Consider the following 63,890-nt stretch of genomic DNA (forward strand, 5'->3'; position numbering starts at 1 on the left):
TACTGTGGCTATAGTTACTTTAGTACCTATTGAATCCAGCATCTTCACAAGGTCCTTTGCTGTTGTTCTGGGATTGATTAGCACTTTTTACACCAAAGTACGTTCAACTCTAGGAGACAGAACGCGTCTCCTTCCTGAGCAGTATGACGGCTGTGTGGTCCCATGGTGTTTATACTTGCGTACTATTGTTTGTACAGATGAACGTGGTACCTTCAGGAGTGGTACCTTCAAGGATGAACCAGACTTGTGGAGGCCTGCAACTTTCTGAGGTCTTGGTTGACTTCTTTTGATTTTGCCATTATGTCAAGCAAAAAGGCACTGAGTTTGAAGGTCGGCCTTGAAATACATCCAGAGGTACACCTCCAATTAACTCAAATTATGTCAATTAGCCTATCAGAAGCTCCTGAAGCCAATTATCTGCCTGTAAACAATTGTTGGAAAGAATGACTTTTGTCATGCACAAAGTAGAAACTATAGTTGGTTAACAAGAAATTTGTGGAGTGTTTTAGAAACATGTCAAGGATGATCAATGGAAACAGGATGCACCTGAGCTTAATTTTAAGTCTCATAGCAAAGTGTCTGAAAAAGTATGGAAATAAGGTATTTCAGTTTTTTTTATTTCTAAAAACCTATTTTCGCTTTGTCTTTATGTGGTATTGTGTGTAGATTCAGTAGGATTTTTATTTATTTAATCCGTTTAAGAATACGGCTGTTATGTAACAAAATGTGGGAAAAGTGAAGGGGTCTGAATTATTTCCGAATGCACAGTAGCTCGTTCATTTTGAACTCTAACCGTATTTGTCACGCCCTGGTTGAAGTATTTTATGTTTATCTTCATGTTTGGGTCAGGCTAGGGTGTGGCATGGGGTTTTTGTATTGTGGTGTGTTTTGTCTTGGGGTTTTGGTATATATTGGGATTGTAGCTAGTGGGGTGATCTAGCAGAGTCTATGGCTGTCTGGAGTGGTTCTCAATCAGAGGCAGGTGTTTATCGTTGTCTCTGACTGGGAACCATATTTAGGCAGCCATATTCTTTGGTTGTTTTGTGGGTGATTGTCCTTAGCGTCTTTGTTCCTGTCGCTGTGTTAGTTGACACAAGTTATGTTTCGGTTTTCGTTACATTTATTATTTTGTAGTGTTTGTATTGATTCGTGTTTACGTTTGTTGATTAAACATGGATCGCAATCTACACGCTGCATTTTGGTCCGACTCTCCTTCACACCTAGAAAACCGTTACAGTATTCTGCCTTTCAATGTTAGCTCCTGCTACATGAGTCTTTTTCCTCACGCAGAGCCGACTGCACTAACTGAACAGAGAATTATAAAACAAGTCTACTGCACTAACTGAACAGAACTATAAAACAACAAGTCTACTGCACTAACTGAACATAAAACAACATGTCTACTGCACTAATTGAACATAAAACTATAAAACAACATGTCTACTGCACTAACTGAACAGAAAACTATAAAACAACACGTCTACTGCATTAACTGAACAGAGAACTATTAAACAACATGTATACTGCACTAACTGAACAAAAAACTATAAAACAACATAGCCTACTGCACTAACTGAACAGAAAAACATAAAACAACATAGCCTACTGCACTAACTGAACAGAAAAACATAAAACAACATAGCCTACTGCACTAACTGAACATAAAAACATAAAACAACATAGCCTACTGCACTAACTGAACATAAAAACATAAAACAACATAGCCTACTGCACTAACTGAACATAAAAACATAAAACAACATAGCCTACTGCACTAATTGAACAGAAAAACAGAAAACAACATGTCTACTGCACTAACTGAACAGAAAAACATAAAACAACATAGCCTACTGCATTAATTGAACAGAAAACTATAAAACAACATAGCCTACTGCACTAACTGAACAGAAAAACATAAAACAACATAGCCTACTGCACTAACTGAACAGAAAAATATAAAACAACATAGCCTACTGCACTAACTGAACATAAAAACATAAAACAACATAGCCTACTGCACTAACTGAACAGAAAAACAGAAAACAACATGTCTACTGCACTAACTGAACAGAAAAACATAAAACAACATAGCCTACTGCATTAATTGAACAGAAAAACATAAAACAACATTGCTACTGCTCTAATCACCTAATCATCCTCAGCTTACAATTGTATCATTTATCCCCACTCCTCTGTAACTATTCCACAGGTTGTTGCTGGAAATGTGAATGTGTTCTCAGACAACTTACCTGGTGAAATGAGGGTTATAAAATGCAAATAAAAAATAATAAAACTGAACTGAACAACATAGCCTACTGCACTAACTGAACAGCACAACACTGACAGACAACATAGAACAACACCGCCTACTGAACAGAACGACATCGCCTACTGCACTAACTGATCAGAACTACATGTCAACACTGTGTGGAAATAAAACAAGGATAACTGGAGAGAGTCTAATGGAGCTTGTTTTCATTGACATTACACACATACTGAATTCCTCTCCTCTCAGCCTTCCTCTCCTCTCAGCCTTCCTCTCTTCTCAGCCTTCCTCTCCTCTCAGCCTTCCTCTCTTCTCAGCCTTCCTCTCTTCTCAGCCTTCCTCTCTTCTCAGCCTTCCTCTCCTCTCAGCCTTCCTCTCCTCTCAGCCTTCCTCTCTTCTCAGCCTTCCTCTCCTCTCAGCCTTCCTCTCTTCTCAGCCTTCCTCTCTTCTCAGCCTTCCTCTCTTCTCAGCCTTCCTCTCTTCTCAGCCTTCCTCTCCTCTCAGCCTTCCTCTCTTCTCAGCCTTCCTCTCTTCTCAGCCTTCCTCTCCTCTCGACCTTCCTCTCTTCTCAGCCTTGCTCTCTTCTCAGCCTTCCTCTCCTCTCGACCTTCCTCTCTTCTCAGCCTTCCTCTCTTCTCAGCCTTCCTCTCCTCTCAGCCTTTCTCTCCTCTCAGCCTTCCTCTCTAGTTCTCTCACGTACTCGCCTCCATTCAGACCACGTTCCCAATCGACTGGCAGTCGGAGGAGCTGCGGCAGAAGGTGGCATCCTCACGCTCCAGACTGTAGCTGTGGGCAGGCCGGGAGTCTTTGGGGGATGGCTTCAGTGTGCAACGGATGCAGAAAGCGTAGAAGAAGGCTACCAGGAGCAGGAAGCAGACCACACAGAAGATGATGACAATCAGGATGGTGTGTACCTGCATGTGCTCCTCCTCCATCCAGGGGTAAGGGGTCGGGGTCATGGGGATGACTAGGGTCAAGACGGGATTAGAAGTCATGGCAGCTGACAGAGGGTCACTGGAGGTAAGGTAGGGGACCGCTGTCATGGCTGACTGGTTGGTTTGCTGTCTTGGCTGTCAGAGTTGCAGTGTCAATTATAATGCAGCCACTGTACCTGAAGGAGAGAGTTTTTGTAATTCTACATGCATTCGTGGCTTCACACATCTCAACAGTGAGACAGTCTGGACTTCAGACGAACTACACTCTTCCCGACTACCTCTTTATTGGTTACAACAAACAATGACAATGAGCAAATATCAATACCATCCGTTTTAGGAAGATCTCTAATGCAATTCACAATCAGCAACAGGAGCACTCTGGCAAATAATGCTACTGTACTGCTCACTTAATGTAGACTAGGGGCTCTACTCAATCTGTGTCGTGGAAATTCAGCTTTACAGTGTGATGGAAATTTTAAGGCAATGTTCCCGCTTTAGCAGAGACCGCATTCAAGGTAAACACTGCATATGAAATTACCTTTACATTTCAATGCGGATTCTGTAACGCTTCAATTTTACAGACTGAGTAGAGCCCTAAGTCGAGAAGCAGATAAGAATCTCTGCAGTAGGTGAAGCACCCTGCCATCCCCCTCCTCTAGCAGGGGGTTCACTTTTGGCGGTGGACAGAGAAAAAGCACAAACACCCTCACTTTCACTTTCATCCTCTGTCTCTGTTCTTACCAGCAATGTCCACTTCACTTCAATGTTCATCTGCAGAGGTGTCCTGCCTCTTTGTGTGGGAGGCTAATACTGTTTTGTTTTCCTGTGTGGAGCGAAAGAGAAATAGAAGATGAGGGGAGGTGGGTATGGTGGGATAAAAAGAAGGAGGCGGAAGAAGTGAAGGGGCCAATGAGGAAGGTTACCATGACAACCCTTCCTCTCTCCATGTATGGGTAGCTGCAGCCCAATATGATGACCGGAGTATGGGCGAGTGGTTGTATCGAAAGGAGTGGCTGTATGGAAAGTGAATCAACTAATTGGGCAGATTTGTTGCCCCTCAAGGCTGATTGGGCTGTGCTATAGTGCCTTTACAGTGCCTCCCACTACTACATAACAGTCAATATAAGGGTGACAGTAAGCACATGCATGCAACGCATGAAGCAACAGTACACCCCTTCATCAGTACTGTAATATAAAAGTAAACAATTGTCAGTTTTATAACTGAAAATGTATAATTATTTGTGTAAAACTATGAAGTATGACTTACTTATCCTGTCGCTTTGAAACAGAAGTCCAAACTCTCGCTGTACGGAATGGAAGAAAACAAACACCGTTCAATCAAAACCGTCTAACCTGTCGCCAATACTCCGCTTGCCATATTGGGATGCAGATACCCCCTTCTCGATGAGAGGCGCGACATCACAACTTAATCACATGTTGTGGAAAATGATCAAGCCAAGAGACAGCAACATTATGCTGAAGCTTTCAAATCAAAACCAACAGGTAGCAGTCTCTCTTCTGCACACAACAAAATCACCTTCATTTGCAGAAGACAGATTGTAAATAATGTTCAACTCATTTCCCTTCCAATTTGATCAAACCTACATTCATGTAGATTGGACTGTTCAATCATATCAAATCAAATGTATTTGTCACATGTGTCACAGTGAAATACAAATAGTCCAGGTTGCCATTTGATTAGCTGTTCAGGAGTCTAATGGCTTGGGGGTAGAAGCTGTTAAGAAGCCTTTTGGATCTAGACTTGGCGCTCCGGTACTGCTTGTCGTGCGGTAGCAGAGAGAACAATCTATGACTAGGGTGGCTGGAGTCTTCGGCAATTTTTAGGGCCTTCCTCTGACACCGCCTGGTATAGAAGTCCTTGATGGCAGGAAGCTTGGCCAAAGTGATGAACTGGGCCGTACGCACCACCCTCTGTAGTTCCTTGCAGTCGGAGGCCGAGCAGTTGCCATACCAGGCAGTGATGCAACCAGTCAGTATGCTCTTGATGGAGCTGTATAACTTTTTGAGGATCTGAGGACCCATGCCAAATCTTTTCAAACTACAGAGGGGGAATATGCGTTGTCGTGCCCTTTTCACAACTGTCTTGGTGTGTTTGGGCCATGATAGTTTGTTGGTGATGTGGACACAAAGGAACTTGAAGCTCTCAACCCGCTCCACCACAGCCCTGTCGATGAGAATGTGGTGTGCTCGGCACTCCTTTTCCTGTAGTCAACGATCATCTCCTTTGTTTTGATCACGTTGAGGAAGAGGTTGTTATCCTGGCACCACACAGCTAGGCCTCTGACCTCCTCCCTATAGGCTGTCTATAGCATAGCAGGATTTCTTATGAGCGTCCGGGTTAGAGTCCCGTTCCTTGAAAGTGGCAGCTCTACCCTTTAGCTCAGTGCAAATGCTGCATGTAAACCATGGCTTCTGGTTTGGGTATGTTTTTTATGGTCACTGTGGGGACAATGTCCTCAATGCACTTATTGATGAAGCCAGTGACTGATGTGGTATACTCCTCAATGTCATTGGAAGGATCCTGTATCATATTCCAGTCTGTGTCAGAAAAACAGTCCTGTAGCTTAGCATCTGCGTCATCTGACTACTTCCATTTTGAGCAATTCACTGGTACTTCCTGCTTTAGTTTTTGATTGTAAGCTGGAATCAGGAGGATAGAGTTATGGTCAGATTTGCCAAATGGAGGACGAGGGAGAGCTTTGTACACGAGGCCTACCGGTGGTCTATAGTTTTTTCCCCCTCTGGCTGCACATGTAACATGCTGGTAGAAATGAGGTCTGCCTCTGGATGAGTATTTTCTTGTTTAATTATGGCATTATACAGCTTAGTGCCAGCATCAGTTTGTGATGGTAAATAGACAGATGCGAAAAATATAGATAACAACTTCGGTGTGGTCTACAGCTTATCGTGAGATTCTCTACCTCAGGCAAGCAAAACCTAGCGACTTCCTTAATATTTGATTTTGTGCACCAGCTGTTATTGACAAATAGACACAGACCACCACCTCTTGTCTTACAAGAGGCAGCTGTTCTATCTTGCCGATGCACGGAAAACCCAACTACCTATATGTTATCCATGGCATTGTTCAGCTACGATACTGTGAAAGATAAGATATTACAGTTTTTAATGTCCCGTTGGTAGGATAGTCTTGATCGGAGATCATCCAGTTTATTTAACAATGATTGCACGTTGGCTAATAGGACTGATGGTAGAGGCGGATTACCCACCCCGGCCTACGTCCCCGAAATCTCTGTCTCTTCTTCATGCGAATGTCGGGGATTTTGACCTTGCCCATTATCTGCAGTTCATCCTAGCGTATGAATCGTTAAAGAAAATATTTTTGTTCAGTACGAGTTGAGTCATCTCATATCGGTCATAAGAGACGGTGGTAGAAACATTACGTACAAAATAAGTTACAAAGGATGCAAAAAAACACACAATAGCACAATTGGTTAGGAGCCTGTAAAATGACAGCCATCTCCTCCGGGGTCATTATACGTGAGATATGGGATTAGGTTTAAGAAGACTGTGTAGGAAGTGAAATGTAGCTTTTCTCTGAGTCATCACCATGAAGGCTTGCCAAGATTCATGTGTGATTCAACAGGCTAATCTTGTGATGTTTCTGTTTGTGATGTGTCACAATCACATTCTCCCTGCATTTCAATTGGTCACATGACAGGTTGTGATGGCATGACTTTATTTTCAGCCACTACAATACTGCCATCTGTAGGTAACACAGGTTCACTTCAATATCATGTGACCAAGCAGGATGTTGCAAGAATAGATATTATTAGTCAGACACAGAAGGGTATCTTTTATAAGCTGTAGGCTAATCAAATCGGCATACATGTTGCTATGGAAATTCCTTTATCAAATATTATATTGCTATGGTAACACATAATTAGCCATTTTGCTAGCAATTAAGATTTGCCTTGTACTTCGCGTAGCTGGTCAACACAACACAGCCACATACAGCTGAACAGTCGTAACAACTATCATTAAACAATCCACTAAGAGAGTGGAGGGAGTGGTGGGTCGAGTTTGTGCAGGACATAGTCATCATGGGCCTGTATGACAACAAGGCCTTTTGGGCCTCCAAGCCTGGGGGTATCCTGGCAGCCATCTGTCCATAGGAAGTGAACGCTGTTGTGGGTAAAGACAGAGGAAGTATCCTGCAGGAGGGGGTCACCGTTGGAGGCCGGAAGGTGGCAATGGTACCAGACCATATGACAGGCACTGAGAAAGAGATCATATTCGTTGACCACAGAACCAAACGTAGCGAGAGTTTATCTCTCATGGTTGCCCTGGCGACTGTGATGGGCAAACGAGGGGTGTATAGTCGTATAGTATAGTCAACAAGAAGGTGTGTGACATAGCCAAATTCCTCCGTGAGAGTGGGGTATGAAGACCTCTATTCTTCATTAAAAACTCTGAGGTGTTCCATGAGCAGGAGTAAAAAAGATTGACACTTTTACCACTTGACAGAGGATTTAAAACCAAACAGACTGAGAAGAAAATATAACTAGCGCTTTAAATGTAAAAAAAATCTCTTCATACAGACTTTATACATACACACTACTCTGGTGTTTACCTGACTGACTCAAACAATATGACTTTATGTCAGTTCTCTCCTTGTGTTTGGAAGCTTCCAGATATAGGGTAAAACATAAATGATATGCACATAAATGGAGAACAAAGCCAACTTAAGGCAAGTAGATCATTTCATTACAGTATAATCAAATATAGGGCCTATTCGTAAATATAAAAACAAACCATTCGTTCAATTTTTAAGGCCAAAATCTTTCATTGGAGCACTCTTTAAAATAAGGTATATCACACACAGTGCAGTAATAAAACAACCAATGTAAAAAATAAAAGAGGTGGGTGTGTTTCTTTCTGGTGAAAAAGAGGATTGGTACAGTAGGGCTGGTTTATTTCTTCTTTACAATGTTATTGCAAATCCAGTTCATGTCATGCTATTGTGATGGACAGGGAGAGGAGGAGAGAGAGAGAGACAGAGGGAGAGTGAGAGATGGGAGAGAGAGAGATACAGAGAGAGAGAGAGAGAGAGAGAGAGAGAGAGAGAGAGAGAGAGAGAGAGAGAGAGAGAGAGAGAGAGAGAGAGAGAGAGAGAGAGAGAGAAAGAAAGAGAGAGAGAGTAAAAGGAAATAAGTTCAAATTCAAATATTATCAACCAGGAAGTTCTTCACAATGATATTGCATTTTAGGTGTTCTACCTTACATATGTATCCTCATCCTAATGTAAAACTCATTTGTGTTACACAATCCTTCCTGAAGAATGCATTAATTTCCTGATTCTGGCTTAAGCACACCTTAATGCACTGTAACTCGGTCTAATTCCATTTATACTGTGTGATTAACACTGACCTGTACTCCTTCCCCGGACACTGCTGAGCAGGCCCTGTCTGTGCGAGTGGATCTTCCCCGAGAACTTTAAAGAGGAGATGATTCATGTTTGTCATTTTTGGTGGGGAGGCTTCTAGGTCTTGGCTTTGGTTCCATATCACTGCTGAGCAGGCCTGGATCTGCCACTGGCGGTCCTGATACGTGTGCAGGTTGAGTCCTTCAGTGGGCGAAGCAGTGACCAGGTCCTGTTTATTGGCAAAGATGAGCACTGGCACGCCCTTTAGATTCTCCTCATCAATCAGATATTCCAGCTCCTAAAGAGAGGAATAGAGAGAAACGAAAAAGAGATAGAGAGACAGAGATAGAGAGGGAGAGAGAGAGACAGCGAGAGAGAGAGACAGAGAGGGAGAGAGAAAGGGAGAGAGATAGAGATAGAGACAAGATAGAGAGCGAAAGAGAGACAGAGACGTACAGATGCAGATTATTGACAGTAGGTAATGATAGCAATTAGACATGATAAGACAACGAATGTCATCAAATCTGCTAGACAGTTATTACAGATGGCTATTATAGACAGCTATTACAGACAGCTATTACAAACATCTATTATAGACAGCTACTACTGATAGCTATTACAGACTGCTATTACATACATATATTATAGATCTGAGGTGTGCCATCCTTACCAGTCCCGTCTCCTCAAATGGCTGTTTGTCTGCGCTGTCTATGACATAGTGTCACGCCTTGGTCTTAGTATTTTGTGTTTTCTTTAATTATTTGTTCAGGCCAGGGTGTGACATGGGTTTATTGTATTGTCATATTGGGGTCTTTGTAGGCATTGGGATTGTGGTTGATTAGGGGTGTGTCTAGTATAGGCTTGGCTGCCTGAGGCGGTTCTCAATCAGAGTCAGGTGATTCTTGTTGTCTCTGATGGGGAACCGTATTTAGGTAGCCTGGGTTTCACTTTGTATTTCGTGGGTGATTGTTCCTGTCTCTGTGTAGTGTTCACCAGATAGGCTGTAATAGGTTTCACGTTCCGTTTGTTGTTTTTGTATTCATTAGTTATTTCATGTATCGTTCCGTTTTTCTTCATTAACCTGTTACTCCTACCCCCTACTTTTTCAAACATTCTGTTAAAAATCGCGCAACATTTCAGCGCCCTGCTACTCAGGCCAGGAATATAGTATATGCATATGATTAGTATGTGTGGATAGAAAACACTCAGACGTTTATAAAACTGGTTAAATCACGGCTGTGACTATAACAGAACGTGCGTTTCATCGAAAAGTGCAGGACAATCTGATCACTGAAAATGGAAAAATATATCCATGCGCAACTTCAACCGATTGATAAAGGTGAACCACAATAAATGCGGCCGAGGTTGCAGTACCTACAGCTTCCACACGATGTCAACAGTCTTGTCATTTGCCTAGTCTTTGTTTCTTGGTCAAACGAACAAGAGACAGGCTTTTTCTTCAGGTCTCCGACCGGATATTTTGGTTGAGATTTACCCGGACATTATTTCCAGACGTACCCCTATAGAATACACTTCGTCTCGTGATTAATTTGATCGCTTATTAACGTTTACTAATACCTAAAGTTGCATTACAAAAGTATTTCGAAGTGTTTTGTGAAAGTTTATCGTCAACTTTTTTAATTAAAAAAAATGACGTTACGTTATAAGACGCTATTTTTTCGTTTGTCACACATTCTTCATAGATCGATATCTAGGCTATATATGGATTTAATCGAAAAAAAAGACCCAATAGTGATTATGGGACATCTAGGAGTGCCAACAAAGAAGATGGTCAAAGGTAATGAATGTTTTATATTTTATTTGTGCGGTTTGTGTAGCGACGACTATGCTAATTATTTTGTTTACGTCCCCTGCGGGTCTTTTGGGGTGTTACATGCTATCAGATAATAGCTTCTCATGCTTTCGCTGAAAAGCATTTTAAAAATCTGACTTGTGGCCTGGATTCACAAAGAGTGTCATGTTTTGTCATAGATTGTCATGTCTTGTCCCTGTGCTTTCTCTTCTATTCGTTTCCCCCTGCTGGTCTTATTAGGTTCTTTCCCTCTCTCTATCTCTCTCTCTCTCTATCGATCCGTTCCTGCTCCCAGCTGTTCCTCATTCTCCTAACTACCTCGTTTACTCTTTCACACCTGTCCCCTATTTTGCCCTCTGATTAAGTCCCTATTTCTCTCTTTGTTTCTGCTTCTGTCCTTGTCGGATCCTTGTTTCTGTTAAGTCGCTTTTGGGTCCTCACTCACCTGCATAACAGAAGGATCCGACCGAGAATGGACCCAGCGACTACGGATCCTCGCAACTCAGCCGTCGAGATCCAGGGAGCGATGCTCGGCAGACATGAGCAGGAATTGTCTGCTGCTCGTCATGCCGTTGAGACCCTGGCCGCTCAGGTCTCCGACCTCTCAAGACAGTTTCACAATCTCCGTCTCGAGCCACCGGCTACTTCCTGGTCTTCCGAGTCTCCGGAACCAAGAATAAATAACCCACCGTGTTACTCTGGGCAGCCCACTGAATGCCGCTCCTTTCTCACCCAGTGTGATATTGTGTTCTCTCTCCAGCCCAACACATACTCAAGGGATAGAGCTCGTATCGCCTACGTCATATCTCTCCTTACTGGACGGGCTTGTGAGTGGGGCACGGCTATCTGGGAGGCAAGGGCTGAGTGTACTAACGAGTATCAGAACTTTAAAGAGGAGATGATACGGGTTTTTGATCGTTCAGTTTTTGGGAAGGAGGCTTCCAGGGCCCTGGCTTCCCTATGTCAAGGTGATCGATCCATAACGGATTACTCTATAGAGTTTCGCACTCTTGCTGCCTCCAGTGACTGGAACGAGCCGGCGTTGCTCACTCGTTTTCTGGAGGGACTCCACGCTGAGGTTAAGGATGAGATTCTCTCCCGGGAGGTTCCTTCCAGCGTGGATTCTTTGATTGAACTCGCCATCCGCATAGAACGACGGGTAGATCTTCGTCACCGAGCTCGTGGAAGAGAGCTCGCGTTAACGGTGTCCCCCCTCTCCGCATCACTACCATCTCCCCCCACTGGCTCAGGTGTTGAGCCCATGCAGCTGGGAGGTATTCGCATCTCGACTAAGGAGAGGGAACGGAGAATCACCAACCGCCTCTGTCTCTATTGCGGTTCTGCTGGACATTTTGTCATTTCATGTCCAGTAAAAGCCAGAGCTCATCAGTAAGCGGAGGGCTACTGGTGAGCGCTACTACTCAGGTCTCTCCATCAAGATCCTGTACTACCTTGTCGGTCCATCTACGCTGGACCGGTTCGGCAGCTTCCTGCAGTGCCTTGATAGACTCTGGGGCTGAGGGCTGTTTCCGACTGGACGGAACAAGAACACAGCAAACAGCAAACAAGAATCCGACAAGGACAAGACATGACAATATATGACAATACATGACAGTGTAGCTTTAATTCAATACCCTGCATGTGTATTTTAATGAACGTTTGAGTTTTAACTAGTACTATTAGCATTTAGCGTAGCGCATTTGCATTTCCGGATGTCTAGATGGGACGCCTGCGTGTCAGGTAGGAGCAAGAGGTTAAAGACATGAGTAACCACCACGCTGCATTTCGGTCCGACTCTCTTTCTACAAACGAAGAACGCCGTTACAGAATCACCCAGCACCCACGGACCGAGTGGCGTGGTAACAGGCAACGACAGTATGAGCAGCGAAAGGAGGATGAATTATTCGGAGAATGGACATGGGAAGACGTTATGGACAGCAGAGGTATGGAGTATACTACGTGGGAAGAAATAGACAGGTGGGCATTCCACCCAGAGAGAGTGCCGGAGCCCGCCTGGGATTCACTGGAGCAGTGCGAAGAGGGCTATAGGAGAATGGAGTCGAAGAGAAAGACACGGCGGCGCAGAAAGAAACCCGAAAGTCACCCCCAAAAATGTATTGGGGGAGGGCTCAGGGAGAGAGTGGCAGAGTCAGGAGTCAGACCTGAGCCAACTCTCCCTGTTAATCGTGAGGAGCAGCGATCAAAGGACTTCTGGACTTGGGAGGAGATATTAGACGGAAAAGGACCCTGGGCTCAGCCTGGAGAATATCGCCGTCCCAAGGAAGAACTAGAGGCGGCTAAAGCGGAGAGGCGCTGGTATGAGGAGGCAGCACGGCGACGCGGATGGAAGCCCGAAAAGCAGCCCCAAAAAATTATTGGGGGGCGGCTTACAGGGAGTATGGCTACGCCAGGTAGGAGACCTGCGCAAACTCCCTGTGCTTACCGGGGGGCTAGAGAGACCGGGCAGGCACCGTGTTATGCTATGGAGCGCATAGTGTTTCCAGTGCGGGTGCATAGCCCGGTGCGGTTCATACCAGCCCTTCGTATTGGCCGGGCTAGAGTGGGCATCGAGCCAGGTAAGGTTGGGCAGGCTCGGTGCTCAAGAGCTCCAGTGCGCCTGCACGGTCCGGTCTATCCAGAGCCACCTCCACACACCAGTCCTCCGGTAGCAGCTCCCTGCACCAGGCTTCCTGTGCGTGTCCTCGCTCCAGTATCACCAGTGCCAGCACCACGCATCAGGCCTACAGTGCGCCTCGCCTCTCCTGTGCTGTCGGAGTCTCCTGTCTGTTCAGCACTATCAGAGCCTTCCTTCCCTCCTGCGCTGTCGGAGTCTCCCGCCTGTTCAGCGCTATCAGAGCCTTCCTCCTCTACAGCACTGCCGGAGCCTCCTGCCTGTTCGGAGCAGCCTGAGCTGTCAGTCTGCATGAAGCAGCCAGAGCTGTCAGTCTACATGAAGCAGCCAGAGCTGTAAGTCTGCAAAGAGCTGCCAGTCTGCAAGGAGCTGTCAGTCTGCAAGGAGCTGTCAGTCTGCAAGGAGCTGTCAGCCTGCATGGAGCAACCAGAGCTGTCAGTCTGCAAGGAGCTGTCAGTCTGCAAGGAGCTGCCAGTCTGCAAAGAGCAGCTAGATCCACCAGTCAGCCATGATCTTCTAGATCTGCCAGTCAACCAGATTCTTCCAGATCTACCAGTCAACCAGTCTCTTCCAGATCTGCCAGTCTGCATAGAGCAGCTAGATCTGCCAGTCAACCAGAATCTTCCAGATCCGCCAGCCAGCCAGGATCTACCGGAGCCTACTACCTGCCTGAGCTTCATCTCAGTACTGGGCTTCCTCTCATTACTGGGCTTTCTCTCAGTACTGGGCTTCCCCTCAGTTCCGGGCTGCCCCTCAGTCCTGAGCTGCCCATCATTCCCGAGCTGCCCCTCAATCCCGAGCTGCCCCTCAGTCGCGAGCTGCCCCTCAGTCCCGAGCTGCCCCTCAGTCCCGAGCTGCCTCAGTCCCGAGCTGCCCCTCAGTCCCGAGCTGCCCCTCAGTCACGAGCTGCTCCTCAGTTCAGTGGGGTTCTGGGTGAGGACTATTAGGCCATGGTCGGCGGCGAGGTTGGATTATCCCAGGACGCGAAGGGGAGGAACTAGGACATTTATGGAGTGGGGTCCACGTCCCGAGCCAGAACCGCCACCATGGACAAACGCCCACCCGGACCCTCCCTATGGTTTTGAGGTGCGTCCGGGAGTCCGCACCTTAGGGGGGATTCTGTCACGCCTTGGTCTTAGTATTTTGTGTTTTCTTTAATTATTTGTTCAGGCCAGGGTGTGACATGGGTTTATTGTATTGTCGTATTGGGGGTTTTGTAGGCATTGGGATTGTGGTTGATTAGGGGTGTGTTTAGTACAGTCTTGGCTACCTGAGGCGGTTCTCAATCAGAGTCAGGTGATTCTTGTTGTCTCTGATGGGGAACCGTATTTAGGTAGCCTGGGTTTCACTTTGTATTTCGTCTCCCACCTATCCAAGCATACATGGATGACATGACTACACTGACCACCACTGCAGCATGCACCAGGCGGCTACTTGCAAAACTGCAGGATAACATCAAGTGGGCACGGATGAAAATCAAGCCAAGCAAATCTCGAAGCATCTCCATAGTCAAGGGACAGCTTAAAGATGTGAGGTTCTGCATTGGAGATGACCCGATACCAACGGTGTCTGAGCAACCCATCAAGAGCCTGGGTAAATGGTACAACGAAAGCCTCCGGGATAAAGATCAAGTGCAGCAAGTAAGGCAGGACATCGCCAACGGTCTTGAGAACATCAACAAGACCCGACTGCCTGGGAGGCTCAAGCTCTGGTGCCTACAGTTTGGACTTCTCCCCCGGGTAATGTGGCCACTCACCGTCTATGAGGTCCCAATAACAACAGTGGAGAAGATGGAGCGAACCATTACCTCATACGTGAAGAAATGGCTGGGTGTCCCACGATGCCTGAGTAACATCGGCCTCTATGGCAAAGAGGTCCTTGAACTACCTCTTACAAGTCTAACAGGGGAGTACAAGTGCTCTAAAGTAAGACTTCAGATGACATTGAAGGACTCCAAAGATCAGACCATTAGCAAGGCTGCACCTCCCCTACAAACTGGATGGAAATGGACATCATCCAAGGCTGTGCAGCAAGCAACATCAGCCCTGAGACACCAAAACATTGTGGGGAATATCCAGCATGGAAGAGGAGGCTTTGGCCTGGCAGCAAGCAAACCAACGTTCCATAAGGCAACAACATCTGAACGCAGGAAGCTGGTGGTCGAGGAGGTGTGCAGACAGGAGGAGACTGCAAGAAGTGCAAAGGCTGTCTCTCTTGCTAAACAAGGGCAATGGACGCGGTGGGAAGGCCTGGAGAGGAGAAAGATCAACTGGAGTGAGCTTTGGCAAATGGAGGCAAGCAACATCAGCTTCATCATAAGAGCTGTTTATGATGTGCTTCCATCACCAAAAAATCTACATCAATGGTATGGCGAGGACTCGACCTGCCCCCTCTGCCCAGCTCCAGCGACTCTCAGGCATATAATGACATGTTGCAAGACCAGCCTCTCACAAGACCGCTACACCTGGAGGCACAATCAGGTCCTCAAGAGCCTGGCTGCAGCACTTGAGACCAAGAGGAGTGCAACCAATTCATTACCTCCAAAAACAAGCAATCCCGTCAAAACAACAACATTCATCCGGGAGGGACAGAAAAGGCCCAAGTATCCTCCTACAAAGCCAGAAACTGGACACCTAGCCATGGCCCGGGACTGGAAGATGCTTGTCGATATTGGCCAGCAACTCATTTTTCCACCTGAGATTGCTTCTACCAACCTTAGGCCAGACATGGTACTCTGGTCCCCTTCACGAAAGGCTGTGTACATCATAGAGCTCACAGTCCCGTGGGAAAACTCTGTTGAAGAGGCCTACGAGCGTAAGAAACTGCGTTACACAGAGTTGGCAGCAGACGCAACTCAGCGTGGCTGGAATGCAAAAGTCTGGCCAGTTGAAGTGGGATGCAGAGGATTTGTGGCTTCTTCCATCATCAGGTTGCTGAAAGAACTTGGAATCCATGGACAGGCTCTGTGGCAGATCGTCAGAGCAGTTTCTCAAGCAGCTGAAAGAGGCAGCCAGTGGATCTGGATCAAACGGAAGGACCCTTGCTGGGCTATAACTTCATGACCCCTCACCCCCACCTGAGAACTCAATTCAGATCCCTCCAACTTGAGGAGGGCATATGAGGTATGCGGTCAGCTGTATGGCTGGCTCAGGGAAGAGGACGCCCCTGCCTTGCACAGTCCTGTGGGACATCTTAATTGGGCATGGGACACAAGCTAAGGCTTGATCACCCTTTAGCTGGCCACCTTTGATGAGGGTGTTTAGTGATTAAAGGCCGAAACACCCACTGATTCGAAGGCACACTACTGAGGATGTGTCCCAAAAATTGACATCTTACCCCAGTCTAAGAAATAAACCTCCCATGCCACTCTGTCAACATCACGGCAAATCTCATGCGAGTGCATTCCATCTATTGGCACAATGGACAGTTTTTAACATCTCGTCCCGTGTTTTATGATTCTGATTCACGTTCCGTTTGTTGTTTTTATATTTATTAGTTATTTCATGTATCGTTCCGTTTTTTCTTCATTAAAGACATGAGTAACCACCACGCTGCATTTCGGTCCGACTCTCTTTCTACAAACGAAGAACGCCGTTACACATAGATCTGGAAGATGAAAATAATGAACCAGAAACATTCACATAGTTATCCAAAAGTATAATTTCACCATAGCCATTACATATTTACTACATGCAATAATCATCCTCAAGGCCCACAATTAATATAATGGGACTGTTGGGAATGGCTGTTCTCCTTACAGTAATGAGCTACCATCTTAGTAATACAGTCACAAGTTACAATCTCAGTAATACAGACACAAGTTACCATCTCAGTAATACATTAATGAGCTACCATCTCAGTAATACAGTAATGAGCTACCATCTCAGTAATAAGCTACCATCTCAGTAATACAGCAATGAGCTACCATCTCAGTAATACAGTAATGAGCTACCATCTCAGTAATACAGTAATGAGCTACCATCTCAGTAATAAGCTAGCATCTCAGTAATACAGCAATGAGCTACCATCTCAGTAATAAGCTAGCATCTCAGTAATACAGCAATGAGCTACCATCTCAGTAATAAGCTAGCATCTCAGTAATACAGCAATGAGCTACCATCTCAGTAATAAGCTACCATCTCAGTAATACAGTAATGAGCGACCATCTCAGTAATAAGCTACCATCTCAGTAATACAGTAATGAGCTACCATCTCAGTAATAAGCTACCATCTCAGTAATACAGTAATGAGCTACCATCTCAGTAATACAGTAATGAGCTACCATCTCAGTAATAAGCTAGCATCTCAGTAATACAGCAATGAGCTACCATCTCAGTAATAAGCTACCATCTCAGTAATACAGTAATGAGCTACCATCTCAGTAATAATCTACCATCTCAGTAATACAGTAATGAGCTACCATCTCAGTAATACAGTAATGAGCTACCATCTCAGTAATAAGCTACCATCTCAGTAATACAGTAATGAGCTACCATCTCAGTAATACAGTAATGAGCTACCATCTCAGTAATAAGCTACCATCTCAGTAATAAGCTACCATCTCAGTAATACAGTAATGAGCGACCATCTCAGTAATAAGCTACCATCTCAGCAATACAGTAATGAGCTACCATCTCAGTAATAAGCTACCATCTCAGTAATACAGTAATGAGCTACCATCTCAGTAATACAGTAATGAGCTACCATCTCAGTAATAAGCTACCATCTCAGTAATACAGTAATGAGCTACCATCTCAGTAATACAGTAATGAGCTACCATCTCAGTAATACAGTAATGAGCTACCATCTCAGTAATACAGTAATGAGCTACCATCTCAGTAATAAGCTACCATCTCAGTAATACAGTAATGAGCTACCATCTCAGTAATACAGTAATGAGCTACCATCTCAGTAATACAGTAATGAGCTACCATCTCAGTAATAAGCTACCATCTCAGTAATACAGTAATGAGCTTTCATCTCAGTAATACAGTAATGAGCTACCATCTCAGTAATAAGCTGCCATCTCAGTAATACAGTAATGAGCTACCATCTCAGTAATACAGTAATGAGCTACCATCTCAGTAATAAGCTACCATCTCAGTAATACAGTAATGAGCTACCATCTCAGTAATACAGTAATGAGCTACCATCTCAGTAATACAGTAATGAGCTACCATCTCAGTAATAAGCTTCCATCTCAGTAATACAGTAATGAGCTACCATCTCAGTAATAAGCTGCCATCTCAGTAATACAGTCATGAGCTACCATCTCAGTAATACAGTAATGAGCTACCATCTCAGTAATAAGCTACCATCTCAGTAATACAGTAATGAGCTACCATCTCAGTAATACAGTAATGAGCTACCATCTCAGTAATACAGTAATGAGCTACCATCTCAGTAATACAGTAATGAGCTACCATCTCAGTAATACAGTAATGAACTACCATCTCAGTAATACAGTAATAGTAATGCAGTAATGAGTTACCATCTCAGTAATGAGCTACCATCTCAGTAATACAGTAATGAACTACCATCTCAGTAATACATTAATGAACTACCATCTCAGTAATACAGTAATAGTAATGCAGTAATGAGTTACCATCTCAGTAATGAGCTACCATCTCAGTAATACAGTAATGAACTACCATCTCAGTAATACAGTAATGAACTACCATCTCAGTAATACAGTAATGAGCTACCATCTCAGTAATACAGTAATGAGCTACCATCTCAGTAATACAGTAATGAACTACCATCTCAGTAATACAGTAATAGTAATGCAGTAATGAGTTACCATCTCAAACACACACATTACTAGCAATCACTAGTGCAACGTATGATTGTTGTTGTTGAACGCTGTCGAACACTGAAACCTGAACTAAAGACTGACAGTGTTTTATATACTTTTATTTTATTTTGAATCCAGCAAGCTCTGTTGGGCTTAATTGCTGTGAGAACTGCTATCTGTCCCGGGATCCTGCCAGATTCCGCATAGGGGGAGAGACGTGAAAGCCCAGCTAGCCTGGCTGGCTCGGTGGTCTGAAATGGATGCCGCTATTGAACTTTTCCAGCATTACAGGTGCTGTATTTGCTTTGCTTTGTTCCAGGACAATGTGGACCACGCTGACTTTCAATGTAGCATCTGCTTGTTTGCAGATGACTACAGGAGTGAAGTAGCTACTCTTAGCAAGCAAGTAGCAAACCTCAATAAGCTACTGGGGAACCCAAACCCACCTACTTTTCTTTTTCTTCCACCCTAGCAGACGGATGCTGCTCTGGTCTGGTGGAAGTTTCGCCTCGGTGTCGGCTCTCCAAAGCCGACTGGCCCCTTCCCTGGAGAATGGAGCTGTTCTTGACCGGACCAACCAGCCATAGAGGAAGTTGAAGAAGGCGTCCTCTGGCAACGGGGGTCTCCAATGGAGATGTTGAGCCTGGAACTGACACAGACCAGAAACAGCTTTGCCGCCCTGTATCCAGATGTTCCGGCGACTTCGTCCTTGGTGGCTTCCCAATCAAGATTGGATCCAGAGGTACCTGCACCTGCGCCTGCACCTTTATCCTTAGTTCTGTCTCCCTCTCCGGTGTCCTCTACCTCAGGTTCAGATCCTCTGAGCTCCCAGTAACCAGGCTGTGAGGCTGCCTGAGAGACCGGCCCATTCAACATCACCAGCTATCATCATAGCCAGCACTGTGGTGAGAAATATCTCGGTTCCCAAGGCAAAAACCCTGTGCTACCCAGGAGCACGATTACAGGACATAACAAGGCTGCTTCTGACTGTTCTATCATAGATGCCGGGAGCTGACACTATCGTAGTCCATGTGGGGTCAAACGACATCAGGAGGGCTAGCTAGGAACATTTTAAAATGTATTTTAAATAATTTATTTTAGCATTAAAAGACAAAAAAAATGGCCAATAATTTCAGGTCCAATACCATAGTTGGGCTGCGGGTGTGAAAGATTCAGCAGACTGCTGTTATTACATGTCTGGCTAAAAGAATACTGTAGCTCTGCTGGAGTCACATTTATTGATAACTTTGACACCTTCTGGAAAGATACTCTACAGGAATGACGGAGTCCATCCATATCTTGGCTCCTGGGCTCTGTCCACGCATTTCAAGGCTGCGTTGAAACAATGACTGGTAAATTATCCAAGACTAGCTCAGTTAATCCCTACCATTGTGACAATGAGTTGTCATAATGCTGCATTAAATGTACATGATCTTAGGGGCATTGGCAAACACAACGTAAGTCATTTCATTTATGTCCCCCTAATTGCACTGAATACCTCTGTTTATCCTACAGCTATTTTAAGCAGTAATCATGCCTATAAACCAGAGTTACATTGTTAGCACTGAGGCAGTGTGCAATAGCAGGAAGACCACTTTATGCAGCTCACCCTGCACGATCAGCTCCAATGTAAATAACATGAGTAAGTCTACCTCAGATAAGCTTCCTAGTAAAAGCATTAAAAACAATCAAGCAACCCAGAAAAGTGCTAAAAATAGCCCATATTAACATATGTAGCCTAATAAACAAGGTCCATGAAGTCAACAACTTGCTTGTAACAGATGACATTCATATTCTGACTATCTCTGAAACTCACTTAGATGATACCTTTGATGATACAGTGGTAGCAATACATGGTTATAACATCTACCGAAAAGACAGAAATGCCAACAGAGGTGGTGTTGCGTTCCACATTCCTGTAAAGCTTAGAGATGATCTAATGTTAAATACTGTTGAAGTAATATGGCTACAGGTTCACCTAAATCCCATTCTTGTGGGAAGCTGTTATAGACCACCAAGTGCTAACAGTCAGAATCTGGATAATATGTGTGAAATGCTTGATAATGTATGTGATATCAACAGAGAAGTATAATTTCTGGGTGATTTAAATATTGACTGGTTATCATCAAGCTGCGCACTCAGGAAAAAACTTCAAACTGTAACCAGTGCCCGCAACAGGTTGACAGTCAGCCTACCAGGGTAGTTACAAACAGCACAGGAATTAAATCATCAACATGTATTGATCACATCTTTACTAAAGCTGCAGAAATTTGCTTTAAAGCAGTGTCCAAATCTATAGGATGTAGTGATCACAATAAAATAGCCATATCTAGGAAAACCAAAGTTCCAAAGGATGGGCCTAATATAGTGTATAAAAGGTCATACAATAAGTTTTGTAGTGATTCATATGTTATAAAGAATATTTACTGGTCTATGGTGTGTAATGAGGAGCAACCAGACACTGCACTTGACACATTTATGAAACTCCTTATTCCAGTAACTAATAAGCACGCACCCATTAAGGAAATTACTGTAAAAACTGTTAAATCTCCTTGGATTGATGAGGAATTTAAAAATTGTATGGTTGAGATGGATGAGGCAAAAGGTATGGCAATTAAGTCTGGCAGCCCAACTGATTGGTTAACGCACTGCATATTAAGAAAGGATGTGAATAAACAAAATAAAAATAAACTACACTATGAACAAAATATAAATTATATAAAGAATGATAGTAAAATGTTATGCTGGTGAATGAGGACCCAAAAGCGACTTAACGAAAACAGAGTCTTTATTCCAGTATAAGACAAAAGTAATAATCCTGGATATAACAAGGAGAAAACAAAACAGGAAAAACTTAAATCCACTCGTAGTAGCGAGGACTGACTGGAGACTCGACCATAGACTGCAGGTTGCTTAGGGAAGGCACCGACCGTAGCAGACTAAAACACCTGCTCACACGCAGCATCTGAAGAAGACAAAACACGACAGGGCGAGACCAGGACACAGAACAGCGAACATCATACAAGGATCCGACAAGGACAGAAGCGGAAAACAAGGGGAGAAATAGGGGCTCTAATCAGAGGCCAAAATAGGGGACAGGTGTGAAAAGAGTAAATGAGTGAGTTAGGAGAATGAGGAACAGCTGGGAGCAGGAACGGAACGATAGAGAGAAGAGAGAGAGGGAGGGGGAGAGAGAGGGATAGAAAGAGGGAACGAACCTAATAATAATATATAATAATAATATATGCCATTTAGCAGACGCTTTTATCCAAAGCGACTTACAGTCATGTGTGCATACATTCTACGTATGGGTGGTCCCGGGGATCGAACCCACTACCCTGGCGTTACAAGCGCCATGCTCTACCAACTGAGCTACAGAAGGACCACAAGACCAGCAGGGGGAAACGAACTGAAGGGAAAGCACAAGGACAAGACAATATATGACAAAACATGACAGTAAAACGCTTTGGGGCACCTTAAATGAAGTTTTGGGACAGAATGCCAACTTGGCTACTTCATTCATTGAATCAGATGGCTCATTCATCACAAAGCCCACTGATATTGCAAACTGCTTGAATTAATTTTCATTGGCAAGATAAGCAAACTAAGGGATGACATGCCAGCAACAAACACTGTGTCACGTTCTGACCTTTATTTCCTTTGTTTTTTCATTATTTAGTATGGTCAGGGCGTGAGTTGGGGTGGGCAGTCTATGTTTGTTTTTCTATGATTTGGCTATTTCTATGTATCGGCCTAGTATGGTTCTCAATCAGAGGCAGGTGTCATTAGTTGTCTCTGATTGAGAATCATACTTAGGTAGCCTGGGTTTCACTGTGTGTTTGTTCCTGTCTCTGTGTTTGCACCAGATATGACTGTTTGGGATTTTCCACGTTTCTTATTTTTGTATTCACTTGTGTTATGGCTTTACACCCCCTGCTATTACGTGGATAAAGAGTGACTTGTCCAACAGAACACAGAGGTTGTTCTTTAATAAAAGCCTCTCAAATATAATACAGATAGAATTAGGAATTCCCCAGGGTAGCTCTTTGGGCCCCTTGCTTTTTAAATGTTTTACTAATGACATACCACTGACTATGAGTAAAGTCAGAGTGTCTATGTAACACTATACCTGTCAGCTACTAAAGTGACTGAAATGACTGCAACACTCAACAAAGAGCTGCAGTTAGTTTCAGAGTGGGTGGCAAGGAATAACATATCCCTTAATATTTCTAAAACTAAAAGCATTGTATTTGGAACAAACACTCATTAAACCCTAAACTTCAACTAAATATTGTGATAAATAATGTAAAAATTGAGCAAGCTGAGATTACTTAACCGCTTGGAGTAACCCAAGATTGTAAACTGTCATGGTCAAAACATATTGATGCAGTAGCTAAGAAGGGGAGAAGTCTGTCTAAAATAAAGAAGTGCTCTGCCTTAACACTATCAACAAGGCAAGTCCTACAGGCCCTAGTTTTGTTGCACTTTGACTACTGTTCAGTTGTGTGATCAGGTGCCACAAAAAAAGGACTTAGAAAAATTGCAATTGGCTCAGAACAGGGCAGCACGACTGGCCCTTGAATGTACACAGTGAGCTAATATCAATAATATGCATGTCAATCTCTCCTGGCTGAAAGTGGAAGAGAGGTTGACTTCATCACTACTTCTGTTTATGAGAGGTATTGACATGTCTGTCTAAACTACTGGCACACAGCTCAGACACCAATGCATACGCCACAAGACATGCCACAAGAGGTCTCTTCACAGTCCCCAAGTCCAGAACAGACTATGGGAGGCACACAGTACTACATAGAGCCATGACTACATGGAACTCTATTCCACATCAAGTAACTGACACAAGCAGTAAAATTTGATTAAAAAAAAAACAGATTAAAAAAACACCTTATGGAACAGCAGGGACTGTGAAGCAACACAAACATTGGCACACACACACACACACACACACACACACACACACACACACACACACACACACACACACACACACACACACACACACACACACACACACACACACACACACACACACACACACACACACACACACACACACACACACACACACACACACACACACAAAGGGACACCTGCATTTGGTGAGTTTCTCCCATTCTCTGCAGTCTGCAGATCCTCTCAAGCCCTGTCAGGTTGGATGGGGAGCATTGCTGCACAACTATTTTCAGATCTCTCCAGAGATGTTCGATCAGTTTCAAGTCCGGGCTCTGGCTGGGCCACTCATGGACATTAAGAGACTTGTCCCGAAGCCACTCCTTCATTGTCTTGGCAGTGTGCTTAGGGTCGTTGTCCTGTTGAAAGGTGAACATTCGCCCCCAGTCTAAGGTCCTGAGAGCTCTGAAGCAGGTTTTCATCAAGGATCTCTCTCTACTTTGCTCTGTTCAACTTTGATCCATCCTGACTTGTCTCCCAGTTCATGCCCCTGAATAACATCCCCACAGCATGATGCTGCCACCACCATGCTTCACCGTAAGAATGGTGCCAGGTTTCCTCCAGACATGAGGCTTAGCATTCAGGCCAAAGAGATCAGTCTTGGTTTAATCAGAACAGAGAATCTTGTTTCTCATGGTCTGAGAGTCTTTAGGTGCCATTTGGCAAACTCCAAGGGGGCTGTCATGTGAATTTTATTGAGGGGTAGCTTCCGCATGGTCACTCTACCATAATGGCCTGATTGGTAGAACGCTGCAGAGATGGTTGTCCTTCTGGAAGGTTCTCCAATCTCCACAAAGGAACCCTAGAGCTCAGTCAGTGACCATCCGGTCTTGGTCACCTCCCTGACCAAGGCACTTCTCCCCCGATTGCGCAGTTTCACCAGGGGGGCATCTCTGAGTTATTGGGGACCTTCAATGCTGCAGGAATGTTTTGGTACCCTTCAACACAATCCTGTCTCGGAGCTCAACAGACAATTCCCTTGACCTCTTTGCTTGGTTGTTGCTCTGACATGCACTGTCAACTGTGGAACCTTACATAAACAGCTCTGTTCCTTTCCAAATCATGTCCAATCAATTGAATTTACCACAGGTGGTCTCCAATCAAGTTGTAGAAACATCTCAAGGATGATCAATGGAAACAGGATGCCCCTGAGCTCAATTTCAATTCTCATAGCAAAGGGTTTGAATTAGAGGTCGACCGATTAATCGGAATGGCTGATTAATTAGGTTCGATTTCAAGTTTTCATAACAATCAGAAAATCTGTATTTTTGGACCCCGATTAGTTTTTCTTACACCTTTATTTAACTAGGAAAGTCAGTTATGAACACATTCTTATCTTCAATGAATGCCTAGGAATGGTGGGTTAACTGCCTTGTTCAGGGGCAGAACGACAGATTTTTACCTTGTCAGCTCGGGGATTCAATCTTGCAACCTTACGGTTAACTAGTCCAACGCTCTAATCACCTGATTACATTGCACTCCATGAGGAGCCTGCCTGTTACTCGAATGCAGTAAGAAGCCAAGGTAAGTTGCTAGCTAGCATTAAACTGATCTTATAAAAGACAATCAATCAATCAATCATAATCACTAGTTAACTACACATGGGGCAACATGTGCCTGCGTTGCATATAATCGATGTGGTGGCATTCGCGAAAAAGCACTGTCGTTGCTCTTGCAACAGAGTCAACAGAGTCAGGGTATATGCAGCAGTTTGGGCCGCCTGGCTCATTGCTACCTGTGTGAAGACTATTTCTTCCTAACAAAGACAGCCAACTTCGCCAAACGGGGTAATTTAACAAAAGCGCATTTGCGAAAAAAGCACAATCATTGCACGACTGTATCTGTTAGAGCCGATTTGGACATATTTGTATAAAAGACAGAACACACAGAGCTCCATGTACATTTGTGTAAATATATTAGTGTATATGATGAAATATTAAATCAAATCAAATCAAATGTTATTTGTCACATACACATGGTTAGCAGATGTTAATGCGAGTGTAGTGAAATGCTTGTGCTTCTAGTTCCTACAATGAAGTAATAACCAACAAGTAATCTAACTAACAATTCCAAAACTACTGTCTTATACACAGTGTAAGGGGATAAAGAATATGTACATAAGGATATATGAATGAGTGATGGTTACAGGGAAGCATACAGTAGATGGTATCGAGTACAGTATATACATATGAGCTGAGTATGTAGACAAAGTAAACAAAGTGGCATAGTTAAAGTGGCTAGTGATACATGTATTACATAAGGATGCAGTCAATAATATAGAGTACAGTATATACGTATACATATGAGATGAATAATGTAGGGTAAGTAACATTATATAAGGTAGCATTGTTTAAAGTGGCTAGTGATATATTTACATAATTTCCCATCAATTCCCATTATTAAAGTGGCTGGAGTTGGGTCAGTGTCAATGTCAGTGTGTTGGCAGCAGGTACGTACCATTATGATTTATATTTACCTGGTTGAGATATATTAATTTGTTGTTAGTGTAACTTCGTTTTTGTCACCCCCCCCCCCTCTTGCCCATTCATTGTACTGTGGTAATTGTGTTAGGATAAAGGCAGGAAGTTGGGCCTTCGGGGGGAGGAGTCCTTGCTAGACACGGGAGCGGTCTAGTTTTTTGACCATACAGACATACAGACAGGCATACAAACAGGTCATATTATGTATTTTCCATATCAAGTAATCTATGCTTTAAGTTGATTGGAGAATATTTTTTTTGTTAGATATAAGAAGAATAAACATTTTTGTTGCACCATGTTTTGTTGCACCACGTTTGGAAACGTTGAGTGTGGACTGTATGCGTACGAAACAAACCTGCTTCAGGCTTGGGCAGTGGCTATGGCAAAGAGGAAAGGAAGCCACTATGGTACCTAACCATAAACATCAATGCCTTTCTTAAAATCAATACACAGAAGTATATATTTTTAAATCTGCATATTTAGCTAAAAGAAATCCAGGTTAGCAGAATTTCTCTTGTCACTTCTCTTGCGTTCATTGCACGCAGAGTCAGTTTGGGCCGCCTGGCTCTTTGCAAACTAATTTGCCAGAATTTGACATAATTATGACATAACATTAATTGGTTGTGCAATGTAACAGGAATATTTAGAGTTATGGATGCCACCCGTTAGATAAAATACGGAACGGTCCGTATTTCACTGAAAGAAAAGTTTTTTTTTCGAAGGGATAGTTTCCGGATTCGACCATATTAATGACCAAAGGCTCGGATTTCTGTGTGTTATTATGTTATAATTAAGTCTATGATTTGATATTTGATAGAGCAGTCTGTCTGAGCGGTGGTAGGCAGCAGCAGGCTCGTACGCATTCATTCAAACAGCACTTTACTGTGTTTTTCCAGCAGCACCTCGCAATGCTTCAAGCATTGAGCTGTTTATGACTTCAAGCCTATCAACTCCTGAGAAGAAGTTGGTGTAACCGATGTGAAATGGCTAGCTAGTTAGCTGGGTGCGCGCTAATAGAGTTTCAAACGTCACTCGCTCTGAGACTTGGAGTAGTTGTTCCCCTTGCTCTGCAAGGGCTGCAGCATTTGTGGAGCGATGGGTAACGCTGCTTTGAGGGTGGCTGTTGTCGATGTGTTTCTGGTTCAAGCCCAGGTAGGTGCGAGGAGAGGGATGGAAGCTAGACTGTTACACTGGCAATACTAAAGTGCCTATAAGAACATCCAATAGTCAAAGGTATATGAAATATAAATCATAAAGAGAGAAATAGTCCTATAATAACTACAACCTAAAACTTCTTACCTGGGAATATTGAAGATTCATGTTAAACGGAACCAGGAGCTTTCATATGTTCTCATGTTCTGAGCAAGGAACGTTAGCTTTTTTACATGGCACATATTGCACTTTTACTATCTTCTCCATCACTTTGTTTTTGCATTATTCAAACATGTTTCATTATTTATTTGAGACTAAATTAATTTGATTGATGTATTATATTAAGTTAAAATAAAAATGATCATTCAGTATTGTTGTAATTGTCATTATTACAAATAAATAAATATTTTTTTTTTAAATTGGCCGATTAATCGGTATCTGCTTTTTTGGTCCTCCAATAATCGGTATCGGCATTGAAAAAATCATTTAAAAAATAATTAAAAAATCAAAATCATTAAAACCTGTTTTCGATTGTGATTATGGGGTATTGTGTGTAGATTGCTGAGAATTTAGGCATGTTGATCTGGTCAGTAGCCATAGATTTCACGACCAAGCACCTTCCAGATGGCAGAGGAAAAGAATTACGGCTACTCGGGCTCAGTAATATATAATTTCTATGCTGCACTAATGTGAAGTGGGGATAGCTGCAGGAACCGGACAACTCCTGCTTCATTCATTATTCAAGTCGTCACAACGCTAGCAGCATACTATTTTCAGGCTACTCTACATAAAGTACCCAATAGAAAACATCACGTAACCTACTTGCCTGGCTTCTATAAATGTAACTGCGGATTATCATGTGTTGGCTACACGTGGCCTCTGGACACTTATGTTAGGCCCCATTATACACTGCTCAAAAAAATAACGGGAACACTAAAATAACACATTCTAGATCTGAATGAATGAAACATTCTTATTAACACTTTTTTCTTTAGTTTAGTTGAATGTGCTGACAACAAAATCACACAAAAATTATCAATGGAAATCAAATTTATCTACCCATGGAGGTCTGGATTTGGAGTCACACTCAGAATTAAAGTGGAAAACCACACTACAGGCTGATCCAACTTTGATGTAATGTCCTTAAAACATGTCAAAATGAGCCCCAGTAGTGTGTGTGGCCTCCACGTGCCTTTATGACCTCCCTACAATGCCTGGGCATGCTCCTGATGAGGTGGCGGATGGTCTCCTGAGGGATCTCCTCCCAGACCTGGACTAAAGCATCTGCCAACTCCTGGACAGTCTGTGGTGCAATGTGGCGTTGGTGGTCCTGTGTAGCTCAGTTGGTAGAGCATGGCGCTTGTAACGCCAGGGTAGTGGGTTCGATCCCCGGGACCACCCATACGTAGAATGTATGCACACATGACTGTAAGTCGCTTTGGATAAAAGCATCTGCTAAATGGCATATATTATTATTATTATTATTATTATATTATTATTATTATTATATTATGGATAGAGCGAGACATGATGTCCCAGATGTGCTCAATTGTTCAGGTCTGGGGAACCAGTCCATAGCATCAGTGCCTTCCTCTTGCAGGAACTGCTGACACAATCCAGCCATATGAGGTCTAGCATTGTCTTGCATTAGGAGGAACCCAGGGCCAACCGCACCAGCATATGGTCTCACAAGGGGTCTGAGGATCTCTTCTCGGTACCTAATGGCAGTCAGGCTACCTCTGGCGAGCACATGGAGGGCTGTGTGGCCCCCCAAAGAAATGCCACCCCACACCATGACTGACCCACCGCCAAACTGGTCATGCTGGAGGATGTTGCAGGCAGCAGAACGTTCTCCATGGCGTCTCTAGGCTGTCATGTCTGGCACGTGTTCAGTGTGAACCTGCTTTCATCTGTGAAGAGCACAGGGCGCCAGTGGTGAATTTGCAAATCTTGGTGTTATCTGGTAAATGCCAAACATCCTGCACATGTTGGGCTGTAAGCACAAACCCCACCTGTGGACCTCGGGCCCTCATACCACCCTCATGGAGTCTGTTTCTGACCGTTTGAGCAGACACATGCACATTTGTGGCCTGCTGGAGGTCATTTTGCAGGACTCTGGCAGTGCTCCTCCTGCTCCTCCTTGTACAAAGGTGGAGGTAGTGGTCCTGCTGCTGGGTTGTTGCCCTCCTACACGTCTCCTGATGTACTGGCCTCTCCTGGTAGCGCCTTCATGCTCTGGACACTACGCTGACAGACACAGCAAACCTTGCCACAGCTCGCATTGATGTGCCATCCTGGATGAGCTGCACTACCTGAGCCACTTGGGTGGGTTGTAGACTCCGTCTCATGCTACCACGAGAGTGAAAGCATTGCCAGCATTCAGAAGTGACCAAAACATCAGCCAGGAAGCATAGGAACTGAGAAGTGATCTGTGGTCACCACCTGCAGAACCACTCCTTTATTAAGGGTGTCTTGCTAATTGCCTATAATTTCCACCTGTTGTCTAGTCCATTTGCACAACAGCATGTGAAATTTGTCAATCAGTGTTACTTCCTAAGTGGACAGTTTGATTTCACAGAAGTGTGATTGACTTGGAGTTACATTGTGTTGTTTAAGTGTTCCCTTTATTTTTTTGAGCAGCGTATAAATACAAACATACACATAAATGTTTATGAATAAATATCATTAATTTGGCATATTATTTATTGGGACAAATTTCCAAACTTGCTGTGCGGCACTGCCAGAGGATCAACATATCTGTGGCTCTTCCATGTTAACAACACTGACTTTGAGATAAAATTATGTTGATTAAATTGCAAATACAACAATAAAATTGTTAACTACATATTTATCCATTTACAGTGTAATCATGTCAAATTCTTGCCATTTTCTCATGTAGGACATTTGGTGGAATTTGCAGAAAATGAAACACTACTCTATTGTAGTTCTCCGTAGGTTCTGAGCATTCTGCTGCCTCCTGTTCTTGGTCTTCGCTATAGAGAAAGAGAGCGAGAGAGAGAGTTTACATCACATGCAAAGTTACACAGTTACTGTTTTATTTTTGGTTTCTCTTGTTGGGATCACTCACCAAATTCCATCTTCAGCATGATCTTCATGCCTATACCCATGGCCAGGATCAGCACCACAGCAGACACACCACAGATCACTATGACCAACATCGTCAAGCCTGACACACATGGAGACAGCACAGAGGGACACACATGGAGACAGCACAGAGGGACACACATGGAGACAGCACAGAGGGACACACATGGAGACAGCACAGAGGGACACACATGGAGACAGCACAGAGGGACAGACATGGAGACAGCACAGAGGGACAGACATGGAGACAGCACAGAGGGACACACATGGAGACAGCACAGAGGGACACACATGGAGACAGCACAGAGGGACAGACATGGAGACAGCACAGAGGGACAGACATGGAGACAGCACAGAGGGACACACATGGAGACAGCACAGAGGGACACACATGGAGACAGCACAGAGGGACACACATGGAGACAGCACAGAGGGACACACATGGAGACAGCACAGAGGGACAGACATGGAGACAGCACAGAGGGACAGACATGGAGACAGCACAGAGGGACAGACATGGAGACAGCACAGAGGGACAGACATGGAGACAGCACAGAGGGACACACATGGAGACAGCACAGAGGGACAGACATGGAGACAGCACAGAGGGACAGACATGGAGACAGCACAGAGGGACAGACATGGAGACAGCACAGAGGGACAGACATGGAGACAGCACAGAGGGACAGACATGGAGACAGCACAGAGGCACAGACAGACATGGAGACAGCACAGAGGGACAGACATGGAGACAGCACAGAGGGACACACATGGAGACAGCACAGAGGGACACACATGGAGACAGCACAGAGGGACACACATGGAGACAGCACAGAGGGACAGACATGGAGACAGCACAGAGGGACAGACATGGAGACAGCACAGAGGGACAGACATGGAGACAGCACAGAGGGACACACATGGAGACAGCACAGAGGGACACACATGGAGACAGCACAGAGGGACAGACATGGAGACAGCACAGAGGGACAGACGTCCCCAGGAATTGGTAGGAAATAAAAATACTTTTCACACAATAGGCTCATTTGCAGAGTATTAAGACAAAGCAATATCTTGACAGATCCAAATCAAATCATAAATGTAAACATTGTAAATATTCAAGTCTCAAATATGATTGGCGAATATGTCTACCTTCAACTTCAATCTCCTTTGGTTCTGAGGTGAAGTTGCCACAGGGACTCTGGATGGTGCAGGCATATTTCTCCTTGCCAGAGGTATCTATACCAACCTTCTTCACGGTGAGCAGGCTACTGTTCTTGCCCTTCAGGTGGACGCCATCCATCAGCCAGGCAAACACCAGCGGGCTTTTTGGTTCCACCGGCAGGTTATGGGAACACTCAATGTCGAGGTTATCACCCTCCTGCACTTTGAACCCAGAACTGGTGTTCAGTAACACTTTAAAATCTGTTGGGTTAAAGAGAGGTTAAGAAATGGTTAAAAAGTGTTGTGTCATAGTTAGGGTCAAGAGTTGTGATTTTTTGGGTCACACACACACACACACACACACACACACACACACACACACACACACACACACACACACACACACACACACACACACACACACACACACACACACACACACACACACACACACACACACACACACACACACACACACACACACACACACACACACACACACACACATTACCTTTTGAGCAGTACTGTTGAACTGAAAGAGGCAAATAAGGAAAAAGAGAATGTTAGAGTCCCTGCCTCTGGTGTACAATATATCATCATCTCCTCCTCAATGTTATCTCAGAGACAATGTCCGAGAGAGCCATGTATACACTGCGTGTACAAAACATTTCCATGACAGACTGACAAGGTGAATCCAAGTGAAAGCAATGATGCCTTATTGATGTCACATTTGAAATCCACTTCAATCAGTGTCGATCAGGCGTGGGCAATTCCAGTCATCGAGGGCCTGATTGGTGTCACAGTTTTGCCCCAGCCTCAGCTAACGCACCTGACTCCCATAATCACCTAATCAAACTGATCTTCAGTTTAGAATGCAATTTAATTCATCAGCTGTGTTTGCTACTGACGGAGAAAAAATGTGACACCAATCAAGCCCTCGTGGACAGGAGTTGCCCACCCCTGGTGTAGATGAAGGGGAGGAGACAGGTTAAAGAAGGATTTTTAAGCCTTGAGACAGATTGGGTGCGAGTGCCATTCAGAGGGTGAATGGATAAGACAAAATAGTTAAGTACCTTTCAACAGGGTATAGTAGTTGTCGATGCCAGGTAAAAATATTCTCAGTGTGAAATAGTTCCCAATCTTTCTGATTGTGACGTCATGTTGTATAATTCTGACAGCACGTGCTTGCATTTGTGTAGATGGCTGAGCTCGTGTAGATGTCTCTCTCACACACTCTCCCTCAACCTTAAAGCTGTTCTTTGGGCATGTGCATTTCTACATCTGCAAATCCGGACTTGTGCGTCAAATTGCTGAGAGTTGGTTTGAGGAGATTGTTGCGATCGCGAAGACGTGGCTCTGCTTTTTCTATTGACAGTGCATACAGTATAGTTGTTCAAGACTGCTCTTTCAAAACAGGACCTGGGAACATCTGCTGATCTATCTACTAGGTTAGTGCTTATGTTCTATCAAAGTGATCGATCACAAGCTGACATTACTTCTCCTTTGCTAGCGAGCCAATTCAATCTTATTGGGGAACCTCATCCCTCTCCATACTTGAATTGTGACCCGATTCAGGAAACTAGGCTTATGTCGCTGGTCACCACTTCACAACTTTAAAATCAAAATGCATGTTTTGGCAGAAATGCCTTCTCGAACGAACTTTCATGCACCTTAATAATGTGTATGCCATCTGTAAATACAAATAAAATTGTTTAAATTACAAGCCTTGTAAAAAGCAGAGACACGGCGCTACAAAATGGTAGATCATAGGCTGCATTTGACGAACAGTGGGAAAGTTATTCTGCTTTCAAAGTTGATAAACTTGTAACCTCACTTGAGAAAGTGGCATTTGAATGTTTTAGTACCTAGTGGAGGGTTCTTCTTTGTCTACACCCGTACAGCATCGTTCACACCCGCTTTAGCCCCACCTATCTCTTTAAGGGATGATCCGAGTGTTTTGTACTAACAGCAGTAGTCAAGCACCCAAGCTAACTGGTTAACTTGCTAGCTACTTCCAGATACAAAAGCGGGAGAACAGTTGCAGTCACCAATGTTATCCAGAGCATTGGTGACTGCAACTGTGCAGTCAGATTGTCCATTCATAAATTCAGAGCGTTTTGCTCTCAGAGCGTACAGAGTGCACACTTCACTGGCCTCTCTGGCAGATGAGTGGCTTGATCCGAGTGTTCTGACCTCACAACGGCAGTCAGGCACTCAAGCTAACATCGGCTATCTACTTCCAGACACAAATGAGATAACACCCCACTCTGACCATTTTACTCGTCCTAGCAGAGCTGGTTATCCAGAGCGTTGGTGACTGTGCTGCTGGCAACAATGTAATTATGCTTTTTTGCTGACAGTTACTGACACAGGCCATATTTAACGTGTGTTGAGCGTTGATAAATTCATTAGTTATTCTGCGCTAAGGCACACACAGACAAGAGTTCTCTGAAATTGGAGAAGATGGCCAGATTGAATTTACGAACACACCCAAAATGGTTACTTGCATAGTTGAGTCTTTAAGACATCTCGCTAGCTAAACAACGAACCATAATCCCAACTCATGACGTTACTACCCTGCACGAATCTGCAGGTAGCTAAGCAACCACCACCAACTAGCAAAGCAAATAGCTCTGTGATACGAATAATAAGATTATAGACGTAACGTTAGCTAGTAAGCCAGCCAGCTGGTGGTGGCAGCACCATGCTATGGGTATGTTTTTCATTGGCAGGGACTGGGAAACTGGTCTGAATTGAAGAAATGATGGATGGTGCTAAATACAGGGAAATCCTTGAGGGAAACCTGTTTCAGTCTTCGAGATTTGAGACTGGGGCGGAGGTTCACATTCCAGCAGGACAATGCCCCTAAGCATACTGCTAAAGCAACACTCGAGTGGTTTAAGGGGAAACATTTAAATGTCATAGAATGGCCTAGTCAAAGCACAGACATCAATCCAATTGAGAATCGGTGGTATGACTTAAAGATTGCTGTACAGCAGGGGAGCCCATCCAACTTGAAGGAGCTGGAGCAATCCTTGAAGAATGGGCAAAAATCCCAGTGGTTAGATGTGCCATGCTTATAGAGACATACCCCAAGATACTTGAAGCTGTAATTGCTGCAAAAGGTGGCTCTACAAAGTATTGTCTTTGGGACTTTGGTAAGTATTGTCTTTTATTTCTTGTTTTATTTTAATTCCAGGTTGTAAGGCAACAAAATAGGAAAAATGCCAAGGGTGGTGAATACTTTTGCAAGCCACTACGTGTGTATGTATATATGTGTAGTTGATGCCATGACACAATCACAATTCCACTAACATTTCAAACAACCGCCATATAAAAATTGATAACTCAACTATCCATTGACAGTAGGGCATATATGAAATGAATACTGACCAGTAGCATTGAAGCATTGGGTAGTGTCTGAGCACAGGGTGTCACAGATGGCTGAGGGAGTTGGATGGAGAGGAAGAAAGCTTTGAATATAGATTTTGTCTGAGTTTCAAGAAAGATCAAGTTAACACAGAAATACAACAAGCTAGAATACTGTAATGGTCTAATGTAAAAGTCTGAAGGGAAGGAGTAGGTTTGCAAGCTACCGGTAATTTAACAGGTACCGGAGCATTCAGTAATTTAGGTTATTAATATGTAATCTATGGCAATCTATTCAAATTTATGTAATTTATACTTGAATACGTTTAAAAAATGTTATATATATATATATGATTTTTATATCTGTGTCCATATTGTCCATGAGTTTCTAGTGGATAGAGCATATGGTTCAAGACAAAAGCCTAATTTAAATTAAAATAATGCATTGTTGATAAGATGCTTTTTTCATTAACTCTTCGACCTATTGACTTTTCACAACTGCCACCAATTTAGCACATACACATTTACTCCAAAGACATATTGACATAGAAAAATACATTAAAAAAAGGATATTAATGCTGAAACCCTTTATCAAACACCAATGGTATTCACTAAGTTGATGGTTTATATTTAGGATAAGGTTTTACAGTTTTGTCATTCTATTTCTTATTTTAAAATGATCTTATTTGATTATCTTATATCACATGGACAATAAGGCCACACAGAGGGCCAGAAATAATGACAGAAACCTGTGATAATCTGAAGTACCCCAAAAGAAGAAAACAATAAAAGTTTGTACAATTCTGTCAGTTTAATGGTAAACTTAAAGTTACCAGTAATATGCCCTCCCTTTGCAACCCTAGGATGGAGTAATAAAGTGTAATGGTTACCATTGTCTGGTAATCCCGCAGCAGATATTCCAGGTGAGTGTGTTAAATTGCACTTTCGACACATCAAGGGAACACAGGTAGAACAGACACTACCTACGGAGAAATATATTGAGAAGGTTTAGGCGGAGAGATGGAAAGGGAGGGAAGAATGACAGCAGGAATACAGGGAAAGAGAGAGGTGTGTGTGTGTATATAGAGGATTGGGTCACAGGAGACAGAGAAGTGGGAAAAGTGAAGGCTTCAACAGTAACTAACATAAATCCAGAATATTCACGAGGTAATATCAAACTGGATTTTTTTAAAAGGGAAATGGGATTGTTCCTTACTGATCATGAGAAGGCAAGCAAGTGAATACAAGCCTGTCCCTGTCCTCGCCTTCATTGGTACCATCTGACAAAGATGAGATGTCATTCAGTTTCTATTCATTCAAATAGTTAATCAAAATAGAAATGGGTTCAAATGTAAATGAAACCCACTAACAATATTTAATTCAGGACATTCTCAATGTCAAAAACTTAGAAATGTTACTAAAAACTTTAAAAATAAAACCTGTTGATAGGATCATTAAATACATTAGCCTACGTCATTACATTGAAGAAAATAAATATTTTACCTCTTGTGCTGGATCTCTGGTCATGCACGGAGTTCCCTGGACGAGGAGTGAGTGAGCATCTCTACAGAAAGTTATTGTACACTGTGGCTGATATAAACACTGATATGAATGCAAATCACCTCACCAGCCACAGCCCACGGCTACCAGACAGTAACACAAACAATATACAGATAATACCGGAACATGTTTGTGCCCTGCTTGGCACCTGGAGTTTGATGTTCCTGAAAAGGAGTGATAAGACTGTCGGTGGTGCAATCGGACTGTTTTACATGATTCAGAACACATTTAGTAAGTCTCCTTGCCCGAAGAGCAGATCTTTAGTTTCTGTAGCATGAGGCAGTTTGATGGACCCGCTAGACAGGACTCTAGTCTATCGCATGGCCTTACCTTCAATCTAGCTCCTTGATGTGGAGTGCCAAGCAGAGACGCACCGGGTTCCATTTTTAAACCCTTTGGTATGATTCAGCAGGGGATTGAACTCCCAACCTTGTGGTTAGAGTGTCCACCCTAAGGCCACTGAGTTGCTTAGAACAAAATGCCAGCGGTCAAACCTGGACATGGCTATAATATTTCATATTTTGGCATCATGTCTGCCTCCAACACATATTTGCACATGCACACACACTAGAACTCATGAAGACTGATGTCAATGCACCTCTTATCAGAATTAATTGCTGACTTTATAGTTGAACCATGCAAATTGTGTGTTGACTTCCAAAGGATCAGGAGCCCTTTTCACAGACAGCACATTTCAAACAAATGATGAGCAGTACAGTATGAAAGTACACTGCATCATGGGATATGAAGTTCAACTCTCCTCACTACCTGTCAGTCTGGCTCTGAAGCCATAAAGGTCTGTTCTCTGGACTTCGGATTCACTTCCTCTGTGGCCACCAGAGGGTACTGTTGATCAAACAAATACAGTTACCCATCACATTTCTCCCCCTTTCGGTCTCTTTTACCATTTAAAACTTGCAGTGATTTGCCATCATTTATTCAGGCCTGCCTAACTGAGGATAAACACATTTTTCTCCTCCCAGAGAGCTCAAATCAATTAATTCCTATTAGACTGGGCAGGAGAAGGAAAGGTCCCCTGACCCAAATATTCCTGTGACAGCCTCTGCTCTGCTCTCCTCTGCTGATGGAATAACAATCTATTGGCCTGAGAGATTACAGCACTGTCCCCTAAAGCAGCAATGTGGATGTGCCATGTCCTGCCTCATAAAAAAGAGAATCTCTTCTGTAAACATTGGTTTGTTACACGAAAAGCCACACTAGTAGAAAAAGGTGAAAAATAAGAGAGATGCGGGGCTATTTCTTCATTTTGATCACGCCGGACATGCATTTAAGGTCCACTTGATTGGCTCCACTTGATTGGCTCCACTTGATTGGCTCCACTTGAATGGCTACACTTGATTGGCTCTACTTCATTGGCTCTATTTCATTGGCTTTTAGATTTGATCCATAGGTGTTTCTAGCACCATGCCCTGAACTTTGACTTGGAGAGAGGCAAGGTGAACTAAATTGGTGGTCCAAACAGTTTTTGTAGGTAGGCTATGGGTCTATGTCTGAATTATAACATGTATTCTTATGTTTCTAAATAGTATATCTTCTGCAAATGCATCTTTCCTTTTCAATATTTGCACTCTTCAAGCGGTAGTTTATATTTTTACCTGCTTTCTTATCAAACACCTGTCTCACATAGTGCTATGCAAATACATTTGAATTCAGTCCCAAAAGCTTTTTCTCCGGAAGATGGTGGCCTTCAGCGGGCTCTGCCGAAGTCTCTCTCGGCTGGCGAAGAGAACTGCTCAGTACAAGTTTGGGAAACTGAACACCTACAACGATACCTGTCCACCAACTCAAATAAAGGTATGCCTAGTTGTAGAAAGACTCAAACAACTCGTTGGCATTTTTGGAAATAAATGATAATTTTCTTCTGGAAATATTTACTTTGAGTAGCCTATTGAGTGTTTTAATATTTGACTGGATGTGCCTTTATCCACTGGCAATTATAGGGCTTGCTGCTGACAACGCTATCTCTAATGGGGTGGGAAGTGCAGTCACAGCTCATGTGGTTGGCTCCACAACCTGTTCTCATAATGCACTGTTGGTGCTATATCAGGTAGCCATATTTGCTCTGGCGAGTTTTCACCTGAGTTAAGTCTCTCAGCCTACACTGTCTAGTCTGAAATACAGTAGGACAGGAACACAAGCACACCACCCACATCAGAGTTTCTCAAGAGCCAAGATGAAAGCAGTTTGATCACTGTAACCCTGCTTCCCCTTTTGCGGCCCATTGCCACAGCAACCCTTCCTTTCAGACAGGAAATGACAGGGAGTCTTGAATGAGGAGGACCTAAGTGTGTCAGTGCAGGGTGGATCACTTCGCTGTGACACCCTCAATGGGTGCGCATAATTTTGGATTCCCACCGGTACTTCAACCATGTCTAAGAACATAAAGACTCTGGGTGTTCCTGGTGTTGGTCACATGGTAAGTTGTCTGTTTCTCTGTAGACTTGGGTTGAATTCAGTGAGGTGTAATGTTACATACTGTTCAGATAGACATATCATGTGAACAGACATGCATCTCTGCCATGTAGAGTAGGAGTCAACTCAACAAAATTCCATCTGCGTTGTTCAAAACGTTGAGTCCTTCCCGGATTGCTCTCCACTGCCCTATCTAGAGCTGACCTCAAGTCAAGATTCCTTCTGGGTCACCTAAGGATCTATTGGCAATGCGCATGCGCCACCCACCTCAGGATCAGTTTTTTTCAGCCATCTATTTCCTGTGTTTGAGGGGTGCAAAATTAATTTGACACATCTCGTAGGATTGATTCCTTATATTTTACTCCTGCAACTCTTCCATGCTCTTTGTGCCATTTTTTTCTTCTAAGGTTTTATTCCCTTTTAATTTTTGCTTAATGATATACGCAAGTCTAACTGCCTGTAGCCCAGACTCGAGACTGCCTAATTTGTTTTAATTACTTCATGTTCAAAATTGTGCACTCCTCAAACGATAGCATGGTATTATTTAACTAATAGCTACTGTAAATTGGACATCACAGTTAGATTAAGAAATTAAGCTTTCTGCCAATATCGGATATGTCTGTGTTCTTGTTACTTACAACCTCATGCTAATCTCGTTAGCTCAACAGTCCCGTGGAAGGGACACCCGACATTACAACTGTGGAAGTGTTTGTAATGACCTGTCTGTGCGCAATGCCTGAAATGGGATACATTGTCTTTCCTTTGAATCTCTAAGAACGCTAAAGCTTTTGACAGGGATTTAATGCATCGTCTAGACACTTACATCACAAAGAGCTCCTTTGATGGATGTTCATTTTTTTATGCAATTGGAAGTCATTTTATACAGTTGCCATGTTTACAAATGCGTTGAAATGAAAGCAACTTCTGAAAATGATCACTCAGATTAGTGATTTGTCTGATCTCACAAATAATGTGAAGTATGTAATCTCGAGCTGTTTATTTATATAAAAAAAAAAAAATGTAATAGGGTATCCTGATATTAACACACTTGGTAAATTCTACAACAGAACGTGACAACTGTAATTAATGAAGTATAGACAGTGCAGGTAGGCCTAGGTGATGGGTGGTTGCAGCTCTGTTATGTTAATTTATATAGGTAGATACACCCTGTGTAGTTATGCAAATGACGCAACATATTTGAACAAAATACCTGATACAATGTATGAGTGCGTTCGCAAAAAAAAGACTGACATTTGACAAATAGAAACCTTAATTCCCCCCCAAATGACTGAAATCCATCGGTCTGTGCCAAAATGTTTTATGTGCTACAATTCAGTCAACATCTGGATTATAAACATTCTAAAAGTTTGGAGTATCTTCATCCATTCTCCAACTGTTGACTTTATTAGAATTTTTGTTTTTAAAATGTTTTAAGAATTGCTATTTCCATAGGAGGAGATTAGCACAAGCCTGTTGGCGATCAGGCTTTATCCTGCTTTTAAAGGGTTTCCTGACATTTGTGCTCCGCTATCAATGGAGAAAAGGGCTATGCTTTAAACCACTGTTTCTGTATGAGTAATGCCTTTCAGGTGAAGACCATGTGATTTTCTTAATAACTATGAAGCTGCTGCCAAGTAGACTGGCGTGTGATACCAAAGCTGCTACAAGACAATGTTGGCTGTTAGTGAAACCGACTAGGCATCTAAGCCACTGTCAAAGTACACAGACATTGTTTACAGATTGCCCTCAGCGATATCACATCCAATCTCTATGGCATGTGGTGGTGTCCCCACCCGTCCCTCTGCCTCTGTGGCGCAATCACTGATGACTGAGTCACATAACACTGGGTGTTGATGTCAGGGAAATGACTCATATCCTCAGGAGGCTGTTGAGACATCTTAAGTGAGTCCGGGTGGATACGAGGAGTGGCGTGATTGGAGTGCCCATGCTCAAAGAAATGCATGCTTATGGTGGTCTCGTGGAAGGACTCATCTTGTCATTTGCAGCGTCACTATTGTACACAACACAGTGAGTTTTCAAGAATCTTGTCTTTCATCAGGGACCCTATTCATAAAGTGTCTCAGAGTACGACTGCTGATCTCGGACTGGTTAACTTCGGATCTTAATAAGACATGGACAGAGGGGACCTGATCCTAGATCAGCACTCCTACTCTAAGATACTTTATGAACACCTCCCCAGAACCAGAACACTCCTAGTGGACTCATAAAGTTATGTTTCCTCATCTTAGCAGTTAGCATGCACCTTATGCATGAGGCTGTAGGGTTTGCTTAAGTCCATCGAGTGTGCTCTGAAATGTAGAATGTCTGCTTGTCTTTTGTTTGCATTCAGTACAGCATGCACATTCCTGTCCCGAATTCACCTTTCCTTGGGAAAGAACATGACGTCTAAGCTTCACTGGGGCTGAAAAAAAAACATTCTCTGTCCTGAACGCTGAATGAGAGCAGTACAGTGACACCCACTCTTCCTATGTGAGCTGGGGCCTTGCCTGCTTGAGTGCTCTAACGTAGAGGAGAGCTGTCAGATCAAAGACATGCAGCTGTTTGTCTTCACTATCACTCCCTGATGCTGCATTGGTGTGTTTTTGTCCTTCATTCACTGCCTGAGATTTCTCATTGTCAATACCTGGTTGAGTGATTGTTCCTGTTTTGAATGGTATTCTGGTCTATAACGTTGGTCTGTATTTCTATTCCATGAAGTTGGTCTCCACTTTTACATTACTGACTTTAGATTTTAACGTCTGTGGAACTGTTATATTGATGGATCATGTGATATTGTATTTGACTGAGACTGACACACTTTCCCCTTGTCTCTGCAGAGCCAGGCAGTGTCAGATGGCGGTAAGCCTGTGTGTTTGTGCCTGTCTGTCTCAGAGCTGTTTCTCAAATATGAGCATGCCTGTGCGGGTAGTAGTGTCAGTCTGCTTCCCCGAGGCTTCAGGGTGTGGATGGGTTTTATTAGTGTGTGATTTTTCTCAGAGCTGAACATGTCTGGTCGTGGCTGTGGGGGCAGTTATACCAGTCTGCCAGAGGCCCAAGGGGGAGATGCCCCGGCCAGCAGTGTCGTCAGCTGGGCTGTGTCCTTCGAGACGCTATTGGAAGACCCCATGGGAGTATGCTACTTCAAGGTGAGCCACACGCACTCAGCGTCAGAAATCATTGCGTTTAATTGATTGCTTTGTCGCCACTCAGCAAATGCAAAACGTGTTTTTCTCAGAGTAAAGCAACGGGAGGAGTCATACAGCAGGGATTTAATAAAAAATGACAACATTTATTAGCACTAGAATCAGTCTTATTTGTTGATTGAGCCTATGTGAATTCTATCTTATTTTGAAGACCATGCTGTGCCCTAAACCTAATGACCATTAAAATACGTTGTTTATTATAAAATGTTAGACCGTTGCGTCACTCAAGAGGCCTAAGGCTGAAGTGAAGTGTTTAAGGGGTAACTGCAGACCCGAGTTCGTTCCCAGGCTGTCACAACCGACCGGGAGTCCCATAGGGTGGCAGACAATTGGCCCAGTGTCGTTCGGGTTAAACGAGAGTTTGGATGTGGGGGGCTTTACATGGCTCATCGCGCTCTAGCGACTCGTTGTGGTGGGCTGGGCACCTGCAGGCTGACTTCGATCATCAGTTAAATGGTGTTTCCTCTGACACATTGGTGCAGCTGGCTTCCGGGTAAAGCGGGCGGGGGTTACGAAGTGTGGTTTAGCGGGTCATTGTTTTGGGAACGCATGACTCAACTTTCACCTCCTGAGCCCATTGGGGGAGTTGAAGCGATGAAACAAGTTCATAATTGGGGAGAGAAAGGGGTAAATAAAGTTAAATACCTGCTAGCTGAGGTCTACTGCTCAGATAAATAAAAAAACGCAAGCCTATTTAACAATAACTTATTTAAAACAGTTGTGTACCGAGGTTTGTGCAGTAGGCTATAGGCCCAATGCATTATCCCTGCTTCTTGGCAGGGCAATTCAAGCATAGCCAATGTTATTCTCAGACAAGTAACCATTTCTAAACTTGAGGTTTATGATCACACTGGTAACAGATCACTTATATTATTTGCGCCACAGCTGAGTAAGCATACATTGAAATAATTGTTATTTTACCGAACTGATGCCTGTATCTGATTGGCTAGCCGTAGACCTATAGGTACATTTGATTTAACCTCTGGGCCTGCGGTATATGGCAGCGGTACAGCGACGCCTGATCATAACTCACACATACTATTCCAGGTTGTACAGCTAAATATTTTGGAGCATCTGGTCATCTTTTACATTTTATTTAGTGAATAGGTCATCTGTTGATCAGATCTGATGGGAGCTGTATGGTAGGTCATCTGTTCATCAGGTCTATGTTGTCACGCAGGCCTTCCTGAGGTCAGAGGTGAGTGCGGAGAATATCCTGTTCTATCAGGCCTGCGAGAAGTTCCGGGAGATTCCACCCACCCGGGTGAAAGAGGTATGGGCTTATTCCTCTGTCTTCTCTTAACCTCTAGTGATGCCCCATCCCGCATGCGGGGGCGTAATCATCGCCTGACACTAATTAGCATAACGCAACGGACATAAATATTCCTATTCATGAAAATCACAAATGAAATATATTGAGACACAGCTTAGCCTTTTGTTAATCACCCTGTCATCTCAGATTTTCAAAATGTGCTTTACAGCCAAAGCTAGACAAGCATTTGTGTAAGTTTATCGATAGCCTAGCATAGCATTTTGTCCAGCTAGCAGCAGGGAACTTGGTCACGGAAATCAGAAAAGCAATCGAATTAAATCGTTTACCTTTGAGCTTCGGCTGTTTTCACTCACGAGACTCCCAGTTAGATAGCAAATGTTCCTTTTTTTTCCCCAAAATATTGTTTTTGTAGGTGATGGAAATTGCAGTCATGAAAACGGCAAAACATATTCCAAATTAGCTCCATAAAATCGACGGGAACATGGCAAACACTGTTTATAATCAATCCTCAAGGTGTTTTTCAAATATCTATTCGATAATATATCCGACGGGACAATTCGTTTTTCAGTAGGACTGATTGGAGTAATGGCTACCTCTGTATTTTATGCGAGAATCTCTCTGGGAGCGTCAGGTGACCACTTGCGCAATGTAGCAGCTTACGGCTATTCTTCAACATAAATGCTTAAAACTACGTCACAATGCTGTAGACACCTTCGGGAATACGGAGAAAGGGTAATCTGGTTGATAGCCCATTCACTGCTCAATAGGGACACATTGGAACGCAGCGCTTTCAAAACATGAGTCACTTCCGGATTGGATTTTCCCAGACTTTTGCCTGCAACATCAGTTCTGTCATACTCACAGACAATATTTTTACAGTTTTGGAAACTTTAGAGTTTTCTATCCTTAGCTGTCAATTATATGCATATTCTAGCATCTTGTCCTGACAAAATATCCTGTTTACTACGGGAACTGAATGTTAACAGTTGAATAGATGTTTTACAGTAGGGACTGAGGAAGGAGAGTTGTGTGTGTCTGTTTGAACCAGATTGTGGAGCTGGACTGATGTATCACTGGTAATGGCCCTATTCCCTATATGGTGCACTACTTCTGATAGTGTACTACTTTGACAAGGGCCCTCTTGGAAATCCAAGATGGCGTAGCAGTAAGTCGTCCTGTCGTATCGTCTCTGTATATATCGTCTCTTTTTCGTTTTACATTTTTCTTCGCATATCTTCAAAAACATTTAGCTAAACCTAAACTTCCAAATATTCTCCTGCAACCCGCCTCACCCAATGTAGCTACTTTTTCCTAAAGTATTTATATTTACTTCGGAACCGGAACCCCTCAACTGAAGCTAGCCAGCTAACTACCAGCTATGCTAGCGGTCTTCAGCTAACCTTTAGCTCGGAAAGCTCTCGCCAGTTCGAACAACGTGACGCTAACCAGAGCATAACGGACCTATTTTTTTTTTTATCCCCGGATTCCCACCGCAAACGGAACATTTTTTTTTTTTCATCTGGATCTTCACAACGAGCTATCGAGCTAAACCGCAACCCTGGTTGATTACTCCTGGCTAGCGTTTCCACCCACGTAGCTTGAAGCTAGCCCGGCCAGAGCTCCTAGCATACTCCTGGGCTTCTATACCCGGATCCATGACCGGTCTATCGATGTCACCGCATGAAGAGGAATAAACAGAATCACCCCATCGCGACGTTCCTCAAAGGCTAACACTCTAGCCCTCGCTATCTCCTTGCCTGCTAATTCGGCCTGCTAACTGCTAGCTTGTTAGCCCAGGTCCGCTAACTGCTACCTTGTTTACCCCGGCCTGCTAACTCTTAGCTTGTTAGCACAGGCCTGCTAACCGTCTGCATCGCCGCGTCCCAAACTCTCAGTGGCCCATATGTACTTTCTATCTCTTCCCGATTTAAATGTAAAAAAATAATAATAAATAAAAATAGTTTATACCTTCCGGGAACCTGCCTCACCCAATGTGATACAGAATCGCTTTAATTTTTAATTTTTAGAACACACTCAAGAACCTCCAGAAGCTAACCAGCAAACTAGCTACAAGCTATTTAGTCATTGTTAGTTTTTTAACCTGGATAACACTCGCCAGTCCAGCTCCCCTGCCCCATCCACCGCTGCCCCCTGGACACTGATCATAGCTGGCTACATAGCTGATGCACGCTGGACTGTCCATTAATCACAGTACTCCATTCTGCTTGTTTTTTTATCTGTCGGCCCCGTTGCCTAGTCAACGCCATTTTACCTGCTGTTGTTGTGCTAGCTGATTAGCTGTTGTCTCACCTACTGTTTTAGCTAGCTTTCCCAATTCAACACCTGTGATTACTGTATGCCTCGCTGTATGTCTCTTTCAAATGTCAATATGCCTTATATACTGTTGCTCAGGTTAGTTATCATTGCTTTAGTTCACAATGGAGCTCCTAGTCCCACTCCTCATACCCCTGATACCTCCTTTGTCCCACCTCCCACATATGCGGTGACCTCACCCATTACAACCAGCATGTCCAGAGATACAACCTCTCATCATCACCCAGTACCTGGGCTTACCTCCGCTGTACCCGCACCCCACCATACCCCTGTCTGCGCATTGTGCCCTGAATATATTCTACCATGCCCAGAAACCTGCTCCTCTTATTCTCTGTCCCCAACGCTCTAGGCGACCAGTTTTGATAGCCTTTAGCCGCACCCTCATACTACTCCTTCTCTGTTCCGCGGGTGATGTGGAGGTAAAACCAGGCCCTGCATGTCCCCAGGCACCCTCATTTGTTGACTTCTGTGATCGAAAAAGCCTTGGTTTCATGCATGTCAACATCAGAAGCCTCCTCCCTAAGTTTGTTTTACTCACTGCTTTAGCACACTCTGCTAACCCTGATGTCCTTGCTGTGTCTGAATCCTGTCTCAGGAAGGCCACCAAAAATTCAGAGATTTCCATACCCAACTATAACATTTTCCGTCAAGATAGAACTGCCAAAGGGGGAGGAGTTAGCCTGCAAAGTAATGTCATACTTTCCAGGTCCAAACCCAAACAGTTCAAACTACTAATTCTGAAAATTACTCTCTCCAGAAATAAGTCTCTCACTGTTGCCGCCTGCTACCGACCCCCCTCAGCTCCCAGCTGTGCCCTGGACACCATTTGTGAATTGATTGCCCCCCATCTAGCTTCAGAGTTTGTTCTGTTAGGTGACCTAAACTGGGATATGCTTAACACCCCGGCAGTCCTACAATCTAAGCTAGATGCCCTCAATCTCACACAAATCATCAAGGAACCCACCAGGTACAACCCTAACTCTGTAAGCAAAGGCACCCTCATAGATGTCATCCTGACCAACTGGCCCTCCAAATACACCTCCGCTGTCTTCAACCAGGATCTCAGCCATCACTGCCTCATTGCCTTTATCTGCTACGGTGCCGCAGTCAAACGACCACCCCTCATCACTGTCAAACGCTCCCTAAAACACTTCTGTGAGCAGGCCTTTCTAATCGAACTGGCCCAGGTATCCTGGAAGGACATTGACCTCATCCCGTCAGTTGAGGATGCCTGGTCATTCTTTAAGAGTAACTTCCTTACCATTTTAGAAAAGCATGCTACGTTCAAAAAATGCAGAACTAAGAACAGACACAGCCCTCGGTTCACTCCAGACCTGACTGCCCTTGACCAGCACAAAAAACATCCTGTAGCGGACTGCAATAGCATCGAATAGTCCCCGCGATATGCAACTGTTCAGGGAAGTCAGGAACCAATACACGCAGTCAGTCAGGAAAGCTAAGGCCAGCTTCTTCAGGCAGAAGTTTGCATCCTGTAGCTCCAACTCCAAAAGGTTCTGGGACACTGAAGTCCATGGAGAACAAGAGCACCTCCTCCCAGCTGCCCACTGCACTGAGGCTAGGGAACACGGTCACCACCGATAAATCCATAATTATCAAAAACTTCAAGCATTTCTCAACAGCTGGCCATGCCTTCCGCCTGGCTACTCCTACCTCGGCCAACAGCTCCGCCCCCCCACGCAGCTCCTCGCCCCAAGCCTCTCCAGGTTCTCCTTTAGCCAAATCCAGATAGCAGATGTTCTGAAAGAGCTGCAAAACCTGGACCCGTATAAATCAGCTGGGCTTGACAATCTGGACCCTCTATTTCTGAAACTATCCGCCGCCATTGTCGCAACCCCTATTACCAGCCTGTTCAACCTCTTTCATATCGTCTGAGATCCCCAAGGATTGGAAAGCTGCCGCAGTCATCCCCCTCTTCAAAGGGGGAGACACCCTGGACCCAAACTGTTACAGACCTATATCCATCCTGCCCTGCCTATCTAAGGTCTTCAAAAGCCAAGTCAACAAACAGGTCACTGACCATCTCGAATCCCACCGTACCTTCTCCGCTATGCAATCTGGTTTCCGAGCCGGTCACGGGTGCACCCCAGCCACACTCAAGGTACTAAACAATATCCTAACCGCCATCGATAAAAGACAGTACTGTGCAGCCGTCTTCATCGACCTTGCCAAGGCTTTCGACTCTGTCAATCACCATATTCTTATCGGCAGACTCAGTAGCCTCGGTTTTTCGGATGACTGCCTTGCCTGGTTCACCAATTACTTTGCAGACAGAGTTCAGTGTGTCAAATCGGAGGGCATGGTGTCCGGTCCTCTGGCAGTCTCTATGGGGGTGCCACAGGGTTCAATTCTCGGGCCGACTCTTTTCTCTGTGTATATCAATGATGTTGCTCTTGCTGTTGGCGATTCTCTGATCCACCTCTACGCAGACGACACCATTCTATATACTTTCGGCCCGTCATTGGACACTGTGCTATCTAACCTCCAAACGAGCTTCAATGCCATACAACACTCCTTCCGTGGCCTCCAACTGCTCTTAAACGCTAGTAAAACCAAATGCATGCTTTTCAACCGATCGCCGCCTGCACCCGCATGCCCGACTAGCATCACCACCCTGGATGGTTCCGACCTTGAATATGTGGACACCTATAAGTACCTAGGTGTCTGGCTAGACTGTAAACTCTCCTTACAGACTCATATCAAACATCTCCAATCAAATCAAATCAAGAGTCGGCTTTCTATTCCGCAACAAAGCCTCCTTCACTCACGCCACCAAGCTTACCCTAGTAAAACTGACGATCCTACCGATCCTCGACTTCGGCGATGTCATCTACAAAATTGCTTCCAACACTCTACTCAGCAAACTGGATGCAGTTTATCACAGTGCCATCTGTTTTGTCACTAAAGCACCTTATACTACCCACCACTGCGACTTGTATGTTCTAGTCGGCTTGCCCTCGCTACATATTCGTCGCCAGACCCACTGGCTCCAGGTCATCTACAAGGCCATGCTAGGTAAAGCTCCGCCTTATCTCCGTTCACTTGTCACGATGGCAACACCCATCGGTAGCACGCGTTCCAGCAGGTGTATCTCACTGATCATCCCTAAAGCCAACACCTCATTCGGCCGCCTTTCGTTCCAGTATTCTGCTGCCTGTGACTGGAACGAATTGCAAAAATCGCTGAAGCTGGAGACTTATCTCCCTCACCAACTTCAAACATCAGCTATCTGAGAAGCTAACCGATCGCTGCAGCTGTACATAATCTATTGGTAAATAGCCCACCTATTTTCACCTACCTCATCCCCACAGTTTTTATTTATTTACTTTTCTGCTCTTTTGCACACCAATATCTCTACCTGTACATGATCATTTATCACTCCAGTGTTAATCTGCAATATTGTAAATATTAGCCTACCTCCTCATGCCTTTTGCACACATTGTATATAGACTCCCCTTTTTTTCTACTGTGTTATTGACTTGTTAATTGTTTACTCTGTGTTGTCTGTTCACACTGCTATGCTTTATCTTGGCCAGGTCGCAGTTGCAAATGAGAACTTGTTCTCAACTAGCCTACCTGGTTAAATAAAGGTAAAAACAAAATGGGGTATAGGGTGTCACTTGGGACTTGTCTTATTCCCATAGTTAAGTGAGGAGGCTCATGCCATCTTCCAGACATACTTGTCTGACCACGCTCCCTACGCTGTGAACATCGACGACACGGCTCGCGTGGAGGAGAAGGACCTGCTGAAGCCTACAGCTGAAATGTTTGACAAGGCCCAGAAACAGGTCAGCTCTGCTGCCATCTGCCTGCCGCATACACAGCTCACACAGACCAGCTAGCTAGCACATGTTATACGCTTGGAATTCAGTTTTGTTTGAAGGCAATCGATGTAGAACACCTCAAACTCATGGCCAACTCTAGTGTAATAGTGTGGAAAGCCCAGTGCCATTCTAGTAACTGGTGTCTGTTTGTCCCTCCCTGGATCAGATTTTAAAGCTGATGAAGATGGACAGCTACAGGCGCTTCGTCCGCTCCCCTCTTTACCAGAAGTGTACCCTGGCCAGTGTGGAGGGCAGGCCACTACCCAACATCCCCGCTGAACCTACCAGCACAGGATCATGGGAGAACATGGCCACCTTTAGCCGCTCCCTCAATGACAACAAGAAGGTGGGATGGATGGACTTCAACAATGACTATGAAAGCAACGTTTTGACTGTTAATGAGGACCATTTCAATTATTTTGGCTGTGTGGTTGTGTAATAGCTTGTAACCTGTGTTCAGCAGAGGGATAAGCAGCGGGAGAAGAGGGGATCATGGGGAGGTAGGCTTCCCCTCAGCCATAAACCTACACATCTCTTGTCCAACTCTCTGTGATATTCTCTAGTTTGTTTACCCTCCCTCTGTTTCTCTCTCCTCCCCGGTCACACTCTCCTCTCAGTAGACTTGTCATACACTAAGGTGAATGTGTCTCGTAAGGACTATCGGATGTCCAACAGCAGTGTAGAGGTAAATTCATCATACTTGGTCATCTGGGATGTGGGAGGAGATTAGTTAAAAAATGTATGTATATGTGTGGAAGATTAAGCATAACCATTAATTCTCAACCCTCCCTTCTCTCCTTTTACTCCCCTCTCCCTCACTCTCCTCCTACTACACCCCTCCACCCTTATCTCTTCCTGTTCCCCTCTCTCATCACTACCTCTACTGCTCCCCTTTCTCCCTCTCTACCTGCTCCCCTTTCCTCCTCACTTCCTTTCCTATCCATCTGCCCCCCCTTTCTCCCTGACTTCTCTTGTCTAGAATGGTCGCTCTGGTCCCGCAGACCAGGGGCTGGGTGATGGTTGCGGTTGTGTGGAGGGAGGTTACTGCTGTGTCTACCTGCCTGATGGCAGTGCATCCCTGGCCCCCATACGGCCCGGCCTCCCCCTCAGAGAAATGCTGTCTGGACTCTGTGAGAAGAGAGGCTTCCCCCTCAAAGACATCATTATCTACCTCCATGGAAAGGACAGGGTGAGCCAAAATGGGAATTGTCTTCCAGCCAGAGGTTTAAATGGTGTCAACAATGCTCACTTCACCTCTCAACATCCTAAATGAGTTACCCATATGTCCTCCTATAGAAGCCCTTATCTCTGGAGCAGGACTGTTCAATACTGAGGCACCAGCAAGTCTCCCTGGAGCTGAGGGTGACGTTTGCGTGAGTCATCTGTCACTTCCTCTTTCTGTCTTACTGACCCTCAGTGCTTGTGTGCTGTGTTGATGTGTGTTTGTGTGTTTCAGGTTGGAGGTGGTGTTCACTGGTAAGACAGTGGGCATCATGGTGAAGTCCAGTAAGACTCTGCAGGATGCCCTGTCTGCGGTACTACAGAAACACCAACTCTCATCACACCAGGCCCGGGTCACCATGGTGGGTGTGTATGGACGCGTTTACCTGTACTTGTAGGGGCGAGAAGTCCCCATGAATAGTAAACAAACACATTTGACCAACAGTGTACATTTTGTTCATCCCCTTAAGGTCCAATGCTATTTCTAGGGGGTTTAGTGTTAAGGTATGGGTTAGGGAAAATAAGATTTTAAGTGTGAGAGGTTTGTGTAAACATATCCTGTTTTGCAGAGTGGGAGTGATGTGCCACTGAGCATGAGCACTAGTGTGTTCAAACTGGCCAATAAGAAGCTGCAGCTGGACAAAGGTGAATGCATACAGATTAGCACACGCATGTTAACTAGTGCTTTGTCCCGCTGGTGGCCAGGACCGGGCATTGTTCTGGTGTTGTGTATTGTAACTGGTGTTCCAGACCTTTTAAACTCCGTAACCACAACTGCCTTCACTTTGGATAAGTGGTCACTCCCTGAGGACTACTCATTACTGGGAGATTCTTGGTTGTGTGTCTTCATGTTTTATTCTTCTATGTGACACTTGGGATTTTCCCAGGTATCAAACCCCATAATTTGTACAGTAGCCTATCTAGAACTTACTACTGTCTTGTCATTCCAGTTGGCAGTCCCAGGATCAGTGGCCAAACTCCAGTCGCACAGGTGAGTCTGACAGGTGCACTGTTGACAACCAGTTTGTTTGGGAGTCCAAAGCGTAAAGTAAAATGTGTATGGTGTTCTAAACACTTTTCAGGAGAGCGGTAGATCTCCAGCAGGCCCAGAGGTCCATGTGTCTCCTCAGGCAGCCGGAGCCAAGCCCAGGGTCAGGAAAAACCATGAGATGGAGGGTACGAGTCAGAACCATGGGGTCATGGCTTATTTACTGCACCTGTCACCGGACTAAACCCTATAGACTACCTTGTAGCTGTAATGGGGACTAAACCCTATAGACTACCTTGTAGCTGTAATGGGACTAAACCCTATAGACTACCTTGTAGCTGTAATGGGACTAAACCCTATAGACTACCTAGTAGCTGTTAGCCCTAGTCTGAGAAACTTCATGTATTTCTTTCTCCATGCCTCCTCCCTCCTGTCTCTCAGTGATGATGGAGCTGTTGTCCAGGGCCCAGGCCTGTAGGGTAGATGACCAGAGAGGCCTGCTGACCAAGGAACACCTGGAGCTGCCCCAGTTCCTCCTGAAACCACCTGTCCACGACCAGGAGACTCAACAGGGGGAGGCTGGAGAGGTGACAGGGGGATGAAGCACCCACAGACACTGAGGAGTCAGAGAACCACCCCAACTCTACTCCCACCCCTATTGGAGTCTGTCACTCATCAGGTTCCAAACGCACAGGCTCACAGGAAATGTGTCTGTGTGTGGGGGGGGGGTTAAAATTTTAACAAACTATACATGAAGACTCCAACTATTAAGAGGGCAATAGTCTAGCACTTTTGCCTATGATTGTCTAAGCTCTGTGGCATGCCTTATCATACTTTTGTACAAAATGTAATGAAATGCAGAGTCTGTTATAGGTTCCAATTCCTGACTTCATTCATGAGGGTGTTGCATCTCTAAGTTGAACTTGATATTTAACTAAGCACTTTGAGTACATGTGATTTGTGATTTAACTGGTTTTATTTGAGCACTTTTCTCTTGTGAGTTTATTTAATTGACTATCTGGCATTTAATACTTTTGAGCACATTGTTTGTTGTGTTTGCACTTTGAATGCCAGGTCCTCTGTGATGGGCAATTCTTTGAATGCCAGGTCCTCTGTGATCTGCAATCCTTTAAATGCCAAGTCCTCTGTGATGGTCAAACCTTCTGTCTGTTATCAGTGCCATTCAGGGTCTAACTTCAGTATTAACTTACCTTTCCATTCATTGCACATGATTTAAATCAGGTATCATTGATCTATGTACCTCTAGCTGACTGGTTACACTCATGTCCGCCAGTGTAATGACTCAAGGACAGACTACGCGCATCCAACGTAATTACACACTATCTTAGTTCTCTGATCTGAGTGACGTCATCTGAATTCAACATGCCACTTGGACTACACTGTGATTGGTTCGTCACCTGTCTAGGAGCCAATCGCAGCTTGGCTTCATCTCCATAAACTTGTTGCTTGACGGTGCCCTTCTGAAGCCACTTCCATTTTGTTGGGTGTGTGTCTCTGGATGGGAATAGTGTGAAATAGTTTTGAAAGCATTAGTTATTACACTTCATTTTTGTTCAGTCAAAAAGACAATCCTTCAGAGAAATGTAAAAGTTAATGGAGTAGTGACTTCACCTTTTTATATTAAACACACCGGACTGATCAGAGGCTGCACATCTAGTGGTTTGCAATCTGTCATTTTCCTCTGGCGATTTCTGGACATGTTCAGTCATCGGTGCTCTACATGTACTCTCTCATCCTGTCTGTTTTCTCTCGCTCTCGGATGATGCTTAGCTGTAATTGATGCTGTCAGCTATCTAGACCAAATTGCCCTATCTCATGCAGACCCACGTGTAATATCCAGGTAGTGCCATAAGACCAGGCAGGGGACAAGGTAAGCGTGGTGGGTGTGAGCACTTTGTAATTTGAAAATGGTACTCACTGTAGTTAAAATGTGTTCCATATTTGCGGTAATGTACATTATCCCGTTCTATGTATGTGTAGAATATATCGGGTTGTGGCATATTTGTCCTACCTCTTAACTCGATCCTTTTAATTTAACGGGTGCTGAGATACTCCAGCAGGCATTAGGCTATACATTGGAATGCATGGCTTGTGTAAAACTAGACCCATCCATTAGACAGTAAGTGCTTGTAGAAACAGTTGGTGAGTTAATGGCTATAGGCTCAACACAGCGGCAGGCTGTGTGCTTGGCCAGTGGGGGGTGGAGACTGTTCTATGGTAACACTGAAATGGTGGCAACTGTAAGGAACTTATATCAGGATCGGGTGAGCAGTTTACGGCTGAGCTGTGACTAAATGCCCAGGAGAGTGAGGCAGCATTGATAACTCTTTCAGGATCCGTAGAAAGGGTGGATATAACTGTGTAGTAAAGCTGCTGGCCAGTGATCATGTACTGTGTAGGACACGTCCTTGGAATCAGTGGGGTGGTTATGTGATTCTCATGACTTCGTATGTGTTCGTAGGCTGTAATGGTGAATCTCCAATTCCCACATCTCTGATAGAATTGTCACCAGCACCGATGCCAGCTAGGTGGTGACACTCGGCCCTCCACGTTTCTGCTTGTCAGTTTCTTTTATTAGGTATGAATTGACTATGACATTGGGGAACTGCCTAATAGGTGTTTGGAACCACCTGAGTGACAGACCGAACTGTGGGGTTTTCTACCCACTCTAATACTCTGCTGCTGTAGCTAAATGACACCCAATAGGTTGTCTCAAGTGATAATGTGCCTCTGACAGTTACTACTTTGTGGAGGAGGGGTGTTAATTGTCCTTTTTTGGGCGGGGGGGTCGAATGAGTTTGACAAGACCATGTGGTTGTGGGAATAAGTTCACTCAATACTGAGGTAAATATCAGGTCATATCTGTGTAAGAGTGGCTGGCAGGCTGTCTTCACTCAGAACTGCAGATTAATGATGTCTTCACTCAGAACAGCAGGTGGTAAATGCGTACTGTAGATTTGACCATGCAGCGTCTAACTGTTATATGTGCCTACTCTGGCCTTGGCACACAGACTTGAGTCAACAGATGCTGTGCGGGTAGGCGCTGCATGGTCTATCCAAAATCTGCAGTTACGGTGATACAGCCTCAGGGCAACTTGTGCTTCGCTGAGCAGCACAGAGCTTTTGAGCAGAGCTGTTGTCAAGGAAGTTTGTTTATACAGGACCCCACCACCCCACCTACCGTTAACCAATCATTGTCAATACGGAGCCCTCAGCATTGTTACAACATTTCGGAGGCACACGACGGTGCTCAATTTGACCTCTGCATTCCTCCAGAGGCTCTACAATTGTCACACCGTCCATACGAAGGCCCAGACCACATTTTTGGATCAAACACATGGTCTTTTTGTTGTCACCACTATCTGTAGAGTGAAATATAATGGAAACACATTGAACTTTTGATTTTTATTCGGTACATGAACACCTACGTGGCAGAAGTAAATGTTGTGTGCACTACATCACCACGTACTGGTAGAAACACACCATCGGTCAGCCTGGTCTCAGACTAAACTTAACGTAGTAAATGTAAATCCAAGATGCTCAAATTAGTATGTGATACATTTGGTGTGGTTACTAAAAACAGACGGTTACTTGAGGCAAAAACATAATTAGCATCGGGCTTATAAGGTGTGTTCAAATTTCATGGAGATCTTTAGGATTTTAGTTAGTTCAAATTTATTTATATAGCCCTTCGTACATCAGCTGATATCTCAAAGTGCTGTACAGAAACTCAGCCTAAAACCCCAAACAGCAAACAATGCAGGTGTAAAAACACGGTGGCTAGGAAAAACTCCCTAGAAAGGCCAAAACCTAGGAAGAAACTTAGAGAGGAACCAGGCTATGTGGGGTGGCCAGTCCTCTTCTGGCTGTGCCGGGTAGAGATTATAACAGAACATGACCAAGATGTTCATAAATGACCAGCATGGTCGAATAATAATAAGGCAGAACAGTTAACTGGAGCAGCAGCACAGTCAGGTGGACTGGGGACAGCAAGGAGCCATCATGTCAGGTAGTCCTGGGGCACGGTCCTAGGGCTCAGGTCCTCAGAGAGAGAGAGAAAGAGAGAATTAGGGAGAGCATATGTGGGGTGGCCAGTCCTCTTCTGGCTGTGCCGGGTGGAGATTATAACAGAACGTGGCCAAGATGTTCAAATGTTCATAAATGACCAGCATGGTTGAATAATAGTAAGGCAGAACAGTTGAAACTGTTCTATTTAATTTTTTTGCCAACCTAGCTGAAGTCTGTAAGGGGACATTCCTCATGTTGTGTTCGTGTGCCTATGATGCTGTGTGTGGATAGTACACACACCTAAGTGTCCAATTTTGGATCTGTCACCATGGCTGTTACGGAGTCAGTCATGTGGACTAATCGATAGGCAGTGTTTTCTGAGTGGGTGTTCCACTGGGGCAACTTTATTCTACAGGTCCTCATTTTAAATAGCACTTCTATAACACAAGGGATTCTGGGATGAGATCAATTGCCTCAGACTGACAGACTACCGCAGAACACTCCATCCACCTTTGAGGCAGAGATGCTCATGCCAGGAACTCTTTGTTGTGATACAACGTTACAGTATGATGCATTATACATTTACATTACATTTAAGTCATTTAGCAGACTCTTATCCAGAGCGACTTACAAATTGGTGCATTCACCTTATTACATCCAGTGGAACAGTCACTTTACAATAGTGCATCTAAATCTTAAAGGGGGGGGGGGTTGTGAGAGGGATTACTTATCCTATCCTAGGTATTCCTTAAAGAGGTATAGTACATTTCAATACTATGTTGCACTATGATGTACTATACATTGTCCTTTTTAAGAGTAATGAGGCATCAACTGTAGTGTGGCTCAGTGTATTGTGGCCCATGTATTTGTAAGGGTATACTAACTGTTCAAGCTGACGCAGGTGTTGGAGTGCAGCGCTTTGAAAAATGCTGTTAATCTATTGCTGGGCTAGGTATATGTTTTTTAAAACATGTATTTTTTTGAATTTTTAGACCAGATTAATGGTTAGATGCTGCATGGAAATGGAACGGTACATGTGGTGATTGTGGCGAATGTTTGACGTCATGGTAATAAGGAGTCAAGTTATACCACCTCTCATCCATAGTTAATGAGATGGGGCTGAATCCTGCAGGAAGTTGGGGATTATAAACCCTCATCCACGGGGTGCCTTCACCTACACAGGCTCAATCGCTTGTCACTCTACCACAGCATGATTTGAATAACCCCATTCACAGGACTCTGGTCTCCTATAGGGAAGAGGTCAGAGACCTGGCTGTGTGGTTCCAGGATAACAACCTCTCCCTCAACGTGATCGAAACAAAGATGATTGTGGACTACAGGAAAAGGAGGACCGCGCACGCCCCCATTCTCATCGACAGGGCTGTAGTGGAGCAGGTTGTGGACACCAAGGAACTTGAATATCTCATCGCCAATAAACAATCATGGCCCAAACACACCAAGACAGCTGTGAAGATGGCATGACAAAGGCTATTCCCCCTCAGGAGACTGAAAAGATTTTGAATGGGTCCTCCAGATCCTCAAAGCTGTACCATCGAGAGCATCCTGACCGGTTGCATCACTGCCTGGCAGCTGCTCGGAGTCCAACCGCAAGGCACTACAGCGGGTAGTGCATACTACCAGTACATCACCGGGGTCATGCTTCCTGGCATCCAGGACCTATATACCTGTCAGAGGAAGGCCCTAAAACTGGTCAAGGACTCCAGCCGTAGTCACAGTTCTCTCTGCTACCACATGGCAAGCACTACCGTTGCGCCAAGTCGAGGACCAAGAGGCTTCTAAACAGCTTAAAGCCACATGTGAACATCTAATCAAATGGCTACCCAGACTATTTGCATTGCCCCCCCCCCCCTCCCTTCTCTGCTGCTGATACTCCCTGTTCATGATCTATACATAGTCAGGGTAACTCTACCTACATGTACATATTACCTTGACTAACCTGTGTTCCCAGCACATTGACTATGTACTGGTACCCTTGTACATAGACTTGCTACTGTTATTTTACTGCTGCTCTTCTATTTCTTCCAGTGAAGTGAGTACCAGCTTTTATTTGTATATCTTAATTGCCTTGTTGATGTTAAGGTTTGTGAGTAGGCATTTCACTGTAAGTTCTATTCGGTGCCTGTGACCAAATAAAATAAGATTTGAATACTCTCTCTTGGTGAGTGTCGCCACTTGGTGGACTTAGTTCATTGACATATATGCACTAACGAGCTAATGTACAGCCAACCCTAGATTTGATGTAATTGTGGACCTAACGGAGGATTGCGCAGCCAAGGAGCACAAGATTGTTCCAGCCGTCTCATCGTAACTCCTGGCTGGCATTTGAACAGGCCACATAAATCCGGTTTCATTCAGCACTTGGCTGTGCTGCTGCCTCCAGGCTTTATTCACTGGTGTGATTCTGATTGAGCCACTCTCCCTGTATTTTATGTTCTGTCTATCCAGTGTGTGCTTCTCTTCCCCCCCACCCCCACAGAAACAGTTGAAGAACAGGTCCAAATCCAGCCTACTAGGGGGGTGAGCAGCCTCCCCTTGCCTCAGCCCTCTCCTTCTCTGTGACACATCTCTAACCTATTATCTATCTTGCCTCACAGGAATCCCTTCCAGGTGGGCTGGACCTGGACAAAGTCTAGGTGTGTGTGGTTTGGAATCCTTATTTACTAACAGCATTACTCGAATCAATAGTCACTAATGCAATATTTAATTGTGTTATTTCATACCTTGACGTCCCAAACTGTGTGCGCCTTTTTAGGAGGGCCCAGAAGGTTCTGAGACGCACTTGTCCTCCACAGAGGAGCTGAAGTGACGACGGCATGGCCCTGCAGGAATATCGGGCCATGAGCCTTCCATCTGCTCATTATTTATGCATACAGTCACTTGCCTTTCCACATTTACTTTAAAGCAAACACTGAGTTGGTGAGTAATTAGAGAAACACACAGGGGTACCTATGATGGTTCTGTACTTACCAAACTGAATGTGTATTCTTCACAATAAAGCTATTCTGTTGAGTGGACCAGTCTCTTCCCTTAGAACTGATCAAAATACTGACGATAAAACATTATTGTTGGTGTGGTTATCAGTAAGAATTATGACATTTTCTAAGTTAACCAAGAAAGTTTGTCAACATGGTTCACAAGAGGGACAAAGTTGGGCTGGGGAGAGGTGTGATTTAAAAAGAAAAATGTTTTATTAGTCTCAGCGCTGTGTGTACGTACATGTGGGGTCTAAAATTGACGGCCTTGATAAAGATAAGCAATAATGACTACACTTGCCCTCAAAACAGCCGAGATATGGACTCTTCAAGGTCTCGAAAGAATTCCACACGGATGCTGGCCCATGTTGACTCCAATGCTTCCCACAGTTGTGATGTGTTGGCAAATTCAGTGTGGCGAAACCCAGCAGCGTTGCAATTCCTAATGCAAACTAATGCGCCTGACACCTACCACACCACCAACACCTACTAGTTCAAAGACACGGACATGTTTTGTCTTGCCCATTTACCCTTTGAATGAAACACGCACACAAACCATGTTGCAATTGTCTCAATGCTAAAAAAATAATTCTTTAACCGGTTTCCTCCCCTTCATCTAAATGAATTTGAAGTGGATTTAAATAGTGACTTCAGTAAGGGATCATAGCTTTCACCTGGATTCAAATACAAAATTAGTTGTTACATGCGTCCAATGTAACAGGTACAGTGAAACGCTTACTTTCAAGCCCTTAACCAACAATTGCAGATTTTAATATTTAAATATTTAAACTGCAGTAAGAAAAGTAACAAATGAGTAGCCCCTGTACATAGCCTCATTTTGTTTTTACTTTTCTTACTGCAGTTATTTAAAGAAATGTTCTTTATAAAAAATAAAACATTGGTTAAGGGCTTGTAAGTAAGCATTTCACTGTAAGGTCTGCACCTGTGGTATTCGACGCATGTGACAAAATTGGACTTGAATCCAGGTGAAAGCTATGATTCCTTATGTACAGGGGCTACTGGTATGTATGTACAGGTTAGTCAAGGTAATCTGTAGTTAGGGGTAAAGTGACTGCATAGATAATTAACAGCGAGTAGCAGTGTTAAGGGGGCCAATGTAAATAGTCTGGTCAGCCATTTGATTAACTGTTTAGCAGTCAAATGGCTTGGGGGTAGAAGCTGTTAAGGAGCCTTTTGGACATAGGGTTGGCGATCTGGTACCGCTGGCCGTGCAGTAGAAGAGAATGTCTTTAAACATTCCACTAAGGTGGCTGGAGTCTTTGACAATTTTTAGGGCATTCCTCTGACATCGCCTGGTATAGAGGTCCTGGATGGTAGGAAGCTTGGCCCCATTGATGTACTGGGCTGTAAGCACTGCCTTGCGGTCAGATGCCGAGCAGTTGCCATACCAAGCGGTGATTCAATCAATGGTGCATCAGCGTGGCAGATGTGTTGTTGCCCACCCTCACCACCTGTGGTTGGCCCATCAGGAAGTCCAGGATCCAGTTGCAGAGGGAGATGTTTAGTCCCAGGGTTCTTAGCTTAGTGCTGCACCTTGAGGGCACTATGGTGTTGAAAGCTGCACTGTAGTCAACATAATTCTCGCAATAGGTGTTCTTCTTGTCCAAGTGGAAAAGGGCAGTGTGGAGTGTAATGGAGATTGGCTCATCTGTGGATCTGTTTGGGAGGTATAGAAATTGTAGTGGGTCTAGGGTTTCTGGGAGGATGGTGTTGATGTGAGCCATGACCAGCCTTTCAAAGCACTTCATGGCTACATACGTGAGTGCTGCGGGGGTGGTAGTCATTTAGGCAGGTTACTTTGGAGTTCTTGGGCACAGGGACTGTGGTCGTCTGCTTGAGACATGTAGGTGTTATAGACTTGGTCAGGAAGCGGTTGAAAATGTCAGTCAAGACACTCGCCAGTTGTTCAGCACATGCTCTGAGTACACTTCTTGGTAATCTATCTGACCCTCTGGCCTTGTGAATGTTGACCTTTTTGAAGGTCTTATGCACATCTGACATAGAGAGCATGATCACACAGTTGTCCAGAACAGCTAGTGCTCTCATGCATGGTTCAGTGTTGCTTGCCTCGAAGCAAGCATAGAAGGCATTTACCTCTTCTGGTAGGCTTGCATAGGCTCACTGGGGAGCTCGCGTCTGGGTTTCCCTTTTAATGCTGCTTCTGGGTGAGCATTCTCTTGTTTGTTTATGGCCTTTACAGCTTGTTGAGTGTGGTCTTAGTACCTGAATTGGTTTGTGGTGGTAAATGGAGATCTACAGAAAATATAGTAAAACTCTCTTGGTAAATAGCATGGTCTGCAGCTTATCATTAGGGATTCTATCTCAGGTGAGCAAAACCTTGAGACTTCCTTAATATTAGAGATCACACACCAGCTGTTGTTGACAAATAGACATAGACCACCATCGCTTGTCTTACCGGATGTAGCTGTTCTGTGTTGCCGATGCACGGAAGACCCAGCCAACTGTGTATATTATCCATGTCCTCGTTCAGCCACAACTCAGTGAAACATAAGATATTACAGTTTTTAATGTCCCATTGGTAGGATAGTCACGAAGGGAGCTCATGCAGTTTATTCTTCAGTGGACACCAGTATGACAGATTATCCACTTTCAGATTAATTTCACCAGGTCAGTCTGTCATGGAAAGGGCTTGTTCTGTACCAATACAATTACTCAGAGAAAGGGATTTTATTTTAAAATATATATTTTTCAAAGGTAGGTGTCAAAATTGAAACTCCTAAACATTATAAAAAAAGTAGTCCAACATTCAGTATTTGTTCCCATATTCCTTGCATGCAATGACAGCATCAAGTTTGTGACTTGACAAACTTGTTGGATGCATTTGCAGTTTATTTCAGATTTTTTCCCCACATATAAATGAATGGTAAATAGTGTCATTTTGGAGTACCTTTTATTGTAAATGCTCTCACCACTACCAATAACAGGGGTGGTTAGCATGTCTTGGGTATGATCTTTGACCCTCTAACTTGCTCACACATTATTATTCATGGTTAATTCAGGATTATCCATAATCATGTTAGCATGCACATTAATGTAGAAGTGTTTAGAAACATTCTTATTTACAATAAAAAGGGACTCCAAAATGACACATTATTTACCATTCATTTATATCAAGCACAAGATTTGAAACGCAACGAAAACGAACTGCAAATGCATCCAACAAGTTTGTAGAGTCACAAGCTTGATGTAGTCATTGCGTGCAAGGAGTACGGGACCCAAACACTGAACTTTTGACTAATTGTAAGAATCTTTAGAGGTGTTAATCATTTTGAAAAAAAGTGTTCTTAAACAAAACCTCTTTTTATCTCTGCAACTGTATTAGTAAAAAACAAATACAGTACAGCTCAGTATGTTAATTATTTTATACAGTTATTATTGATCTTTATTTAAGGGTGTCAATCATTGCGGACTCCAATGTACTTCCACACTAGGTGTACAGTTGTCATGTTTTCATTTATCTTAGATTGTTGCAATGTCAATTGGCATGTTTCACTGTTCTCTTGGTACTGTTTTCAGTGTTACACTGGCATGTTTCACTGTTCTCTTGGTACTGTTTTCAGTGTTACACTGGCATGTTTCACTGTTCTCTTGGTACTGTTTTCAGTGTTACACTGGCATGTTTCACTGTTCTCTTGGTACTGTTTTCAGTGTTACACTGGCATGTTTCACTGTTCTCTTGGTACTGTTTTCAGTGTTACACTGGCATGTTTCACTGTTCTCTTGGTACTGTTTTCAGTGTTACACTGGCATGTTTGACTGTTCTCTTGGTACTGTTTTCAGTGTTACACTGGCATGTTTCACTGTTCTCTTGGTACTGTTTTCAGTGTTACACTGGCATGTTTCACTGTTCTCTTGGTACTGTTTTCAGTGTTACACTGGCATGTTTCACTGTTCTCTTGGTACTGTTTTCAGTGTTACACTGGCATGTTTCACTGTTCTCTTGGTACTGTTTTCAGTGTTACACTGGCATGTTTCACTGTTCTCTTGGTACTGTTTTCAGTGTTACACTGGCATGTTTCACTGTTCTCTTGGTACTGTTTTCAGTGTTACACTGGCATGTTTCACTGTTCTCTTGGTACTGTTTTCAGTGTTACACTGGCATGTTTCAGTGTTCTCTTGGTACTGTTTTCAGTGTTACACTGGCATGTTTGAAGGTAGCAGTCGTTTGGCTGGCATGTGTTATGGCTGGCCCACTAGTGCTCTGTGTTGTTTCTCCCCGTGCCACGCTGGGCAGCAGAGACAATGCCCTGGCACTGGCACAGTTGGCCTGAATTAGCAACATTACCCAGGATTTACCTGGTGATCACGGGTTTGTGTATGTGATGGTAAACTCCAGGATTTCTCTCCCACCTGCTAACCTCCATGTTAATCTCTTTTCAATACCAGCTGAAGATCTACAAATATCATGATCCTGTATCTTCCATGGGGGACCTTCCCATCTCCCCTGAGGAGGAATGGAGACACAGTTGTGTCAGTTTCTCTCTTGTTTGTCAGGGGTTATTACTGGCCTGGGTTCAGAAGATCTGGGTGAAAATACTGCTGATATGAAAGTTCTGTGAACAGAGTAATAATTAACATCTGACAACTCCCACTCTCTGGAGGCCTTTACCCTGGGGAACTTACGGGAGGCCCTGAATGTTCTCTGTTTCCCTCTCGCTCGCTTGCTGTGTGTTCAGAAGATCTCCAGTAAGCCATCTTATTCCATTAAAGCATTCATTCTACAGAGTCTTCTCAGGTCACCAGTGCTGATGAGAAATACATAATAAGCACTCTAGATTCATAATGTGGAGAGAACCTCACCTTGAATTACCAGACAGTCTGTAATGGAGAATTTTTAGAATATTCCACTCTCACCAGTAGGTGTCAGATTTACCCTGCTTTTAGAAACAC

At 44.0% G+C, this 63,890-nt stretch overlaps 3 protein-coding genes across 11 annotated transcripts; 1 reads left to right on the forward strand and 2 right to left on the reverse strand.

Moving 5' to 3' along the window:
- Positions 1-6,415: 6,415 nt before the first annotated feature.
- LOC124010650 (ADP-ribosylation factor-like protein 3) lies at positions 6,416-9,323 on the reverse strand (the record flags this gene model as incomplete). Its single annotated transcript, XM_046323320.1, has 4 exons — positions 6,416-6,532; positions 8,611-8,627; positions 8,747-8,903; positions 9,276-9,323. Coding segments are annotated over 4 exons (339 nt in total), but the record flags the coding sequence as incomplete, so codon positions are not given.
- A 20,736-nt stretch (positions 9,324-30,059) lies between these two features.
- Positions 30,060-37,842, reverse strand: LOC124011417. 2 transcript variants are annotated; one of them, XM_046324776.1, is made up of 10 exons: positions 37,684-37,841; positions 37,411-37,488; positions 36,586-36,646; positions 36,299-36,362; positions 35,973-36,065; positions 35,107-35,157; positions 32,225-32,245; positions 31,702-31,974; positions 30,533-30,631; positions 30,060-30,437 (listed from the first exon to the last, which is right to left on the reverse strand). In XM_046324776.1, the coding sequence occupies exons 3-10, from the start codon at positions 36,607-36,609 to the stop codon at positions 30,376-30,378; spliced, it is 687 nt and encodes a 228-aa protein (XP_046180732.1). In that variant the 5' UTR covers positions 36,610-36,646; positions 37,411-37,488; positions 37,684-37,841; the 3' UTR covers positions 30,060-30,375. The 2 variants fall into 2 exon arrangements, with proteins under 2 accessions (XP_046180732.1, XP_046180731.1); XM_046324775.1 differs by having other exon boundaries at positions 36,586-36,806; positions 36,973-37,842.
- Positions 37,843-37,995: 153 nt separating this feature from the next.
- LOC124011280 (regulator of G-protein signaling 14-like) lies at positions 37,996-58,998 on the forward strand. 8 transcript variants are annotated; one of them, XM_046324493.1, is made up of 18 exons: positions 37,996-38,134; positions 38,317-38,457; positions 41,913-41,934; positions 42,073-42,221; positions 43,459-43,551; positions 49,548-49,691; positions 49,894-50,073; positions 50,188-50,227; positions 50,345-50,412; positions 50,707-50,916; positions 51,024-51,100; positions 51,184-51,310; positions 51,518-51,593; positions 51,899-51,939; positions 52,031-52,124; positions 52,378-52,523; positions 58,581-58,619; positions 58,739-58,998. In XM_046324493.1, exons 2-17 carry the CDS (start codon positions 38,341-38,343, stop codon positions 58,617-58,619), a joined length of 1,623 nt encoding a protein of 540 aa, XP_046180449.1. In that variant the 5' UTR covers positions 37,996-38,134; positions 38,317-38,340; the 3' UTR covers positions 58,739-58,998. The 8 variants fall into 8 exon arrangements, with proteins under 8 accessions (XP_046180449.1, XP_046180451.1, XP_046180450.1 ...); XM_046324495.1 differs by having other exon boundaries at positions 50,348-50,412; positions 58,739-58,992; XM_046324494.1 differs by having other exon boundaries at positions 50,191-50,227; positions 58,739-58,992.
- The last annotated feature ends 4,892 nt before the right edge of the window (positions 58,999-63,890 follow it).

This window comes from Oncorhynchus gorbuscha, linkage group LG23 (assembly GCF_021184085.1).
Source record: "Oncorhynchus gorbuscha isolate QuinsamMale2020 ecotype Even-year linkage group LG23, OgorEven_v1.0, whole genome shotgun sequence".
Lineage (NCBI taxonomy): Eukaryota > Metazoa > Chordata > Actinopteri > Salmoniformes > Salmonidae > Oncorhynchus > Oncorhynchus gorbuscha.

Bases quoted from the DNA above. Each gene is read 5' to 3' on its own strand.
- LOC124011417 (XM_046324775.1), bottom strand. From the start codon at position 36,609: ATGACCAGAGATCCAGCACAAGAG. The intron at 36,363-36,585 runs GTAAAATATTTA...CATCTTTGTCAG, and splicing joins CCAGAGATCCAGCACAAGAG to ATGGTACCAATGAAGGCGAG. The intron at 32,246-35,106 runs GTCAGTATTCAT...TGCCTCTTTCAG, and splicing joins CCAATGCTTCAATGCTACTG to TTCAACAGTACTGCTCAAAA.
- LOC124011280 (XM_046324493.1), top strand. From the start codon at position 38,341: ATGGTGGCCTTCAGCGGGCTCTGCCGAAGTCTCTCTCGGCTGGCGAAG. The intron at 38,458-41,912 runs GTATGCCTAGTT...TTGTCTCTGCAG, and splicing joins GTCCACCAACTCAAATAAAG to AGCCAGGCAGTGTCAGATGG. The intron at 49,692-49,893 runs GTCAGCTCTGCT...TCCCTGGATCAG, and splicing joins TTGACAAGGCCCAGAAACAG to ATTTTAAAGCTGATGAAGAT.